The 51,002-nt window shown below is 37.0% G+C and overlaps 1 protein-coding gene across 1 annotated transcript; it reads left to right on the forward strand.

Annotated features, from left to right (window-relative positions):
* The first annotated feature begins 19,576 nt into the window (after positions 1-19,576).
* LOC139688137 (uncharacterized) lies at positions 19,577-31,546 on the forward strand. Its single transcript, XM_071585565.1, has 2 exons — positions 19,577-19,667; positions 30,036-31,546. The coding sequence occupies exons 1-2, from the start codon at positions 19,577-19,579 to the stop codon at positions 31,544-31,546; spliced, it is 1,602 nt and encodes a 533-aa protein (XP_071441666.1).
* The last annotated feature ends 19,456 nt before the right edge of the window (positions 31,547-51,002 follow it).

Raw genomic sequence — 51,002 nt, forward strand, 5'->3', positions numbered from 1 at the left:
CCTGTATTTAATTTTATTAAGTGCACTACATAAGTCATATTTCCTAAAACATGTGCTTTTTACGTGATCTTTTAGAGTTAATGAGTTATGTGAGCCGTAAAAATAAATGTAAACATTTTTCAAGAAACTGCGGGAGATGCTGCAACAGTAACTTATAACGTTTACCTACTTCATATACTGCTCTCTATTTATAAGTTGATAGAGTTATCCTTAACTTAATTAAAATCTTAAAAATTTCAGGTTAGACGCTTATACTTTACACTTCCAGACTTCACTTCGTGGAATGTTTGATGTCCATATTAAAAAAAGATTTCGTAGTTTTCCACAGATTTACAGGGTTCGTCCGGAAAATAAGTGTACTGACTCCTGGGCTGGGCGCGCCGCTCCAGGCGCGCCCAGCACCGCTCTGATGGGCTGCGATTGGAGGGGGGTATGTTGGCAAGCGACGCTGAAAAAGGCAGTCGGCTCTGAGCTGTGGTGTAGTGAGGAGCTCTGTTAACGCGAACCTCTACGCTCGACCCACGTCACGGAACGCGATGCCGAAGCAGCGTTATTCCATCAAATTTGCGGTAAAGCTTAGGAAATCGTCTACCGAAACTGTCGGTATGATTAACCAAGCTTACGGGGAGTCAGCCATGTCCAGAAACATGATCTTTCGGTGGCACAAGATGTTCGTGGAGGGCAGAGAAGAGGTCGACGACGAGTCTTCGAGAGGTTCCCGATGATGCCTTCGCGGGAGCGTTCCAGGAATGGGAACGCCGCTGGAACAAGTGTATCGACTCACAAGGGTCCTATTTTGAGGAATATTAGCATAAGATATGTAAAAGTGTAATACATTTTTTTTCCTGAGCTCAGTACACTTATTTTCCGGACGAACCCTGTAAGTTCACAGTACAACGCGTTTCATCGATTTGCGGCAGATTCAGATGTCGCAAGTCGGTGAAATGCGTTTTACTGTTAAATAAAGTCTGTGGAAAATTGAAAACTCTTTTAATATTAGACTATTACTTTAAGTTATGACAGTTACTAACGATAAGGAGAGGCTTCAATTAGATCATCAAAAGAAAAGCAGTTTTCCGACGGTTGTAACTTGAATGCTATAGATTTTTATGGATAATTTTAAATCACTACATTACTAAAATTGATTTTTTCTTGAAACATACTCGTTAAAAATATTTGGAGGACCAATGGCTTCGCATTACTGCCATGAATACAATTACCAATCCGAAGGTCGGCTTGATAGGTGATGGTAGATTTCACCTTGTACTAAGCCCGACGGTGTGTGTAATTCACACATCAGGGTAGTGGGGCCAATTCCTTTCCCTGTGCCGGTTATGGTTTCCCAAGAAGATCTGGTACCCGGAAATCCATGCAACTTGGGTGGGCATGAGGGAGCCTTGCTCGGGAATCGATCCTGGACCCTCCGGTCAGTAGTACAACGCTCTACCCATGGGCTACTGCAACCCATACATTTCTGTCATTGCCCTTTTTTCTTAACTAATTCGCCACAATGATTTATATTTAAAATTATTTTCTCACCAAATATGTGAAAGTATTTGACTCTAACAAAGATTCTTAATAATGGCAGTCGAAGATTTATGACTTAAGACAAAAATTCTGCCCATTAAGCGTCCGTTTTAACCTTACAGATTTTAGGAAATTGGTAATGCCGTCGTTAAAATTTTTATTTCCAGCCTAAAATACAAACACAGAATTCATTGGGCGCCATATGTCTTAATAATTGGCGGGTTTCAGGTCACTATGCGCACCTTCTGTCAGCACGAGGATCTCTTCGGGTAGAGGTTAGCCGAACAAATTAACGAATATAAGAGTGTAAAATATTTGGAAGAATAAAATATAAAATGTTGTTGTTTAAGAATAGATTTTTAATCATAATCAAAAAGGAAATATTCCACATGTAAATGATTTGCACTGATAGTACTTCAGGAGATACAGATAACTAGCAAAACCCAAAAATCTTTTCCCATTAATTGTTTACTTTATCAATTAACAACAACAATTACACAAAAGAAAATACCGGGAAACTAATTGGTAACCCTCATGCAATTTATACTTCAATTGGGTGCCCCAATGATTGACAGTGTGCATGGAACATGCACAAAAGAATCTGACGAATATGTATCGCGCGTAGATGAGTTTTTTCAGCCTTAATGGTAGTCATCAAAACAAAATTCAGCCCAAGCCTATGTAAATGGAGTCTGCTCCTGAAAAATCTTCGATCAGTAGATGTGCGAATCTCCGTTCTCCGTGGTAGAATAGGCATCCTCCTCTCTTACTCACCAGTAGAACCTCTTGTGTTGAGAACTTGTTTCTCTATGATTATACATAACACGCCGACACTTCCCTTTTCTCTAATTTTGACGTCGTGATAACCTGTAAGATTTAAACCAGAGAATTCTCTTCATTCGTCGGAAATTATTTATACACTCTCTCCTTCATCCCACACCTATCACACTGAATCTGCAATTGGCTAAGAACTAACCGTATATCTTTGGCTCGCTGGCTAAATAAAGCTTGAGTATCCGTAAATCTAACTGGCGTTATGAGTTCCTCACTTACTTTCACTTCTGCCTCCCGCCATTGACATGCCTTTTATACCATTTCTTCGCATACGTACATTTAAAGGATCATGTGACATTGGATATCCTTCTCTTACATCCCACCCTAGAGGTAAAAGACTACCCGTTTCGATTAATCATTTAAATCTCTTTCACAAGCATCATGGTGCTGAATGCTTTTGAACTTAATTTTTTTATTTTTCCTTCATTAAAATTGGTGAACTACGACCAAATTATTGACAATTTTCAAGTTATTCTAGTGTTACAATCATTTCATCTTTATTTAGGACTACGAAGTGACATACTAGTATCTTAACCTCCGTTAGTAATTTCTCTACACGTTGGTTTGCTTGAAAATGCGACGAATTTAATAATGTCTGTACCTTTTCAAATGCTCCGTTTAAAACTTTCCTCGAATTTTTTTCTGTTTACAAATATGTGTTTCATATTCTCATTCAAAATGTGAGCCCTATTTTTTTCTTGAATATTTTTACTTCATTTGAAAAGAATGGTGATAAAAATGCTCTACAAGGTGAAAGAGAGCAATGTTCTAGAGCAAGAGCATTTGTTTCCAGTGCCAAAAGAAACAATTTATTTTGGCACACAGTGATGTTGGGTAAGGAGCTGCTGGAATTTTCCATGCCTTGGATTAAGAGCCAAGAATCAAGACCTTGACTCAATGCAAGAATTCTTCAATGCTACCAATGATGATTTTCCACCTGTAATTTCCTTTTATAAGCTTTTCAAGTGACCTTGGACTTCCATATATCCTCCGTCTAGAAACAATAGGCATTCAATCCAGTTCATAAAAACTTTTTCTAGATGTTAGGTCAAAAAAATTGATGATGAAGGCAAAAACTCCTGATTTTTCAACGATTGTAAAAATGGTAGCCTTTAACTGACGGAAACGAAACTATTCAAAAGTTTTATAAATGATAAGCGTATTTTTGGAGAGTTTTTATGATTGAAGAGGCAAAGCGCTATTTTCAGCAATCCTTGTCTCTATAATTTGCTACGATATTAATAAAGCGATATATATAGATATATTTGGCATTTACTGGGAATCGGCTACTGAAAATTTAATAATTCTCTAATCTTTGAATCTTATAATATCCATGGATCAAAACATTTAAAATTGGAATGATCAACACTTAAAGGATTTATTTAATGGAATGATGTTTTCGATGAATACTGAAATCAAAAACTTCGAAGTAGTATGTGGACAATAGAAATCGAAGAGAAATTGGAAATTTGAAAGAAACTTCATATATCACGTCATTACTCGTAATAAACCAAAACCCAATAAGTTCAGCGAAGGAAGAAAACGAACCAGCGTTTTCAATGTTGATGAATATTAACCCATATTGGTTTTTACAAAATGTATTAACTACATAGTTTTCATCGTCTGATTCACTAGTTTCCAGCAACGACCTACTGTGAGTTAAAGCATTTCTTGCCTGTATAGTTTTATTGAAAACAATGTCTATATATTTATGTGTGTTGCACTTTAAAAGAAAACAATAACCATAAATGTATTCATTTATAATTTTAAACATTTCCCAAATAAAATTTGTTCTTATAATTTAAAAGAAATCAACATTGTAGTTTTATCGGTACAACTCTGGCATGTGGCATCACATAGCCCTTACGTATAGTATATATTTCTGTAAATCTGTTCTCATATCTTTTTGTTCCACTTTAGCCAAAACTACCTCATGAATAGAGTTAAAATATGCTGCCCTGATTTAAAGGGCATATTTTTCAAAGTGTAAAAGTACAAACTATTTGATTTTTCCCCCAGTTGGAAACTGAAAACATTTACTGTCTCCAATAGTGTCTGATGTGAAACACGAAAATCTTTCATGGGATAAAATGTTCCTTTACTCATTAAATGAGGAATTATATAAATGAAAAATGATTATTGGACGAAAATGCAGCAGAATAAATCAACTTTTATAATAATGCTAACTTGTTGTTATGTTTCTCTTAAATTTCGGAAAACATCTCATTCAAAATGTGAACTTCGGATGGTTTTCATTCACATTTCAAACTGAGATTGGTCTCTATGAATACGGATTATTTCTTATAGCCAACTAGCTCATACTGGACAATGCAATTTTGCCTAACCCACTTAATTCAAAGGATTGTGAAAAAGTGCAACATATTATGAAAGATAACATCGTTCTGGGTTGAACAATATAGTTTCTTGGCTGCAATATGAGTGTTTGCATGGGAAACACTAGTATCTTTCACGACTACGCATGCTGAGACGGAGAATTACATTTTAAGAATACTTGATGATTGTTTGTGTAGAAATAAAATTGATAAAATGATTAGACCAGAGGTGATTTATTGATTTCATTTCCCTCGTTCCACGGTCCATGGTTTTAAACAGACGGACGGAAAGGATTCAGAGAGATGTCATAACTCCATCCAATCATTTAGGGTGAGAGATCAGCCGAAGAAACCGCCTCCGCCGCCGAAAGATCCAGCACCGGCCGAAGCCTGGCTACCGGAGAATCCGCCGCCGAATCCGCCACCGGGGAATCCGCCGAAACCGCCGCCACCGCCGAAAGAGGAGGCGCCGGCCTGGGCGCCGCTACCGCTGAACCCGCCTCCGAACTGTCTCTTCCTCCTCTCACCCTGGACCTTCTTCACGCCGTAAGTGAGCATGGTGTCGTACGGGTTGATGGAGGCGACCACCTTGTATCCATCGTAGAGCCCCTCGTCCATGCGGAGGGTCCTGACGGTCTCCTTGTTGTAGGTATAAACGTTCGAGGTGACCAGCGTCTTCCACATTCCCCTGCCGAGCACCAATTCGATGTCGGAAACGCCCGAGGGTAAGTTAAAGTCCTCAGCGGAGAAGAGGAACGCCATCTTTTCGGCTCCGGGGTCCGTGACGGATGACTTTTCAAATGCGCCGTTGCGGCACAATAGGACGGGTTTGGGGTTCTCGGCGTGCGGGACGTAGAAGTCGTTCATCCTGCTGCAGTGGAAGAAGATCTTGTCGGTCTCAACAGCCGGGACTCCATTCACGATGTTCTTGAACTCGAATGCGGGATATTCTTTGCGGTAGGTGGGTGTCGTGGGGGTCAGGACTCCCTTGACGTGGGTGAAGGTGGTGCCGACGCTCCCGATTCGGACGATCTGCTCGTGGGTAGTGACTAGAAGAGGACAATTGTACTTTAAAAATGAGTGGAGCACATTTTGGGTCAGGCATACGATATGTGAAGTCAGTTCGCAGAAATGCGAGCAATCATCCATTTTTATGAAATGGAAGATCAAAGCTTTAGAAACAGTACGAAGAAGCTTACTAACGGAATATCTAGTGCATGCTATAATTTGTTGAGAGACACAATGAATATACTCGTAGGTATAGACGGAAAATTAGGGGTGACTTAGGGATGAGAAAAAGAGAGAAATATGAGTACCTAAGCTCTGAAAATTATTGAACAACACTTGTTTGAGTGGAAGTATATATTTGCTCAAATTCAAATCGTAATCTAATGATGATGACGGCTGAGATTTGTTATTCTATAGTATCTGACAAATCAAAAAATTTGCAAATATATTTGAATTTTAGTGTTAAAAGAAAGCATTTTAGGATTTACAGTTCACAGGCTTGATATGCTGGAAGCTTTTCATAATGAAGATTTAAAAAACATGCTTTGAATTTTTTTAGTTAATTGAATATTTATTGTACGCCGCGCCGTTCGGTTCATTAAACAATGAATCGGAATTAGATACATCGAGAATCCTCTAAAGACCGGGAATGTTACCTGCTGATGGTTAAGTGAGCCGAAATCCTTGTCAGCAGTGAAGTTTTATTTGATTCAGGAAGTGCAATTAGTTTATAAACTAAATATAGTATTTTGACAATATAAAACTAAATTTTAATAATTCTCTCTTGCTGAATCTTTAAAGGAATTAGGTGGCATAAACTGTTATTCATGAATCAGTTCGAAATTTCCCTCCACTCAAAATTCTATTTGAATAAAATATTATCTTTGAAGAGATGATTCAAATACCTTTAAGTGACTGTAGTTGGAAAATATAATTACTGTAACAGAACTTAGTTTTTCCATGTGTTACGTAATTGTAAAAGTATTTTCTTATAAAAGCAGCTACTCCTATTATTAGTATCCTTCGATGATAATTGACAATTGGCCAAATATGATCGCCAGAATAAATCTCAAAATATTCTTTTTGAGTAGAGATTTGATTCTACATCTATTTTATGTGAACATACTACAAATATTTTGTGTTTAGCGAAGGGACAGGCAGAAGTATCAACGTGATTCTATGGAGCGTTACCGTGGTCTGCCATCGCCGCCGCGGCGATGCAGAGAATGAAGATAGCCCTCAGCATGTTGGACGTCCTCTTCTTCTCGCTTCTTGACGACTCAGCAACTAAAGGTGCTCTTCTTTCGTGCATGCTGTGTATTTATACCAATGAAGAGACAAGCCTCGATGTGAGAAAAACATGCCCGGTCAGTCACATCATTGCTCTCCTTCATAATACGCCTAAAGTAACGAATTCCCTTAGACCTAAAACACCTCCCGGCAGAATAATGGTGAAAACTGAAGCCCTCAGAAGGCAATTAAGAGATTATTTATTTTTTCCACATGGCCTGACCGATTTCCGTTTAAGCAACTGAGCAAAAAAGCATTGTCTTCAAAACATCAAATATGACAACATGAAGTCTTTTTCAACTGATTTTGTAGCTTTTTACTGTATTCAACACACCCACACAAATATATATAAATATATATATGTATATGTATACATATATACATATATATAAATATAAATATATATATATGTATATGTATACATATATACATATATATAAATATATATATATATATATATATATATATGTATATGTATACATATATATAAATATATATATATATATATATATATATATATATATATATATATATATATATGTATATGTATACATATATATATATATTGTTTATATATATATATATATATATATATATATATATATATGTATGTATGTATATGTATGTGTGCGTATGGGGGGGTCACGCTAGTCAGGGGTAGAGCGTTGGACTACTGACCGGAGGGCCTCGATTTCCGGAAAAAGCCTCTCCGGGCTCCCTGACCTACACCTAAGCTTTGTGATTTTTTGGGAACCAGATCTTCCTGGGAAATCATGGCAGAGGGAAAAAGCAGAGGGAAAGGGACTGCCCCCCCTACCCAGATGTTTGAATTTCACACGCCGTCGGGCTTAGTACTGGGTTAACTCTATCATCACCTACCAAACCGACCTTGGGTTTGTTTATGGTTTATATTTACGAGGATGGCCTGAAAAGGTTCCCGGCCTAACAAAGATACAAGAAATTTTTACTGAAATTTTCTTAGGTCTGAAACTTAACACAGACCACCCTCGTATATATAATTATATATATGTGAGTACTTACGATATACATAAAAGCTACAATAAAAAAGATTTTCTGCACGATGACGAACAATTACCGATGGTACTAGGGCGTTTCCCTTTGTAAGTCCCTAACCATTGGAAATTGACGCAAAAGCACGTTTTTATACCAATTGAAAATCTTTCAAAAGGATTGATAAAGCTTCAACTAAAATATTTTATGGCTTAATTGAACGCTTATGTCCATTATTGATAGCACCAAGAAGTTGAATGGACTGCATGATAATAAATAGCCCGTATGGAACAAGTTGATTCCTTCCGAATGTTGTTTAATTGCTTGAAATATTTAGATACATCATTCATTAGCTGAACAATTTCATTAGCGTTGTAAATGGAAGGGAGAGGAAGGAGATTTTTTTAATAACTAAAGACAAAAAAACAAGTTATTCTTTTGGATAAATCAAGCTCCAGAAAATCAAATTTTTAATGCTAAGAGTAATTGAAAATTTGGAATTATATAAAAATAGTTAATTTTGTTTTTAAACGATTACAATGACTAAGTTATATTGTTTAATGCCTTATTCTATGCTTCAATAACTATCGTGTCAAAATAAAGGCCGAGTATGGCAAGGTGTCATATTAAAGAAACAGTGTGTTAGGTATAATATTGGTTAAAGAGATCTCCTCATAGACTACAACCGCGAGTGGATGGTAGAGATTGCATATCCCTATGACCCTTAGAGCTGTGCTGAACGGAGGAATGGCAGTTGCTCTTAGAAGGGTCACCCATGGCAGAGAGGTCGAAGGGTAAGAGCCAGACGAAAGGTAGTCCGCGCAGCGTCTGTTCATCAGTAAGGTGGCTGTAAAGACGTCTGGGCCCCGTGGGGCGGCCATTGAGTGATGTTGTCACGTTAAAAACACTATAGCAACAGGAATATACTACTGACAAAGGAAAACTACTTCAATGGTTCATCGGAAGAAAATGTAATGGAACCAAATAAGAAGGTGAGCCCGATTAACTACGGGAATAGTCCTTCGGGTCCAAGGGTCATACCACGCAGCGGTAGAGGTAACGTCTCCACAATCTTCATCACACGAGTCCTTAGACAGCCGAGCGGATAGTAGAAGGAAAGCAGACACAGAGGAGGAACATTAACGTGAAGATAGAGTCTTAGAGTTTAAGGACAAAGCTGAGGAAAGAAAAGTTGGGAAACATAAAGCAAGAGGTGAAAGAGGAAAGATAAATATACCATGCTGTGAGATGGAAAGATGGCGGAGATCATTAGAGCAAATGCTACAGAGAAATATGTAGCTGAAGGGTAGAGAGCCAAGGTGAGTAATTCATCGTAATGAATAAGAAATTGGGGAGAAGTGGGGTGACGTGTAGTAAGGATATTGGATGCATACTTATTTGAATGACAGAATAATATTAGTACATATATGAGATAACCCTGTCAACCTAGTGGTAATCCAGTTGTAAGTACATGCTAACAAGGGGTTAGAATGGAAAGTGTAGGCTGTGAAAATTGATTGCAAATGCACCTGTTTAGAAAGGAAAGTGTAGGCTGTGCAAATTGATTATAAATACACCTGGCAGAAAACTATTGACAATGATGAGATACTGGAATCCGGTGATAGGTAAAAAACCATACTCTCTCGTGCCTCCCTCCCTCCGGGAGGGAGGCACGAGAGTATGGTTTTGAAAAAATAAATGACCGCAGGGAGACAACTATAGACTTTCGCAGGAGATATGGCTTAATTATACCTAACGCATGGCCCATATTTGTCGCAAATAAACATAGAGGATGTCAAGAAAAATAAGCAGATATCTTTTAGAATATAATGGTCAGGCATATATCAGGAATAGCATGATCACTTGTAAATATTACGTAGAAGCAGATGTGTATTCGGATGACAACCTACCCCTCATGAAGTTCAGTGTTAAGTTCAAAAGAATGAAAAGGGGCAGGAGCAATAGATAATATAAGGTTGAATACTTAATTAGGGTGAAAATAAAAAGGTACTATGAGGCAGTTCATAAAGGAATGAACGAAAACAGGGGTATGGGCACAGAGAACAACAAATGGAAATAAACAGATGAAAATATATCAAGCGAGGGGTATAGAAAGCGGCGAATGAAATAATGCGATTTGTAAAAAGAAAAAAACGTTGGTGGGCTATAGATACCAGTAGATATGATTAGGATGAGAGAAGGCATTTAAATTGTGTGAATCCCATATGGGGAGAATACATTACAAAGAGCAAAACAATGACCATGGGTGAGAAACAAACAGAGAAAACTAAACATGCTTGAAAGAGCACTTTGAGAATATGGGTAGTTTACAGCTAATTAATAGTATACAGAGCTATGCTAAAGAATGGCGTGGTATCCTCAATAAAGTATGCAGAGCTTAAGAATTAGTTATTGTACGATACTTTCTGCAGTTTAGTGATATTTTGTGCCGGATCAGTTAAGGCTTACGATTAAGTGAATAGCGTCAGGGTCCGTGAAAAATCTACCCTGAGCCGTTTGATCGATATTAATAGTACTAAACTTTCTTCTCTATTCTACATATTTATGCTCAGTTTGAAAGAATTATTCATGAATTTAGATCACAGAGACTGGGATATAATAAAAAACGTCTATTAATAATTTCATACCGTTAGTTAGCTTCAGGATACGAACAAAGAGTGTTACAATCATACTACTCCTCTACCCGCCGTGGGAAGGCATGGCAATTGGTCAAGTGATGGAGACCAAGGCCACAGTCTCTTTCCCTTGAAGCTTCAGGTTCAATTTGACGACGGTAACTTCCAGGTTTTTAAGCAATTGCTCAATTATTCAGACTTTCCCATGAGCCAATTTTTTTCACCAACCGTTATAAATATTTTTCTTAAGCTAAAAAGGAAACATTCGAGCAAATTTTGGCATTACGAAATAACTCTGAGATCAAACTTGAATTACGTAGATATACAGCACGCAATCTAATACATAAAGAAATTAAAAATACTGGTATACAAGGTGTGATCAAAAAAAGACAGGACTGATTTTATAACTTGTTTATTTCGACGGATACAGCTTAATCGAACTTGTCGCCTTCAAAGTGCATGCCTTGGCTGATGACACACCTTTACCAACGTTTTTCCAGCCCTCGAACCCTGTCTGGTAAGCCAGCTTAGACATCCTCTTCAGGTCCGCCGTACTATTAGTTTTAATGCCCGCAATAGATCAGCAATCGGTGCCCTTTCAAGGTTGATTTTAACTTTGGAAACAAAAAGAAGGTTTTAAGAAACTCTGGGTTGGCATTGGCTCGACCCAGGGGTTCCAGGCAAATGTTCACACGTTTTTGTCTCTGTTCATCAGTCAGCATCCGCAGGACGGATTTTGATGCGATGCGCCATGCCCAAAATGTATGTCTAAATTGTCTGACAGGATCCAAAACTAATGTTCACTTCCTTGGCTATTTCCCTAACAGTTAAACGGCGATTTTCCCGCACCAAATTGACATGGTCGGGGTCTGTCGAAGTGGAAGGCCGCCCCGTTCGCGAATCTTCATCTGCCAAGGTTCTGCCCGATTTAAGACGATTGTACCACTCGAAACACTTGCATCGACTCATAGCTTCGTTAGCAAAGGCTTGCTGCATCACTCCAAATGTCTCCATAGCACTTTTGCCGAGTTTGAAACAAAATTCACGCACACACTCTGTTCCTCTACCTAAATCATTGCTGCCGTTGCGCCCGGCGTCCAACAGCTTAAGACACATGCTCAACCTAAACAAACGCAACTTCTCTCGTTTTAGTCGTCATGTGTCGCTAGATGGCTCACTGTGTCTCGTTTCGATCCTTTGAACGGTTTGCGCAGAATAAAATCAGTCCGGTCTTTTTTTGATCACACTTTGAAAGTTTCTCTGAATTTTTAGTTAACAACGGAGTCTGATTTAAATTTAAATGAATGAAAATTTAATTAAAATGAATAGTTTATGTGCATTTTTTGCCATATGTCATAATCACTGAGAGGATACAAAATATTTTCTGTAATCTATCTATTTCTGTGTCTATATATTTTTGTCATTTTCAGTATTTTTCAATACTATGTACGGATGCAGTATCATTACCGCATGGTTGCATTATCATTATTAAATTCTAAATATTTGTTAGAGAGAATGAAGGCCTAATTCGTTATTGAGAAGATTTTCTTCTGGGGAAATAGATTCGCCACTCTACTCCAGTGCCTCAAGGCAGAGCATTTCACGTTTTGTTAGACAATCCAATGATTGTTTGAATGTGCAATTAGTCTGATACACTACCACAAATGTGAAAATTGAAGGAAAAATATTTGCTGATTATCGAGCCCTTTTGAGGTCATGTATTCATGATGGGCGAAGGTATCAATTTTCCATAGCTGCAATTAAGTTCTTTTTAGATCACCAGTAGTCAAACTAAATATGTGTCATTAATTGACATATCCTTATTACTCTTATAGGGCGCTCCAAATAAATTATGAGGAATTAAAATAAGATGTTATCAAATTCGCTAAAAAGGAATTAAGATAGGTGATTCGATCATTCTTAAATCCAATTTATTCCAATTTATTCATATAATAATTTTTTCAAGTGTAATAAATAAGCTAATTATTTCAATTTAGAAGGATATTCATGTTTGAAAAAAATGCTCTCGCAATATCTGCCGCCATGGCGTGGAATTCAATCTTGAACATGAAGTCTTGCGTTCACCTGCTGCTAAAACAGGCAATATTTTGCTTTACTGCTGGTAGACCCTTGATCAATTTTATCAACTATTAAGCCAATAAAATATCGAACACCTTTGAGTTTATAATATCATTAATCACCTCATTTTTTGTACATTTCAGTCATTATCTTCCAGGATGAATTACTTAATCTTCATCTTAAACTGAAATATTTGATGGAGTGCTTGAAAATATTTTTCTGCAAACGTCAATAATGAAAAAAATTACGTAGTTTCAGGAATTTTATGATGGGTTTCGTGTATAATAATAAAATGATCCATTACGACCGGTTTAAATAAGTCACATTGTCTGCAGGTAAACCTGAAGATGATAATCAATATCTAGTGAAAAAAGGTGTCATTATTGTTTGATTATTTTCACTAATAAGAGTGACAAAATGTTTGTCTTTTCAAGGTGATTTGGATGAAATCCACTCATTAGTTGAAAAGAATTATTTTATCTCCCTTGCTAGAATGCGTTTTTGGTTTTTACCCATTAATCTAAATTGCTATGGGAATACTAATGATCAATAAATTAGATGGTTCTGAGAATCATAAAATATATTGTATCATCGGATTATCGACTTACTATACGAAATTCAGTTAGGGTTAAAACAGGGTAAAGATCAAAATCGAAGTATCGAATCATTCGTGTTGGTATTTTTATTTATTATTTTTGGTATTTTTGGTTCTAAACATACAATAAACGATTTTTTTAATCAATGATTTCTAAACATCATAGAAAACTATTACAGACTTGGATTGATGGATTAAAGTTTTACACTTGTTAATTTTCACTACACTTTATTCTTCCAACCTAATACATTACAAATAAAAATACATCAGTTTTCTTTTCTAAGGGGAGCTGAAGCTTATAAATTGCATTCAGATCACAAACTTGCAAGAGGTGGACGATGGTACCGGTCTGTTTCTTCACTGGTTTCTTTCCCCCATCGACTCGGAGTCGGCAATGCAGTCGTTGAAGATCGAAGCTAAACCTCCTTTGCCGCAGGAAGAACAACTACCAGATCCGGCTTAAGCATGATCCCCGAGGATCGTTGTGCCCACCATGGTCTCTGGCAGGGAGACAAGGCTGTTGAAGACGTCTCTCTCTAGCATCAGCTCCACCATGCCCTCATCCGCCGCGGGCTCGAGACCCTCCGTCGTGAACAGGAAGGATGCCCGCTCTATGACGCCACCCCTCTCGAAAGTATCGCCCCTGCAGAACAATGCCGTCGTTTCGGCCTTGATCACAAATGACTCATCCAGCACATTGCAGCGGAAGGACAGGAAGTCCCCTGGAAGGTCGGTGCCCTGCGAGGGCCTCGTCCGGAAGACGATGACGGGAGAGCCAGTCCTGGTGAAGGTGGGAATCAGGGCACCTCGTAGGTCGACGTGCGTGATCCCAACGCTACCGAAACTGGCCGTCACCACCGGGTAGTTGCCTGCGTAGAAGATTGTAGGGACAGGGGTGGGGCAGATTTACGTTTTTATAGTGACAACGATAAATAGTCTGGACCCCACACAACATCTGTAGCTCAGATCACCCGGGTTAATTACAAATAAAGACCGACTCCTCCGAAGATCCTCCAGTAATAGCTAAATAGCAACAAAAGCTAATATCCAGAATGAGAACAAACTTAAGGGCCCCAAAATAATGATCGAGGTGTGCTATGTTACTCGAATCCCTTTTCACGAGCAGATTCGTTCGAAATAAAAAAAATTATTATTCTCATATTACCCGCCAAATCATTGGTGGGTGATCATGTGGTAAACCTTAGATGTAGATAGTGATACCACCTAGAGTTGAATTTGACGGCTTCGTTTCTATACATGCCAGGCATATAAGACCTTGTGTCACTTGTTAGGCCGAACTGTTGCAGCCATAGTGTGGTCAGAGCTAGCTTTTTCCAATACTCCAGTATTTTCCAGTAGAGTTTTTATGAAAATTTCCTATTGGCTGACTCCTACCCCGCATTCAGTGTAATTCCAAAATGTATCATTCTAAAAATGTTTAAAAAATTGAAATTATAGTATCAGAACGACTGTTGTGATTCTATTATCATATTCTTTGTTCAAAACTTTTCTGTGAAAAGTTGCATCGTAATTTGCGCAAAACCCTCATAATTTAATTTTTGACAAAGTACAATAAAAAATCATTTTATTAGTCACTTAACCTTAAAATTTTGTTTTTCTTCAGCCTCACAAATGAATATTCTGCCATCAGATACATAATATACTGCAATCTTGATTCCCTTCGCTTGATCCCGGCTGAGACACACACACCCGTTGGAAGATCTAGCCCTGCGTTGCCCATAGTCCTCGCTCGATCCTTCAGTAACGGAGGGACAAAATATTCTAACTGGTATTTAGTAAAAGGATACCCTTATTACATACAGTTAGCTGAGGAATACATTTAACTGGAGGTACAATCTGTTTCGATGCTCGATTGAGATTCATATTACGGCTCGACATACACGACACATATATTGGTTATGTCACAAAAATAGATAAAATAAGATCTTTCATGGACCAAAATTGTCTTTAAAGACGACATGTTTCAAAACACCCTAAATAGAACATTATCTACAGTAACGTTCTGCACCGCATCTCTGGAATTCGATGGTACACAAAATGTTAGTCTTTCCACGTGATTGAGAGTATACCAGCTGCTAATCAAAAGGTTTTTACGTGAAATCGGCGTTAACATATAGCTTATCCATTGTCATGTAATTTTAGATTTTGAGAAGTCGATAAAAAGTGGTCCTAACAGTTTTTATGCATGATTTATGCAAGTCTACCGATAATTAGTGCTGAATGGATGTCCATAAATGGATGCCCTCAATTACTGAAAGAATTTTTATAATATTCGATAAGCTCATTTCATTTTCTATGTATACCAACGTTTAATTTATATATTATCAATTAAATAAATAATTATTTCAATCATAAGGAAGATGATTTAATAAAAGGGCATTTCTTCTCATTCTGGGCGAATCCGAAATATACACATGTAATTTCATTCACTTCCATGCCTACTATTTCATATCATTATAATCAAATCGTAAAAATATAAAGTAACATATAATGGGCTCATCTTATGGTAAAACTGAGGCTTACTCACTTTCCAGGCATAATACTGCGCTAGCACATCCGAGAATCAGAATTTCTCTCCACATCTTTGTGATCACGTTGGAAGTCCGACTAACGAGCACTGCTTCACAATGACTTGTAACCTGTCTTCAGTTTATCTCATTTATATATACTGCCACTTGGGAAAAACCTGTCGGAGGAAGCGTATTCTGCGTAAAATACCATTTTTACGCTATTAAGAATTGATCAATGGAATAGAGATAACTCTGTCAAGTACAAGTTCGTCAATTAGTGTTTCCTCACATAGATAAAAGTCAAATCATTTCACTTCCATGTCTGTCGTATACAATTTGTCTTTCTCTTAATAACCATAGCAATTAACGTACAAGGGAAGCCGTTCACCTATCTCCATGCTTCTCTTATTACGGGCGACCTGAATAATCTTTGAGCATGAGCGTTTTACATGTAATGATTCACTCTTCGTTTCATTTACATAATTTTATTATTTTGGTATTGCTATTCAGGGATTTGAAAAAAACTGCTTTTTAAGTGAACACAGTTAAAATCAGAAACTTTATTGTATAGAACGCAAATCATATTGTGTAGCCATATTGAAAATCTCATTTTGATGATGATTTATTAATTATTTGAATTTAATTCTAAATATTTTTACGAATAAATTTGTCCCCGTATTTTATTATTATCATTATGTAAAATTATTGGTTCACTAGCACAATATTATGCCCTCCCAAAATATATTTATTTATTCATTTATCGTCATTATTGGGGCGAGATTGTGACTTCGTCGTCCCTTTTTCCGCCTACCCCCTGAACATGATATTACAGACAATTAATAGTAAATAATAGAAATAAATACACTCGTGTGATATAAAATGATGATTATTAGTTATTTTCATCACTAAACATCAGTAACTAGTTATATCTGGCCAGATAGTTATCACGCTATAATGGCGATCGTAACGATAATTTTTATTCAACCGTAACAATATATACTATCATTGCATTGAACTCTTGTGAAAATTTACTGGAAAGCAAGCATAAAAAATAAAACTACACTCCATAGTTAAATATTAAAGTAATATTTTTAGAATGAACGCCCAAGAGCCCACATTTTCAATTAATTTGACAACTAGCGTGGAGACAGTTTCAAAACAGTTGTTAGTTGACTGTCGAGCTCATGGCTCTCTTTCTCTTAGTTTTGCAGTTATTAATTTACTTCTTGATGGCAACGCCACAACTATTATCTGTTTATTTAAATTTCATTCCCATTTTTTTGTTAGACTTCCATTTACGCAAGAGGCGATTTTTGAATAACAATGTCATAATATGCCAAAAAGGACAGAAATTTTTTCAGCTTCTGTAAAATTGAGTTGTTTGTCTAAAACGGCTACTTCAGTTTCATTGCTTGTTGAGATGAGAAGAACATTATCATTATTCGCTCTCGTTGTAGCTTCTCGTTATTTGCCAACTGATGGTTAGCAGCAATTCAATGCTATGCAGGATCAATCGAGGCCTTATGTATTGTTAAATATAAGTATTTTTTGGAGATTTTAGCTGTGGAAATTGGCATGTGCATGAGCATATCATGAAAAAGTCACTTCTAAGCAGGGAATATTGAGGTATCCTTTGCTGATTTGGATAACTACGTACTCTATCTACTTGTATGTTCAATTTAAAATCCAAACAAAATTCAGATATGCCACTAAAATTTTCTTTCACGTCTTTATTTTTATTTGTTATTTGTGTAGAATGTCATTAAGCATCATCATCCTCTGATTCTCTACTGCATGACAGGTCCTACATTCAATTTTCGTCTCCATCTGTCCATGTCCTTTTGTTACTTTATAACTGAAGAATGATCTGGTACTTTCCCGGCGAATAATGTTTTCCAAGATTATTCGGGTCTCCCACCGGGTCCACCTACCTGCAAACCTACGAACGTGGACCCGGTGGGAGACCCGAATAATCTTGGAATACTTTATAACTCTTTCCATCCCTGATGTCATCCAACATTTTCATTCCCCTTCTTCCTCTTCACTTTTCCTTTTCCACTTTTCCCTCATTTGCCATCTCTAAAATTCCTTCTTCTCTTGTTATATGTCCTATCCAGTTTCCGTTTCGCATTGAGGATATTTCTCTCTTCTCGAATCTTCTGCAGCACAATCTTGTCCTTCAAACTGTCCACCCATCGTATTTTTTTCAACCGACTCCAAGTCCACATCTCATGTGTCTCAATTCTACCTTACTCTCTGTTACCCAAGGTTCACGTTGCACAACCATACATTATTATACACCACACGTAGTACTTCGCTATTTCCTATCTTAGTCCATGTTCAAGACTGCTGTTTAATACCCTTTTCATTTGATTGAACCCTTCCATGGCTATTTTCGCTCTACTTTCTTCGTCGGTCTTAAAGTTTTCAGTAGCCACGCGTCCCAGATATCTGAACTTTTCAACTTGCTCAATCGTAGTTCCATTAATTGTCATATTCTACACTCTCCACCATTCATTATCATCAATTAATCTATCTAATATTTATTTTAAAACCATGCCCTTCCATTCCTTTTTTTTAGTATCTAAATATAATAAATATTAATTTTATATTGGAAAATAAGTTTCAATCGCTATTTAAAATGGCAATTCAACATCTCGAGTGTTTTCCAAAACGTTGTGATATGGAGTCAACTCCCACAATATTTCAATATTATCTTCTTAATAGCTTCATGTGCAAAGGTTACGAGTCAAGCATCACATGATAATGTTGCCATGATCTTTGATTTTATTAGGATAATATCACATGAGGCAAGAATTCGTTCAGGCTAGATGAAAGACGTTTACATTTTTATACTCTTTCAAATAACTAAGTTAAAAAATAAATTATGTTCTGATCCTTTATAGTTAGCCGATTGGAGCAGGTCATTCGACTAGAAGATTCCGGCGTAAATTACGTGAAAAACAAAGGGGTCCTCACCTGTAGAGATGATTTAGATACCAGCCTACACATTCGTCTTCAGAACTTCCTTCAAGGTACCGATGGTTAAGGAGGATCTCCTGGGCTTCCAATGCATGCTTCTAGCGGACAACTGCGTAATCAGGACACCTCGAGGCCGCTCTTAACTGCAGTGGAGGTTTAGAAGGGATGAAGATGGTCTTCCTGTTCGCGGTGGAGGGGCTCAATTTTGCTCCCCATGAGAAGTCAGTCTACCGCATGCTGGAGAGGGCATTGATCTTGAACTTACCTTCAACCCACAGGTGACACCGGAGGTCGCCGGCGTAGATGGACGGCATAGTGAGGCAGTGCGGCGGCGGATTTTGCGGCAGCGATGACCAGGCCGTCCTTATTTGGCGGCGGCAGAAAATTCGGTGGTGGAGTCTCCAGGAACCAGGCGTTCACCATGGCGGGATCTTTCAGCGGCTTTGTCGGGGGATTTTCATTAAGTTTTTCTTCATATCCGTCAAGATTTTTTATTTTTAGGTCATCAAGTTCGTTCAAGAAAAAATTTAACATTATAATAAAGCACACCTCTTTACCCAGGTTCAAACCCGCAGCCAACGACATCAGAAAGAGTGGTTTAACCAGTTTAGGTATTGGCTAAAGTACTTAACCGGGTATCCAAGTTTTCAGGTTCCAATACCGGACAAGGCGACATTGGAACAGTAGCAAAAGGTTTAGTTGGCTACTCCGCGGCATTGCACGCAGGTTTTTAAAAATAAATAATTACCTATGGACCCAATGTGGCTCCAGTTAATCCCCTATAACCCAAAAGTCATCGAAGGAAGGAGCCATTCAGTTTGCATATACCCATTAAAAGGAGGTAAGAAAATACGGGACATATATCTACAGGGATATGCGTTAGGAATTTCAGTACTCATTATTATTTCTAACTTTTCCTATATTTCTTCCAAGTGCCAGTAAAATGAAAGCATTTCATAGAATGGAATATGCTAAAAAATGAGTGACAAAATTTTTAGTTATTAGTTAAAATAATTAATTTTCACATTAAAAAAAATAATTAAACTAAAAAAAAATGAATACAACCTGATTTCTGAAGGCGCAGTTGTCCGAACTTATTCATAGAGATGCATTTAAAATATACGCACACGATGTGTGTCCGAAAACTATCTTACCTGCGTTCATACTATATATCCGCATTGGTTCTTCGGCATCCGGGCCGTGGAATCCTTGAAAGTAGTCCCCATTTGATTAAACCACACTACCAGTGGTGCTTCCACATCTTATAGCAGTCCTCAAACGGAGATTTTGGAATGGCTTTCAGCTTGCGCGTCGCATCACTCTGAATTGTCTCGATGTCGTCGAACCGCTTTCCTTTAAGCGCCAGTTTCAATTTTGGGAACATCCCAAAGTCACAGGGAGCTATGTACGGACTGTACGGAGGCTGGCTAGGCTGTATAATCTTGTGTTTTGCCAAAAATCTCTGCGCAAGGTTCGATGAATGCGCTGGCGCATTATCGTGGCGAAGAAGCCAGTCACCGCTTGACCAGATACGCGGTCGTTTTCTTCTCACGGCATCACGGAATCTTTTCAGAACTTCAACGTAACATTCTTTATTGATCGTCTGACCTTTTGGAGCACATTCGTAGTACACAACGCCCTCAAAATAAAAAAAAACAAGCATTGACTTGACATGGCTCCGACTTTGACGTGCTTTTTTCGGCCGTGGCTCGTCTGGACGTTTCCACTGTGAAGATTGTGGTTCAGTTCCAGGGTTGTAACCATTAACCCATGTTTTGTCACCAGTAATAACCTTCTTAAGGACATTTTCATCATCAATGCCTATTTCCAAGTTGTCCTGAGCGATATCAGAGCGAAGTCCTTTCTGCTCGATCGTGAGCAATTTCGGAATGAATTTGGCAAGCACGCGAGTCATTCCCAAATTCTTATTCAAAATGCCCCGAACAGTAGTTTTTGGTGTTCCGAGATCGTTTTCTGGTTCACCAACAGTCAATCGATAATCACCTTAAATCGCAAGTTGTACACGCTCGATGTTTTTCGGTGCTGTTGCCAGCGAAGGTCGGCAAGAACGAGGACCCCTATCAACATATGTGCGGCCACTTTTTAAACCGTCTATACGACTCTTTCATCTGTATTATCGCCATAATTTCGTCCCCTGAGGCCTTCTGTATCATTTTCATTGTATCCGTACAACTATTGCCAAGATTTTTGTAAAACTTGATGCAAATTCGTTGATCTGTTCTTTCTGTCAGTTTCAATGCATAAATATATATATATATATATACATATTTTTTAATATATATATATATATATATTTATTTTTTTAAAGGTAATCTACCGGTTAAGGTAGGTTTTTGGATGGACACAACTACCAAACAAATATTTTATTACTCCTAACAAAACACAAAAAAACCATCATCCTACTCTATATCAGGTCCCTCTTCATCTCTGAGTACTTTCTTCCTCCCTTCATCCCGTCCAACATCCCTATCCTGTTCCTTCCCTTTCCTCGTTTGCCTAACATTCTCCCCTAAATTACAGTCTTCAACATCCCGCTGCCGGTTAACACCCCCTTCATCCACTTTTCCTGCCTCCATAGGATTGCTCCCAACAAACCCCTCTCTTCGCCCACCATACCAAGTACTTCCTCGTTTGTTTTCTTTTCTGTTCAATTCACCTTCTCCATTCTTCTCCACACCCACATTTCAAAAGCCTCCAATCTACGTGTATCCTCCTGCTTCAATGACTACGTTTCCGTACCGTACATAGCTACGCTCCATATCAAAGTTTTTACGAGTCTTTTCTTAACATCCTTACTCAAAGTCCCTGTCATCAACTCCCTCCTCCTTGTGAAAGCCTCTTTGCCTAGCGCAATTCTTCTCCTACTACATTGACCGTGTTGGTGCAAAACACTTCCGAGATACGTAAACTGTTCTACCTCCTCTAGTTTTTGCCCTCCCATTTTAATGTTGAACTTTGGCTTTCTCTTTCCATAAAATCGCATAACCTTTGTTTTATTAATATTGATTCTCATCCCATACCTGTCGCACTGAATTTCCAATTCACTAAGCAATGCTTGCAGCCCCTTGGCTGACTGACAAACTAAAGCTTGGTCATCAGCAAACCTAACTGATTTTACGAATTCCCCGCCCACTTTCATTCCTACCTCGAGTTCTTCCCATGCCTCTTTGATCATTTCCTCTGCATACAGGTTGAACAGCAACGGTGATAATGGGCAACCCTGCCTTACACCCCTTCCTAACACTACCCATCCTGACTCTTTGTACTTCATTTTGCCCAATTCTGTATTGACATTATTTCATTTTCGCCACTCATCCATCTTTGTAATCATCTCATCCGTGATCCATGGTTTCCTAGTCCTTTTAGCGTTAACGGTTCCAATAGTGTCTTTTGCGGCTTTAGACAACCCTTTCTTGATCATTTCCCATTTTTCTTCTATAGTACTAAGCCCTTTACCATCCTCCATGATTTTCTCTACCGCCTGTTTGTATTCCTTCCTTTTCAACCCATTTAATGCTTCTACATTCAATTTTCTAACTCGCCGCCCCTGCCTTATCTTTTTGAAACGTTAGCTACATTTCATAACAACTAAATTGTGGTCTGAGTCCGCATCCGCTCCCGGTAAGCTGTGGGAATTTATCACACTGTTCCTAAACCTGTGTCTAACCAGGATATAATCTAGCTGATATCTTCCTGAGTCACCTGGCATTTTCCATGTATACCTGCGTCTTTTGTGGTGTCTAAACCAAGTGTTGGTGATGACTAAACCCTGTCTCCTGCAGAACTCAACTGCTTTCTCCCCGCGGTCATATATATATATATATATATATATATATATATATATATATATATATATATATATACATATATATATATATACATATATATATATACATATATATATATATAGTCTTTAGAGTCTTACTTGAAGAAGGTCTCGGAGAAGGCCAAAAGCTTCAACAATTTACCGTGTGAGTGCCCTTTTAAGTGTTACTATTTTATTTGTGTTATTTTGTGCCGTCCCAATATTATACTGCGCGTGTGAGTGTTTCCGTATAATCGATATATATATATATATATTTATATATATGTATATATATATTATATATGTGTATATTTATATATATATACACACATCTATGTGTAATTTAGAAACACAAAGTTTGGTTTTGAATATTTTTGTTGCCCGACCAACTTTCTCAACGGAAGTAAAGTTGAGTTCTCTTCCCTCCGCTAAGAAAGGTGGCGTGGCCATCGAAATATTCATCAACCAGATCTGTGTCTTTATTTTGCGTTTCTAACTTTTTATATATCATTGCCAGGCTGGCTTTTCAGGAATATTCATGTGTAATATAGCCATGCATATGCATGTGTAGGCACACATACACAGGTGTATATATATACATGTGGGTCTATGTACTACCGCATATATATATATATATATATATATATATATATATATACCGTATATATATATATATATATATATATATATATATATATATATATATATATGTACATTTGGGTCGCGGCAGTCCAGGGGGTAGAGCATTGGACTGCTGACCGGAGGGTCCCGGGTTTAATTCCCAGGCAAGGCACTTTGGGCACCTGCAGCTCCACCCAAGTGGTTTTTCGGGTACCAGGTCTTCCTGGGAAACCATAACCGGCACAGGGAAAGGAACTGGCCCCCCTACCCTGGTGTGTGAATTTTCACACGCCGTAAAGGGCTTAGTACTGGGTGATCTGTTCCATCACCTACCAAACCGACCTTCGGATTGATTACTGTGTTTTTGGTTATATCTATATATACATATATATATATATATATATATATATATATATATATATATACACGAGTATATACATATATATGTATATATATGCATGCATATATATATCTATATACTCATATATATACATGTGTATGTGTGTCTATATATGTAGATACATGCGTGTGTGTGTACGTATATTTGCATTCAAGCACTAAAGCCCACCAAATAGCGAACTCATATTCATTACAATGGATATAGATACATGGGAAAGGATAGGAACACCTGTTAAAAACGAACACAGGAATAGTGGGGAAGGTGAAATCGAGTAGATCACAAGATCAAAAACAATTTCCAGATCGGGAGTTGAACTAAAGAGTCGGGGCAGTTGTTTTCATAAACCCCCGCAGATTTCAGTGTAAATTACGTTTCTCCATAGCTCAAGTGGTTAAGAGCGTCCGCCCGGCATGTCGAAAATTCTTCGGTCTACTCCAGATCAAGGAAAGTTTTGTGTTGTCATAGGCGTGATAAAGGCATAAAACATTTCAAAAAAGGACACTCACGATTTTTTTTACATCTCGGTGGCATAACTACCTTTTTCAATGGACGCAAGAAGATAGATTACGAGTGATGGGTAGATGGGTAGACCATGAGTGGGTAGCGGAGAAGTTGAACAATATCCGTAAATGTATACCTATATAACTGTAAGTAAATATTTCACACTGGCTCATAGATAAATGCATGTTGGGTATATACATGTACATGTCATGTTTCACGATCGGTGTATAATATTCCATGTTTAATTTTTCCTTTTGTTTTCTAAAGCAAATTATTGTTATTTTAAAAATATTAAATGCGCCAACTTTTAATTCATAGTCGGGGAAAGATAAAAGTATGCTTGAAAAACTATTGCAGTAGGAATCTTATACCAGGGTGACTTTTATGAGAAAGAATTACAAAAAAATCTTCAGCTTTCAAATAATTCTCAACAATAATTTTATTTCCTTAATAGCTTGGAACGAGGACCCTTTCTTTTTTAAACTAGATGTTGCCATAAATTTTATTATAATTTTTGTTACTATTTTTATCGCTATAGCACAGAATACACCATATATGTACCGGTGGTTTATATTAATGCAATGCCTTCACGGATATCGGAGATAGCCATGAAACCAGCATACCCCAATTGTTCAAACCACCTAGATCGTTTCAATGCAAAGTCCATAGTTCTGGGGCAGTTATGGAAATAATATATTTTAGTATTTTGGTGAAATACTTACAAATTTGCAATTTTCAATCTACATAATGTATCAACCTTGGTTCATTCCGATCTTTATTCCATTATTTGATAGACATTTTAGATTTCCAATGAAATCAATTAAAAGGGTACGATAAAAAGAATTATAGATGCTTAAAATTTATATCTCAGAACCAAATTGCAGTGAAATATTTCCCAACGTATGATTATATCAAAAAATGCAATAATTGTTATAATTAATCATTGAAAAATTAAAATTATGAGCGAATGCATTTGTTTGTACTCTATATTTTCATGATCATTTTATCTTGTGTAAGTATAGCAAGTACATGTGTGTTATTTCTGGGTGTTTTTAATCAATTCATTTCTTGTTGTTAGTATTCACATCCATAGAAATTCGTGATACTATACCTATGTCTGTAGGTGTAGGTTTTGCCCAGATCCCATAGTTTATAAAAGATTTAAAGCTTGGAAGAAAAAGTACCTATGAAAAACGCCCCCATAAATTTGGGGGAAAGTATTAGACACTGCTTTGGGCAGTGAACAGAAGTAGATATAGATAAAAACCTATACGAAGGTCATCCAACAATAAGGGGGTAAAAACGAAGAAAAATGAAGAAATAATGAGTTTATCTAATAGCGAAATGGGTGGGATGGTTTGAGGAATCAATTCCAGAACTGCCAAATATCCATTGCAAACAGTAACAGAATACATGGAGCTCATATAGATGACGTTTAAATGCATAAAACCAATAAACTCCGGTAAGGAGTACAATGCAACAATTTCAGAGTGTAAAAATCAATCGCACTGATTTTTTTCAGTGCGAATGGCTTCATTCGGAATTTTTCTAAAACTAAAAATTTTACCAAAATTTTGGAGTTTAAGAGGACGCCTCGATAGCTCAACTGCCTAAAGCTGGACATCAAGGGATACGGGTTCGTATACCGGTCAAGGCGAATGATTTTTACACTTTTAAACTGTTGCATTATGGATATTAGCGGATGACTCCGTCAAAAAGTAACTGTCACCGCATCTTCCGCAGTTTAATGGAGCTCGGTAAGAACGTTTCTTTAATAAGGAATAGTTACTAAAATAACTTATGTTTAGATTCTTCAGTTTCAAAAACTGTTGCTATAGCAAAAATGACTATTCCAACTAAGCCCTTAGGTTTTAAATGAAGACGAATCATAGTAGCCTCCGTTGCTCCTTGAAAAAAATTCATAATCTATTAAAAAACTTTAATTTACGAAGGCAGTTTAAACATAGGCTCTCTCTTTATTTTTTCTACTCATGCTAATACTAGTGAAATTATTTGGGATTTAATATTCCTCGTAAGCAGTGAAAGAAAGCGAACTTGTAGTAAGAGAAAACGTCAGTTGAGCAATACAAGATCCAATCTGCTGCTTGGTAGTTCCTGGAAGCGGAGGTGGGTTGGATCCACCTCCATGGAGACCTTCAGCCGCACCAGTTCTTCGGGGTGCCCTCCTTGGGGTTTATGGTTTAGGTGCCACGGGGTTCGGAGGAATCCTTATTATCTGCGAATCTATGGTCACGTGACTCGGCACCTTGATGGGCAGGATGGGTCCTGTTTGGCCAAGGTTGAGCGGGGCCGGAGGAGATATTTGAGGTGGCTCTTTAGTATTTACTTGGGTGTAGTGGCCGGCGATTAGATGGCCATCGCTGTTTCCCGATGAAAAGGAACTCATCTGAATGGACTGCCCAATTACGCGATCGCCTGTAAGCAAAACGGGATGGATCATTCGGAGATGGAAAAAAAGTGATTGTTTGATGGTGAAATTGGATACTAGATGATATTAGTACTTGTTAGCATCAAGATCGCCTACGAAGGAGGTTTTTATAATAAAAAAATCCTTCTTGAGGCTATTATTTACTTCCATTTCATACTAATAATTCATTTCATACCAATAATGATGAGGTGTACGGGGTGCATGCATATTTGTTAGAAATAATGTATTTACCACCAAGTTTTAATTGAATCGTCGTTCTCAAACGATTAAAAAAGTTATATTCATATCATCAAAATGACTAGAATGGGAGCATAATAATTATATGTAAACCATGTATCAATGGGTTTTAAATTATTGGGCGTACTCACTAGCTACAGCAGCATTAGAAATAGAAAGCAATGAAAGTACAGATAATACTATTGACAGCCGAAACTCCATAACTGTTTCTCTGGCGTCCAAAAATCGAAAAGGATGCACTCAGCAGTCACTATATATACATCATTCAGCTCATCCAGGAAGTTTTAGAAGAAATCCATTGATAACCCCCGAGTTGAAAGATAGCTTGTCGCAAAGTACTTAGAGTTAAGTACACGGGAGGAGTGATTCTTTATACAATCGTGAGCACATTTGAGGACAACCGTCATTAACTTATCATTTATTGCCTCTGGCCACTTGAGAGGGCTTCCATTTGCGAAGAACAGAATATGTGCGTGACCGAGTTACCTGACTAAAAGATAGATAGTGAAGTTGAGCGCTTGGGGGCAACGTAGCAGTCGGTATTTAAATCCATACTCACTCTCTCGACAGTCGTCAATTCAGAATAAAAGTGACTGGTGGGAGTGCCGTCGCTTCAATATCGGCAGAGACGTTGTTCGGAAATACTCTAAGAAAAATTATTTTTACTTATAAAAAATGAAAAACCTTATGGCACCATGGCTAACTACGCCAGTAACAATACTCTTCGTAGCTGTCTCGGCATATGCTGCTACCTCAACAGACATAACTAAACTAACAATAAAGAAAGGATACGAAACGGGTGAGTATTATCAACAATGTCAACTGTTAACTCCATCTATTATTAAAAAATTACTTATAAATATCTCATGACGAAAATTTCTGGCAACGTTCGGAATTTATTCCTTTGACTTGTGCAAATATATGCGCGTCCAATTACAATAATATTCAGTTAATAATTATTAATGAATGCCGGTATTGAATTCATTCATGAAAGGTGGTCTAATAAAATGGACAAATAAAAAAGAGGAATCCATTATCAACAGATTCAACAGCGCAGAACCTTAACCCTTCGTATCAGGACATTCTGATTTGACCAAAAAGTTCATTTCATGTCATAGGGGAGTGTTTAGAATGGATTTTTAAAAGTGAATATAATTCTTACCTGAAGGGAGAATCACATATATCCTAGGGAATGGTTGCCCGGCAAAGGTAACAACTTTATGCCTCAAACAAATTTTCAATGTAAACATTGCATCCCTAAAGACATTGGTTTTAGCTTAGTTTAGTGACTAAGTTAGTTAGTTAACAACTAATTCAGTAGTAATATACCTATTCCCTACTTTATGTTTGTCAGATCTGTTTCTTTATCTTCGAGTTTGCTTAGAATGTTCAAAATTTCTCCACGTATGTTTGGTTTCAATCGAATGGAAAAATAGTTAAATGAGCAATTTTTTGCCCAAAGGAACGCTTTTACCAACACTTGGTTACATTAAAACTTCAATTCATATGCATTGGATTCAGTTGAGAGGTTTCCTTTCGCCCATCTTATTTGATATTCGAGTCGAGCTACTCGTAGAGAGTTATGATTTGGCGTACGTGTACACGTATTTTGATCTTTGAAAGAATAGTAAAATGTGAATATGTTTAATTAATGGAGTGTATATTACACTAGATTGATCAGTTGTTAGCAATGTTAGGCATAGATTTAATTCGCTGCATATGTTTTTATTTATTAAATTTCCAGCGCTCAAAATTACGGTTAAGAATTTATCAATCCAAAGACTGCAAGTGGTAAAAACTAATCTCTTAAATTTGCCTAGATAAGTTGCTGAAATTGAATGTCAAATGCTTTTTCTTATTCCAAAATGTTTTCTGAAGTCGTTGCAGTTTTTCTAACAATTATTTATAATACTTATTCTTGTGCCATTATTCTGCTAAGGAGGTATTAAGCTTTACATTGCTGATGGTTTGGAGATGGCTCGGTAAACTTAAAAGGTAACCACTGTTAATATTAATGAAAAAATTGTGAGGAACGTTTCATTTTCTCATGCTTTCATTGAATTGAAAAAAGGGTATCATATTGTTTCAGAATAAATGTATATTTTCACAGACGTAGAAATATTCATATTATTTTCAGTATGAACAGCCGTCAATTATTGAAAAAATATTAGACTGTTCTCCTCTAAATGATAATAAGCATTTAAAAAAATTAGAATTGCATAACCCATGATTTATAATGAAAGTTAATAAGTGTATTAATTTTGATACCCGCTCTAACATTTTAACCGTCCATTATTTAGTAATTCTATGAAGGAATATGGGAAAAAGGGAGTAATACATTGTTTAAATTAATTTGTATTTAATATCTAGTGTTTCTCAGGGGTGATAGTGTGATTACTGCTCTTTCCATGTTTTGCTCGAAGACAATAAGCTAAATTCTATTAGAATATCATGCCTCCTGGAAACTTTATATTGCATAAAATTACACCTGCAAACGTTATTGGAAAACCTTACAGTTTCAATCTCATCTCGGAGCAGTGGGACAACTCGTATATTGCTTCGCCTAATTGAAATTCATATTCATACAACCTGCAGTGAGCCAACACCACCTCTAAGCTGTGGTTGAAATTGATCCCTAGCATAAGTTAATGAAAACATCATTCATCTTTTTAAATGTTATTGAATTGAAAAGACCGGAATCTGTTGTCATTTTGGTCACCAAATTATATCCAGACCCTCCTGCACTTCTTGCTGGAATCCGCAATATAATTTTTCTTGCAATAACCTTGTGTTTATAGTTATGTAGTTTTGAAAAAAAAGGATCTGATCAATTGCGCTAAATACTTATACAAAAACTGTTTGAGCGACTGTTAAAAAAAAATTTCAGTTCAATTGTCACTTTGTAAATTATGACTGGCCCCAAAATATCGAAGAACTAACAGAATACTCAGAAAAATTTCCTCCAACTATAATGTGATAGCAGTAAAAGTTTATAACAATAATATTGAATTATAAAATCTCTGGTATTCTCTTTTGTAATTGAGATATTGGAGTGCATTTCGCAGAAAGCATTCTACTAAAATGAAACATTTCTTTGAGACAATTGATAAAAGATATAGTAAAAGATATATTGTATTCATTAAACCCTGCACATTTTTGTTATAATACTTTTCAGGAAAAGGATTCACGGATGTGGCGTCTTTTATAACTGCTCCTGCCGCATTGAGTGCTCACCTGGCGGGGAATGCGGCATCACTTGGTTCGGCTATAATAGGATCTACGCTAGCTGCTGGAGCAGCTGGCGCATTGGCTGGCCTCGGAGCAGGTATTGGTGGTATACCAATAGGATATGGTGGCAGTCTTTCGGGATCATCCGCTGGAGCGTCCGCCGGTTCATCTGCTGGGGGATACGGAGGATCTGGAGGATACGGAGGAAGTCTCTCCGGTTCTTCCGCCGGAGCGTCAGCTGGTTCTACTTCCGCAGGTTATGGTGGCTCCGGTGTAGGAGGAAGCTTGTCTGGCTCTTCTGCCGGGGCTCAATCTGGGTCCCTGTCTGGTGGCTACGGTGGATCTGGTGGGTACGGCGGAAGCTTGTCCGGTTCTACTGCCGGAGCTCAATCTGGATCCCTCTCTGGTGGATATGGTGGATCTGGCGGATACGGAGGAGGGGCTTCAGGATCATCTGCAGGGGCATCAGCAGGCTCTACAGCCGGGGGTTACGGTGGATCTGGTGGGTACGGCGGAAGCTTGTCCGGTTCTACTGCCGGAGCTCAATCTGGATCCCTCTCTGGTGGATATGGTGGATCTGGCGGATACGGAGGAGGGGCTTCAGGGTCTTCATCTGAAGCATCAGCAGGGTCAGTGTCTGGAGGTTACGGAGGCTCTGGGGGGTACGGAGGAGGCGCCGCAGGGTCTTCTGCTGGAGCAACTGCCGGGTCAGAATCAGGAGGTTACGGTGGATCTGGTGGGTACGGAGGAGGCGCCGCAGGGTCTTCTGCTGGAGCAGCCGCCGGGTCAGCATCTGGAGGTTACGGCGGATCTGGAGGGTACGGAGGAGGCGCCGCAGGGTCTTCTGCTGGAGCAGCCGCCGGGTCAGCATCTGGAGGTTACGGCGGATCTGGAGGGTACGGAGGAGGCGCCGCAGGGTCTTCTGCTGGAGCAGCCGCTGGGTCGGCATCTGGAGGTTACGGCGGGTCTGGAGGGTACGGAGGAGGCGCCGCAGGATCTTCTGCTGGAGCAGCCGCTGGGTCAGCATCTGGAGGTTACGGCGGTTCTGGAGGGTACGGAGGAGGCGTTTCAGGGTCGTCCGCAGGAGCATCAGCAGGCTCTGCAGCCGGAGGTTACGGAGGGTCCGGTGGGTACGGTGGTACTGGTGGATACGGAGGTGCTGCATCTGGATCAACTGCAGGGGCATCAGCTGGGTCTGCATCCGGGGGTTACGGTGGATCCGGAGGATATGGTGGAGGTCTTTCTGGATCATCTGCGGGCGCTCAATCAGGATCGATTTCTGGAGGTTATGGTGGGCTAGGAGGCTTTGGGGGTAGCACATCAGGATCAATGGCGAGTGCTCAGTCGAGTTCATTATCTGGTGGTTATGGCGGGGGTCCAGGAATTCTCGGCGGAAGCTTGTCAGGGTCGTCTGCAGGGGCACAGTCAGGGTCCCTTTCTGGGGGATCTTGGGGCTAGACTCTCAATATTTTATGTTGTTGAATTATTTTAATTTCAAAATAATCTAGTTGGGTTTCAAATAAACGGTTCGCGTTAAAAAACAATCAGCATTCGGTAAATCTCATTAATAAATATCTATGCGAAGAGTATGATGCATTCTTTATGATTTGGGTGTATTTCTGTATTTATGGTGCAATGGCTTCACTAATTTGTGAAAATGCAATGTTTATTATGTAATAATAATAAACGATATGGAATTTTCATTTCATAAATCCAAATGGAAGGTGCAGATTTATTTATTTATTTTTTATGAACTGTAATTAGTGACCTATTTTTAACTCTAGAAAAGCCGTTCCTAGACCATTCCAAAATCATAGCTAATCGTTATCCTAGATACATTTAAGCTATAACGGAAGAAATAATAGACTGAAATCCTTTCTATAGGCATTCGAAAATTCTAAATCTCAAATGTATCGGAAGCAATTGAAAAATAATAAAAAATCATGTTAAAAATAAGTTGCTCCATATCACATGGAAATTAATCTGAACAATACTGCAAAATTAGACTTTAGTGGCAGTAATTATTTTGTAGCATCACCCACCTTTTAACAAACTGCGAAATATGTGAGCTGCAGTACTTATACAATTTTTGAATATGAAATACGTAACAGATAATATTTGCTTTCAGAATAATTGAGAGTAATTTATACATAAATAACGAACACAGAGAATCCTCATTTTTGAAAATTTGTCCAAAAGAAAGAAATATTTTCCTATGAATGTTTAACGCTTATATTATTTTTAATACAAGTTATCGCTAAAATCACTGCGAAATTATTTTCAATGCTGCTCTAGAAATAATATTTATATTACATATAAAATATATTTTGTGCACACACATGTATACATATAACAATTGGGGCACTTGGTTGCATAAATCCCGCAGATTTAGGCGTAAATTAAGTGTCCACGAAAGCTCAAGTGGTTAGCGCATCGGCCTGGTAAATCGAACGATCCGTGGCTAAAGTTCCGGTCAAGGAAATATTTTTGCACTTGTCATCTGCTCGATTCCATCTTCCACACCCTTCCTGGGTTTGTCCTTTATACATATGTTTCCTATCCATTTTCCTGTCAATATTCATGTGAATGAATTTTGTATGCCATATGGGGGGTTTTGGCGTTTGAATGGTTGTTTATGTGTGTGTGTATATATATATGTATATAAATATAAATAAATAAATAAATAAATAAATATATATATATATATATATATATATATATATATACTAACATTTATGTGTATATATGCACATACATATATATGTTTATATATTTATTTATTTATATTTATTTTGAATGGGGCGCGGAGGTAGTCCAGAGGTAGCGTGTCTGCTTGTGGAGCAAAAGGTCGCCGGTCGCTGATATGAACCCCGTGACAAGTGAAAGTTTTTCAGTTTAAAAACTATTGTAATTGGTTGTTCGGAACTAGCCAGCCACCCATTAACAGAAAAAAACACAGGAATGCTATTTAGGAACGAGGCAACGAGATAATAGACTCCTACTAAAAAGCTACCCTGAACCCATGGTAAAAGGCAGCAGCTTTCAGGCACTGGTGGCGCCGGCGCGGCATATATATATATATATATATATATATATATATATATATATACATACTCGTATATATATATATATATTATATATATATTATATATTATATATATATATATTATATAATGTATATACCATAAACACAGTAATCTACCCGAAGGTCGGTTTAGTAGGTGATAGTAGAGATCACCCAGTACTAAGCCCTATACGGCGTGTGAAAATTCACACATCCAGGGTAGGGGGGCCAGTTCCTTTCCCTGTGCCGGTTATGGTTTCCCAGAAAGGCCTGGTACCCGAAAAATCACTTTCGCTTGGGTGGAGCTGCAGGTGCCCAGAGTGCCTTGCCCGGGAATCGAACCCGGGACCACATATATATATATATATATATATATATATATATATATAAATATATGATATAATGTGTAATAATTATATAATTATATATATATTTAACTTTAAGGCTATAATTTTTCAAATATCTTGGCAATGGACGATACGGGTAGTCACATTGGTAAGTCAACCTCATTACCAATACAATATATATGCTCCTTTCTCTCAATAATTTATCGCACACTTTCGCTAAAGCATTCAAGAAAAAAAATCCTCCCCTTTCAGCTGGATTTATTTTATGGTTACCTCGAAGCTCCATTGACACTTTATTGAGGCAGTGAACGATGCTCAAATTGGTTCAAAATGCCCGTAAAAATTAACGAACTCATTCCATATATGTGAATAGTTATTTCTCCAAATGAATGATACTGGATTGTAAATATCAACGTTCGATTTTAAGAAATGTGGTTTTGCAAATGTTATTTATAAGTGATGATAAAGATACTTAAGGAATACAAAAACGATGGGAATATCACAGTACTATTTCAATCTAGCAATAGATAATTATCTAACCTATCATTTTAGAAAGGAAGGTAAATACCCCTAATTTTGATTAAGTAACACCCCTTACGTTTTCATAAATCTGAAACAGCCCTTCACAAATTTTCTTAACGTAATCTTACAATTCAATGTATAAATCCAGTATTCTGTGATCAACTCATCAAACAAAATACACTCGAACTTTCTAAAAATGAAACAAGGTTACTAATGATACATTTATTGAATATTATTGATACAATTTGTATTATTTACACTTTAAATATAGTCATATCTTTGAAAACAAACCTTACTCTCAAAATGGTAATGGCAGAGTATAATTTGGAAAGGACACGTTGCATATTAAGGTAACAGATATAACCTCAAGATCAGCTATCGTCTGTTCGGCATTCCATATGCTCACATTTTCTACACACATTCACACGTGAAAGAGGTAGAAGATTAATAATTCTGACATGTGAATAACACTCCACCAAAAACGCTCCATTCCGCTAATTCATATTTCATCATAACTACAACGAAACACACCTCATCGGTTCGTCAGTCGTCACGTCTTATCAGTCCATCTTGAGAGGCGACGGCAATGTACTCTTCCCGATCGACCTGCCCTCCTTCCAACCAGCCATCATCCTCGGTCGTTGAAATCACCTGCCGGTCGGCCGGCTTCCTGAGCGCCTCCTTCATTTTCCCGAGGAGACCGTCGCCTTTTGCCGCCACCCTCGCGACTCCACCGTTCCTTCCGCCCCCTCCCGCAGGGGGTACCAGCACGGGAGTGAGGTCAAAGACGTAGAACAGCCTCGTCCCGTCCGGTGCAGGGATTAGGTTTGATATCCTCCGACCCCTCGCGGGCTGATCAGACCATGGAGATGAATGGAAGGCCTCCCGTAACTCTGCGGGCGCCATTTCGGGGCCGTCGTCGTTCTCCAGGGGTGCAACCGTGGTCGTTCCAGAAATGAAGAGAAGGGACAGGAGGATGATGGTGGAGGATGCCTTGGCCATGTCGCGGGGTCCGCTAATGTGGCGGGTTTTGGGAACGGGGTGTGGTCTCCTCGACGATCGAACGATGAATCTCTTCGATCCACCCGGGACGGTTTATGCGTTGGAGTGGCGACCGAAGGAATGGAGTGGCCTCCGGGACGGTCGAGAGCACGGATCCGTAGGACGTAGCTAGGTGTGGGTTTCAAGCAAGCGAGGTGGGGTTGAGGAGAGGGGAAAGCTGGGAGTGGAAGAGGAGAGTGAGAGAGAGAAAGAGGCAGTATGCGGGGTAAAGCGAAAAAGGGGCAGAAGGATAGGGAGAGAGAGAGAGAGAGAAAGGATGGCAGTTGAAAACCCCCTTTGGGTCGGAGAAGTAAGCGAGAGGTTCGCTCCTTAACGTTCTCCTTTTCCTTTTATGCCCTCTCCCGTGCATCCTTTCGATTTTTATAACCGCCACTTTTTTACTTCGTTCTTTTTTGCCCGCAATCCTTGAGAATTGTAATCGGCAGGAACTGAACCAAAATAAAAAAAAGATTGAGGAAGTATCTCTTTTCCTTTTTCCAAAACGATTATTTTTTTCCTCATCAACTCTCGCAGGTTGCATAAAGATAGGCTTTTTCTTACTTCCGTCGGATTTTTGACGTGAAACGAGCGAAGAGGTATTTTCCCACATCCTTCGCTCACTCATTATGACGGCCTCCCGAGGTAAATACCAGTGGTGTGGAAGAAATACTAAGGTGATGGTTCGTTTGTATTTCCACGCCGGGCCTAGTTAGAGTAGGATTGAGTGTACATTGTCTGTATTTAATACCACGTGTTACTTAATTTTTGATTTACCTAATCTATTTTTTGGTGGTTTAAATTTTTTTAGAAAGCTTGAGAAGAGGTTATTTGATCTTATAATTTCGTTCAACTCTTATGCAGAGTAAAGTTTACTTATCTATGATAAAAATTAAGCAAGGGATTGAGGATATAATATTTTATTTTTTGTGAATTAATTCCGGTTAAAAGCAATGAGCTTACACGCTATCAATATTTTCAAACTTTATCTCAGAACTATAGGATTCCCAAGAAGATTATACTAAATATTGACCCAACTATAAAGACTTACGTTTTATGAATTCATGGCTTAAAGTAATACTTTCCCAAACCCCACATTTCAATGGACATACGCTCGACTAAATCGCACATAATAAATGCATTACTTACAGATAAATTCTGTGTTGGGCTTTCACAATCACTTATTATTTCCAAGTTGAATGTGGATTTCCAAGTTACAAACTGAATAGAGAGATTGCAAAGCCTTAATATTGTTCTCTCTTATGTTACAGTTATAAATGCAGACTTTAATGCTATATATCAGAAAAATAAAATCTGAATAGGGATTACTTATTACCTGAAATAAATAAAGTAGGTACATTCTCCCTTTCAAATAAAAATAGAAATTAATGGATGAAGAATGGATTTTTTTCATTTATCACATAGATTTAATTATCTAACTGTTTTCATCAAATATCTCATTACATAGGGGTAATGCTGATCGTAATTCACGTAGCCAATAATGAATAAAAATGAAATAAAATAGTTTTTTACATAAACTGTGCACATGACGTTTTTACTTTCTTTGTGCATCCGAGCCCTGAATGTGGACATTTTCCTTATTTCACTCCGTGAGTCCCTCATTCACAATCTTTAAAGGCCTAAGTCAAACACCATGCAATTGTTCCCAAGGATGATCCTTGTGATTCTTAACGCGTGAAAAAACCATCTTCCTGACTTCCTTCCCCTATCTTTCTCTTCAAATTCCGCCAACTTTTTCTCCATTTTCCTTCGTTATACTTCGCTTCCTGCCTTGAATGTTATGCATGCTTTTATCACAAAAGAAAGACGATTTGTATCTTCCCAGCAAATTTTATTTTTTAACATGTTACATTTTTAAACTAAAATGCAGCTATTTAAGGTCGTATTATAATGAATAAAAGGTTTCCTATACATTATGCGGTGCTCGGGATGGTTTGGTACTGGATTTTGACCCCGAAGACCCGGGTTCGAATGTCGGAGGTGGCTGAATTGTTAAGCGGTGTCTTTACCATAAATTCGGGTATTGTGTGGAGAGTCTAAGCGAGTTCACAACCATTAGTATGCTTCAAGGGGTCTACAGTTGAACTGTGGACCCCTTGAAGTTGAAAGCTTTAAAAGTAAGCTAATTCCGACATATATTTTCTCTCCACTATTCCTCCATTCCTGACCTTACTACCCCAACCAAATTACCCACCTAATTGCGCAAATGACCTTAGCTGCCCGTTGCCTCCTCCTAAAGCTAATTAAATAACTATTCATTATATTCCACTTATTGGATCAAATATTGGATATGCATTCGTCGTTGTATATATATTAATCCCCAGGATTTCAATAATAACAGTATCAAAATAACCAAACTTTTGCAAAGTATTCTTCTTTATCCCTAAAATATAGCTCGAAGGGGTAAACACGAATGGTTGGAGAAATTGCTTTCTTTCTAATACAACAAAATACCTTACAATAATATCTGGATATATTTACAATTTATTTCAGTGAATATTATTCCAAAAAAGATTTTTCTGTTATCCAAAGATCTATTCACAATATTATATTCAACTTCTAAGGTACAAATATCTTTTTATAAGGATGAAAACAACGCTTATTCAAGTAATTCCAAGTTTTCTCCGATAATTGGTTCTAAAGTTATTGATGTATCTTACTGCTATCAGCCAATTCCATAAAATAGGTATATTTATTCCAGAAAGATTTTTGCATGGTAAATACCTTGACTCAAGCAGGGTTTTCTACCTACGAAATATTTTCGAGCAGATTTAAACTTTTTCAAAAAATGTGTGATTCTAATAATCATTTACATTTACGTTTGGGAAATTCATGGAGAGATACCGCTTTGAGAGCAGAAAGAAAAATCCGACTCCAGAAAACAACGGCTTAAACTCGTGGCCTATACTTTTTCAGTTCCTCGGAATTGAGCATTATTCAAGGTTAAAGTTTTCTCCGCGTAGCATCAAAAAGACAGTAATGCTTATGAACAATCCTCCAAACCTGGAAACCGACACCGGCTTGTGGACGGGGAAAGTCAATGCTTCCGCCACCCACCCATCTGATCTGCAATCAGTTTTGTTCTCCAGAGAGTAAGAACAATGACCGTGAAGAAGGAGAGAGAAAAAAATCAAGGCTGAAATGTGAAATAAAACCCTGGGATAATGGGGCAACTCCGATGCAGTCGTGATTGCATGACGTGACAAGGTGAAGGATGGTGGGTTGAGGATGAAATAGATCCAGTACCACGGTTAAATCGGAAAGGAGAGTGTGACAAGAAAAGGGGAAGTTGTTCAGCCGTTGAGCTAGGGAAAAAAGGCCTTTGAAATTGCAAGTGAAAGTCGATTTGTAAAAAATTAAAGCTTGCGAACTTCATTAATAGAAACTCTTGTAAGAAGTAGAACAGGGCAAGAAAGGCACTCTTGAATGAAGACAAGAGATTAAGAAAAAAAGGCAGTGATATTTATATAGACAATGCTTAAGGAAGCTACGCGTATTATTTTCAAGGATATGTATACAATTTGGTCTACGTAACAAAATAAAGATGCATCCACCCAATTCATATTTGGAAAGGGTTGTAATTTAAAACAAAAGATAAACAGATCAAATTACATAAGTGTTTCTGCTTGGAAAATAATTAATATTAGATAATTAATTTTGTAATAATTACAAGTTTTTTTTTCAATTTTTCAGTAGGACGTAATTTTTATAGCTATATATTTTATTATACACCAATGTTTTTAATTTAAAAAATATTGCTCTAATATATTATATTGATAGCATAATAATGAATTTGATTACTTCTTCAACATAACATAAATACATACCCTATGTATCAATGGAGATTTTGAAGGTATTCCTGGGTTAAGGCAAGCATCATCTAACTTTTGGTCATGCATTATTTAGGAAAATATTTACTGATTTCAGGAATATTTATTGCATTCAAAATATAATAAAATATTAATTAGTTAATTGTTTCATGTAGTTTTAAAATAATATAATACTTCATCTAGACTTCCCGTTATGAGAAACCAAGGTTGCCTCTTTATTATAATTATTTTCATGGATATTGTATTACTGGAAGAATCCGGCTATTATTTAGGCTGCTTATAAATGTAACCTGTCGGGCTGGTCTTAAACCTTTCCTTCCTCGGCAATTTCGATGAGTATCTCTTCTTCATCTTCCTCCATATCCCTTTCCGACACCTCGCCCTGCACATCAGCATCCGACTGGCTCTGACTGAATCAACTTGACTGAAGGTCATGAAACTTTCAAGCATTTTCGTAACCTACCATTCTTCCTGATGATATTATAACAGGGATTTAGGAGGTAAATTAAAAAGTATATAATAATTACTCCAACGGAGTCATTAGATATGTACTCTATATTCAGATCCAAATTGTAAAAATCTATCGGAGAATTTCTCTACCAGAAGAGTTGAGCAAAAGTTTATAAAGTGCAAAATAATTGTGATTAATAGTTAATAACTTAATTTGGTGCAGGTATAGATTAAAAATTTATTAATAATCAAGCCTAATTAGCCTTCAAAAAGGCTAATAAAGCTTATAAAAAAATTTATTTTATGGGGAAGTGCTAAATTCTTTTTTGTATAGAATTATATTGGAAAAATATATAATAATTACATAGGACGTGGAAGTCCTGTGTGCAGAGCGTTAGAATACTGGCCGGAGGGCTCGGGTTCAATTTACCGGGCACGCCTCTTGGCACTTTCTTGGCACCTTCAGTATCACCCAAGTTGTGATTTTGCGGGTACCAGGTCTTCCTGAGAAACCATAGGTTACACAGGTAAAGCAATTGGCCTCTGATATATGAATTTCTCACGCCGCTGTGCTTAGTATTAAGTAAACTTTTACATCACTGATCTAACCGACCTCCAGAAGGATAGCTGTGTTAATTTGTTATGATAATTTAAGGCAACCCTAAAGGATTTTGAATGACTATAATGATATTTTGCTTATTTTGCTTTTGAGTTTGTTTTATAAGCTTATTTTGAGTTTGAGTATACAGTTGACCGAATTTCACATTTGAATCGATTTGGAATTGAAAAGCTCCGATATTCTTCCATAGAGTAAACTCTATTTCAGCACTACAGTAGAGTTTAAGCATGAATTTAATTTCTCGTGAATAAAAATTCACGAAATGGTTTTCTAACATAACGTCGATATTAAAAAATGAGGAATAGGAAAATTTCGGTAACTTAAATGTTTTGTTAATATTTTCGAATCATTCCAAAAGGTAATATTTGATCAAAAGTCTATTAAACGTAAAATTCTATCAAATATAATATTCAAGAAATACTATAAAAATGGAATATGCTAATGGCTCTAAATGTATGCTGGATGAGTTAGCGTTTGATTCCGTTAAACATCAATATCTTGTCACATCAAAAGTCATACTAATACAAGTCTGAATTCTGCTTAGCGTACCTTACCTTAAAATGCAAATGAGTCAATTTATTTTGTTAATGTTAAACTATAGATTGGCGTCGTGTCAACACTGACTCTTATCATTTTATTATTAAATTCACAAGTCTCTATATATCTGACTACTGAAAAATTTAATGCTATATGTCCTTTTATTTTATTATGTTAAAATATGTCCTTTTATCTGTATATAGGCGGTGTAAATTGTAAGTGCAAAATAAAAAAGTTCAAAGTGAATTGAAAAATTAATGATTTTCAATTAATGGCGTGTTTGGTGAACGTTATAATAGAAAGCTTTGGTTAAGCTATTATATTATTGTGTTCACAACTTGTTTCTTTGCATGTAAACATAGTCGTTTGGAAATTTTTTTGTGAGTGATACTAATACACTTGGGTGTTCAATCTCCCGAAGATATAAATGAAAGTTTTTACACATACCCAATCATAACAAGACTTAAAATAATTTTTTTATGTCATTTTGGACGCGTGAAGCGAAGAGAGGAGACGGTAAGTGACTGTGGGCGCTGCTTGGAGATTTCTTAATCTCCCCAAGTCAGCGGACAACGGATTAGGATCGAGAATTCGGCACCCAATGGTAGCAGAAAAAAGAATTAGAAATTGGGGTTTAATTTTTCATGATTCCCAACATGAGTTAAGAAGGCTTTCTGTTTTGTATTTCCATGAAAAACTATTTTTTATTGATATTCCCGTAATACGTCGTTCCCAGAAGTAATAACTGGCAATCTTTAATCTGCTTGGATCTCAATTATGTATTAACTTTGATTATATCATCGCATTAATCAGAAACAAATAGTTACTTACTTTAGGATATGCAACATATAACAATTGATCGTTTGCTATTAACAATTATTTTGGAAGTCCATTATTTTTTCTTTTACTCCTTGTCTAACACATTGCCCAAGGCAATTATTGATGGATAAAATAAGCGAAGTTATTCTAATGGAATACCCATTCCTCCCATCTAGCTACTATTTTCATATAACAATGGAAAATATGTTTTACTGAGAACGAAATACATCAGACAAGCAATTCTTAGGGTCACCTCACAATTAGCATAGAGGAAACGAGAACGAATGTCTAATACGTATCATTTGTGATTACTAATGAAACAATGAGTAGAAGAAAACTGGGTTTGGCTGAATTTTTGGCTGAGTTCATAGCCTCGTCAGTTAGAAAGTGCTTTGTTATTGTTGAATTTTTCTCAACGAAATATATCTCTTTAAAAAGAAGTGCAAGCCCTTTCTTGAGAACATGAGGATTTAAATGAATAGAGTATTAAATATTAAAAATTAATTTTAGAGAGTAGTTAAATGAAGAATATGCAGTAACAAGAATAAAGAATATGTCGCATATCTTCTTTGGAGCTCGCATTAGGCGGACACACTCATGAAGTGAAATCCTTTGAAGTGCCTGAGAGGCTGTGCATGCAAGCGTAGTAGATGTTGAGATTTTTCAATTCAGGAAAAAGACAAAGGAAGAATTAAATATGTATAGTCGAGTAGATGTATGAGTTGAGTCGAGAATGAGTGGGTTTTCCCTCAATGTTCGATATACAACTGATTATAGTAGGAGGTGAAATATAAAATAATTTATTAAAACTTCACGTAAGCATCAAAATAACATATTTCCTTTTACTGCCGTAATTATGAAGATATCAAAAGTAGTAAGGATGAAGGTCAAGTTTAAGAGTATCAAATGAACAATTATTGGAATTTGATAGAATTTTTTCCTATTTATGTTGTAATGATTATCTTCATACCTCACTTTCTATTTCGGGTAACTCTTAAACTCCCTTAATAATTTCTCAGTACCCTATAGTTATTAATTAGAATTATTCATTAATTTTGGAATTATAAAAAACCTGGAATTTTAAAGCAGAGCCTTAAAGGTCCTTAATTATCCAAGTCTGTCAAATTTAAGCTCACCGAATTGAGGATGTGATCGTTTTTATCGTTGTTCAAACTACGTGTCTACTCTAGAGTTCGTAATTCGTCAAATGTCGTGGTCTCGGTAATGCAATTACGCGTGCATATTTAGAGCTATGCGAATAAGTTTCATAACAACAACCAGGTAACCAACAATATCTTTATTCAAATTCACCTCTTTTGTCTTTTTCCGAATTCCGTCAATAACTTTCTTCCTTCTGAGACCACTTCATCGCATCACCCATTTTCTCCATGTCAACCCGTATTAGGCTTATTTTTGTTTCAACATATCCAACTCCATACCAGTATCTCAAAATTCTCCAAATTTACAGCCATCCTAATTCCTTAAGGATTAGATTTTTTACCCTATCAGTGCTAAATTCCAAGTCAAAATCTTAACTAACCCTGTCTTTGCGCCTTTAGTTAATGGTGTCTATTGTTAACACCTCCCCATAAATGCTGCTTTAGCTTGTCCTCATAACTATGCCGGTATTTTTCAAGAATGGAGATTTTTTCAACACTCTTTAAAGGTTTTATCTACTATAATTAATATTCCACCTCTAAAATGACAGTCTGAAGTTTCCTACTTCTCGAGAGAGCTCTTTATTTTGTTTATGTGAGATTTATCGTCACCCCAAGATTCAATAATCCGTCAGTGTCATCATAATTCCATGCAGAGGTGATTCAGCAGATGTTTCCCTCATTTCCTCGATTTTAACTTTATCGCGATACCATCACTTTAGTTGCCATCACAAGAGAGACGCCTTTTGAGCCGCCTTATACAGTTACTGATGCTGTATTTCATCTCTCCAGCATGTGTGGAGCAGAAGTCACTACTACAAGGTCGAATTATCGGAAGGCGTAAGCCTCAACGTCTATCTCCCTTATGGGGTAGGGGCCGACTTAAGTATTGATAATTTTGGTGATTTAAAAGTTGAAATATTTATCCGCAACACACTGCTGTTTAATCAGAGACGCCAGAGAATCCACAGAAGTACCAATCGATTAGGAGGTCGCAAATTAGTAGAGTTTAAATTGACTACAGCACATTTTAGATATTAATAATGGATAAATTGTGGAAGATACATAGTACTTGATGGAAGAAGTTGTAACTTTACGAAGATGAACTGAAAATTTTATTTAGGATATAACTCTTAAGTTGGCTCCGGAGCTAAAAGCTCATGAGTTAAACTTGATATGCATTATCCAAACATTTCTAGATACACCTAATGCCCATCTTCTTCCGTCAAAAATATTCTTTACAGATACACAGACTTGTCGTTACTGCGGTGTCCTTCACCCCCTCACCTATTGTTTTTGGGTTTCGACCCCTCGGGCAAACTGCTTCGACCAGAACGAGGCCCGTACTTTCAGTTGACTTGGAGTGAGGAGGACGTGACCTCGAGGGACGCGAAGGAACAATCCACCCAAGATGCGGGCGCTTTTCGAAGAAAATAAAATAGTAGGTTGGCAAGTTCTCTCGCCTCCTGAATGGATATTTTCTAAGTGTTCGGTGAAGTTATACTGTGGAATGTCAGCACACGGAAAACCACTGTCAGAGCCAAGAGATTTAAGCATAAAAAGTGAATTACATGGTTTCAATTAGATTTCGACGCAGTTTGATGTACTTGCTTTCGTGCCGACTGAGGGCGCGATCACAGATCTTATTATTGTTAAAGGTAGGGATAGCGATCATACTCATAACGCGATTTCCCTCAATAGCACAGTTGGCGATCAAGGATCTTATCGATGAATTGTAATAGTGCTATGACTATGTTCATCTACATCAAAATATCACCCTACAAGTCACCACGTGCGTTGGTGGCGGGGGTTGTTAAGGCACTAGTAATTTTAAAAATGTGTGTTAATTAGAATTGGGCATCATTTTAATATTGAGTCGTTTGACTTGTCATACCTTCTGCTTTCTACAAATGAGGTCACAAAATGTGCAAGGGAAAAAACCCCTGATATATTTCTTTTCAGCAGTCGACTTACCTTAACTTCCGCCGCATTTAACTATCGTTGGTCTCGTATAACTAGGTATGTCGAATTTATGTATGATTTGAGTTCGTTTGAGCTGTATTTATGTGTTAGTCAAAGTCGTGTCTGTAGCCATCATGCCCAGTAGCCTCCAAACCATAAAAATCATTAATAGTGTCAGGCTTACTCCCCGTTCATTAGATTTTTTCACGGAAACTGGCTTTTCCACTGTGGCTTTTGCTTAGTTTGATTCAGACGCTTCTATTTCCGGGGTTGAGTAAAATCGAAATGGTAGCTATTACACTTCTGTTATCCCTTTATTCAATTATGATAATTCTCGCTTGGTCGCTTTATGAAGATCCTTCCACACTCCCCAGGGGAGCATAATAGGCACCGTAGTCGATATGAAAACTAGAAAGTGGTGAGATTCTGAAACTTGCATCGTAGAGGACGATTTATCGCATTTAAATGTATTACATATTTTCTCACTGCACGGCTCTATTATCTAATGGACGTCGGAGATGCATTTTAATGGTTCAATTTTTCAAGTGCATTTTATTCCTTTATTTATTATAAGCAACGTTTTCTTGCTAAGAGAACCCCGGTTTGATTTCCTGATTGTTTTTAGCGCAATGGAGTTTAAAATAGAAAAAATGCATTCCTTCATACCTACACTTCTTGGAACTTATACAATTTTGATAAGAGTGAGAGAAGTGATTTTGAAATATGACCAAGTATCTTCACACTATTGTAGGAATCGGAATCAAATAAAATAATTATAGTAGTATTAAGTAACAGCATACCAGTATTTTTATTTTCTGATTGCCTGACGACTCTACATGAGTCGCAATGCACAGTGCGGGGACCCAGTACTCAATACTGATTTAACTCAATTTATACTACTGCTCTTGATTAATTACAAATTGGCCATTTTCCACAAAATATATATTAATTTAAGTATATAGTAATGTAATGTAATTAATATAAATATATATTTTGTGGAAAATTGCAAATTTTAAATTAATCATAATATTCCAAAATATCACGCCTAAAACGTCTCTTTTTATTACTACTCCTGTAAATATTAACGCATTATTTTATTATCTGATAGGTATGACTTCATGTGGTAAATGTTCATGCTCAAATTTATCAACTACTGTTGATCCTCTTGTTGCAGTTCATTTGTCGATGAAATCGCGGGCTCCGCGGGGAAATTACGATCCCAAAGTTACCTCCAAATGAATCTCCGAAGGGAATTGGCTCAAAAAATCCTTCCGATCAAGCCGAACCGATCGTTAAGGTGATTTATCCGTCCACTCCTGCAGGTTCCGGAGCGATGCCCGTCATCCGAAGGGAGAAAGAGAGAGTGATGAAGAGAGAGAACGGAAAAAGAAAGATGCTAAAGCACGTCTCAGACCCTTCCGCCGTCTTTAACCATCGGAATTGAAGATTGTTGAAGTGACCACCACATCCAAAGGGCGAACGGAATGACTATTGCGACCTTGACGTTCCGCACGCAGACTCTGGCGTCGTCACCACTTTCACGGCGGATGTGGAATGGCTTCAGAAGAATAACCATACATATTTTTTTTGTTGTTGTTTTGGTGGATACTTCATAGTTAGCGGCAGTGGTGTACAACTTGCATTTCTTTTGCCTCAACCTTATACCCACTTGCGAATATTGGCAGCAAATTGTGATATAAATTCCATCGCGCTTCCGTCACTTCATAAAACGTCGAGGGTGGCACCACGATTCCGCTGCGACGCGTGGGCGTGTCGGCATGGCCACGATCCCATTCGGCGTTGGTTTCAGCCGGCCAATTCGGGCGGAAGAATGCACTTCGAGAGGCGGAAACGAAGCTGGAATACGAAAGCAATAAAATTTACATCCTCTTCCCTTTGAGATCTCATGGACACGCCTGAAATCCGAGACGAGATAAAATAATGTCCCCATGAGATGACGTTAGGACAAGAGCGGTGATGTAAGGATAAGTGGTGCTATCACCCAACTAAATCCAACTGTCAATCGTATCTTGATTTGTAATTCGATAACCGCGATACTGGACAACCCTATTCATTTTTTCAAACCATTCGAAACGTCTCCTCTTATCGGAATGGGTTTTGATCTAGACTGCCCTTATTTAATATTTAGGCTGTATTTTCGAGTTGATCTGAATTATGAATTAGTATAACAATTTAGTCACCTCCATAATGTGTAGTTTTTCAAACAGATGCTATACTTGCAATCAGAAAGAATAATTTAAGTGGTGATAATTTATTGAAATAAAATGAATCTTTGATTTGAAGAGGCATGCAAAGCTTTCGTTTTAATCAATAAATTAGCCTGGGAAGGGACATTAAAATTGAATAACTTTATGATACATTTTATTATTAATAAAACTTTTGTCGTTTTCAAAGTAGGGTGTAATGAGACGTCTTGTTTTTGAAAAATGTCTTTAGGTTTTTATTTATTTGTGTTAACGAGTGGTAGTTCCCACCGTTCGTATATAATGGCTCGCACGGAATGCAATGGAAATATTTGATCTTTTTAATACATTTGTTTTTTTTGTCTTTTGTTCGCCATGTGGAAGGCAACGCATTCTCAGAGAAAATTAAATATCTTCATTGCGCGGAACTACCGCTCGTAGACACAGCTGAAATAAAACCTGATGGTGTTTTTTAACTTAAAGCGGCCTTAAAGACGTAAGTGGTGGAAGATCGCAAAGGTCATGCCATCTTTCGGCCTAGCGCTGAAGCTTAAGGTGGCCAGAGTTGGATAATGACGTCATGAGGCGGTGGAACACGAGAATTATTAGCGTGGAAACTTTTTAAGAGGAGGCCATGGTCATCCTTCCTAATTTTGTTATTTCCTCGACTTATTCCGTTATTTAGTCAGATATTTCGATTTTTTCATTTGGTTTTTCATTTAATTAAATTTCCGTTTAAGGATGACATTGAGAAAGTTGATTGCGCTCGGTAATTAGTTACTTATTATTGCAACCACTGTATGGGGTGAACTTGAAGTATCTGGTGATCATCAGGGTTCTCTTCATGGGATAAAAATTACGAACATGTTTTTGAAACTGTGAATTTTTCGTTTGAATGGAACTTCATGAATTGCCAATGTTTAAAATATATTCGCTGTTTTTTCCCCTAGTATAGATATTACATCATTACAATAAGAGGTAGACTATATGTTCTGTCAAAGATTTGATAAATGTTAGGAGAGTAGGCAATTGACTCAAATACACTGGAGTTTTTTTTTCTATGTTTAATAGTTTGAACTTAATTAATTTGCGAAGTCTGCGAATAATTCGCAATAATTATGAAACACTCTTAACTTAAAATATTTTTCAAAATTGGGACTTATGAATTTAGTTTTGTAAATCATTAATGTAACTTCGAGTTACTGGGATAGGGGATATATCTATTTTTTTTAATATCCGGAAATTTCTTTGGTTTTAATTTTATCATTGTAAAAGTTTACATCGTATTTGTTCTGGATAATGAATTTTACCATTTTCGTACAAACCGGTATTAAATAATCAGCAAGAAAAAAAATGAATATTTGTCATCACACGGTAACTTAACTACTTTACTTGCTTTTGGAATTATTTTTTTTTGATGCAAAACAAATCATCATATTAATTTGTAATGACATTGCGAAATACAAAGTGAATCACAAAACAGTACTGCTATTGTCATTTTTCGTGTCGTTTATCTAATATGTTTTTATAGATTATTGGATTTTTACTATAATTAGTATTAAATTGATATTTTTCTCGTCTGGTGTTCCATCATCCTGCTTTCAATCATTTAAATGACCTAAGTTCTGTCATAAGTGCTGAATAAATTGGTAAAAAGTGAAGGAAAACTAACAAATATCAAACTGAGAAGCATAAAATATATTCCTATTTTTATAACTAGTAGAAATTAACACAATAAGATTTTCGTTGTGGAATTATAAAAACTGTTCAAATAATTAATTCCAATATTTTTTTATTTCACTTGATAGTTAGATTTTCAATCAAAATAAGGTGAATTTTTATTTCCGGAAAAACTATTTGCTAAACTAAACAATTTTGGCGTTTCACTTTTCATATTTTTCATTGCGCAAACCGAGTTTCTTTTAAAAAGTATAAACGGAAAGGATGTGACTCATGAATACGACTAAAGCATGCTATGGACACACTTCAAGTACTTACATATATTCAAGGAAAATTCATATTAATATTTTATCTCTAAAATGTTGCACATAGAAGAATATCCAGATATATCGCGTAGTTGATGAGCTCCCATTCTATTTTAATTGAGTATTGATATAAACGTAATGACACCATTTACTATCAAAATAAAAAATGTAAGGTTAACTGAATATGAGTTCTCTAGGTGGAGTATACAAGATGCTATTTACGTGCATATCTCGGATATGCAGTTAAATTTAAGCTAAGTGTTTTTACTCCAAGGATGAGAGTTGACTATAATTACGAATCTGAATTTACTATAATATGGTTCGGCACGCGTTAAAAAATATGTTGTCAATTCTGTCGGTATCGTCTGAAGATAAAACTTTTCCTCTTCTCGGCAAAACAATGGAAAATTCTGTAAGAAGCGTTAACCCCAAGTTTGTGAAAGTCATTGAACCAGACAGTAGGCTCAGATTCGCGCAGAAAAATATTTTTTTCCAAGGAGCCATAAAGTATTATCTTCTCTAATTAGGTGAATGCCAGGGCAATTAATACGACTCAACATTTTCTGTGGAAATATGTCTTATCTCATACGTTTAGATTAATATCATATATGTAATAGGCAATAGAACATTTTTAAATAACCTATTAGAAGATATAGTTTTTGAAAAGAAATGTATTAAGGAAATCTAAAGATCTGAAGATATAAACATAAAACACCTAAAAATTTAAACGTATTATTATTTCGCATGAGAAAGCATTTATGAAAATAAATTTTCCTTTCGTTGAATTTACAAGCTTACGTCTCGTTGTACCTATCGTATAATTCCTGTTAAATAGTTTCCTTAAAACATTTTAACCTTGGCTTAAAATTGAGTACTTTAAGTTAGTTGAGCAAGAAAATTAAAATGTCGTACTTTTATTTCTATTGCATACTATTATTACCGCACCGTAATAATGTCTATATAATTCATCTCTCATATGGATAGTTATAATATGAAATGCTCTTGTTATTAAACAACTTATCTGCGTGATTGACGTTAGACAGACGAATAATATATGAGTATTGTGAAGTAAATATCTGTTATAAATTATAACTGAGAAGAAATTAATGCTTGGGTTAGTGCTTGGATATCAAAACAGGAAAACACAATCATTAAGCTGATGCCAGAAAAATATTTAGTGTTGGTTCGTGAATGATCTTCCTTCCCGGGTTGTTACTCAATGGTGTGGATACAATTGGTCTCGAGCATGTGACCGCCAGTCCTTCCCTAGATACAATCTGAGAGGTAAACATATTATTCGTTGGTTTTCCCCACCGGAAGTGGGCCAAGCAAATACTCCTCTATATCATGAAAAGATTTCAAATCACTCGTCCATTGCCCTCTCACTCAGCAAACTTCAAATGTGGCTCAGGTTTTAATGAGTAGATCAGGATTATTACGCCATAAACATACATTTTAGACTAGGGTTGAACGTTTTTTTCTAAAATAAAAATAATTGGGGAAACATGAGCGATTAGCCCTTAGAGATTTTTCCCATATACCGTGTGCATTGAGAAAAATCCATTCATCTATAGCCTGAAAAAATGTTTGGGTACACCCAAGTGGACTTCCTCTGTAGCTATTATCTTTATGTTAGTGCACATATTGAGTACATTATTATTATAAATCCATGATAAAATTTATGTCAAGAGTGAGATTATATATAATTAACAAAAATTTTTTATAATGTTAACAAAATGTTTAATTAAAATTAATTCAAAACAATGGGCGTCTCTTATATAGCCTATATCATTAAATTGGTAGGCATCAATTCACACCAATTTAAATTGCAGTGTTTACATGCGGATATGCCAATATGTGTACGCGGTATTTCAGAATAGATATATGATTATTATTATTTAGGTTTGCCACTGGAGAAATTTTTCCTTTCGATAATCATTTATCTAAATAAAGTAATAAACTAAGGGGTTAAATGCATAAGTTTCGCTGTTTTAAGGACACTGTTGCAACTGATGTGTCGATAATGATTTAGCATGGGATTTTTTGAGACGTGGTCTCACTTTGTGGAGGAATAAAACATCAAAAACGGAAGACATTAACCAGAAGTGAGTATCAAAAATTATTTCTACTATTTTATTACAACTGGGGAGGTAACATTTGTTGTTTCAAAGGGTAAAATATTCTACCCATATACATGTCTTTCCAGTATTTCCATATGCATGTCTTTCCAAAGGGTAAAATATTCTACCCATATACATGTCTTTCCAGTATTTTAGAACTACTAACAACCATTTCAATATATGTCAATGGAAGAAGTATGTAATACAACCATAAACTAAGAAAGATGAATAGGTTTTCA

The sequence above is a fragment of the Hetaerina americana genome, unplaced genomic scaffold, assembly GCF_022747635.1.
Source record: "Hetaerina americana unplaced genomic scaffold, ioHetAmer1.1.p SCAF_2, whole genome shotgun sequence".
In the NCBI taxonomy this organism is placed as follows: Eukaryota; Metazoa; Arthropoda; class Insecta; order Odonata; family Calopterygidae; genus Hetaerina; species Hetaerina americana.

Excerpts from the sequence above, each read along its gene's own strand:
- LOC139688137 (XM_071585565.1), top strand. The coding sequence starts at position 19,577 with ATGGACCCAATGTGGCTCCAGTTAATCCCCTATAACCCAAAAGTCATC. Across the intron at positions 19,668-30,035 it reads CATATACCCATTAAAAGGAG|GAAAAGGATTCACGGATGTG; the intron begins GTAAGAAAATAC and ends AATACTTTTCAG.